This window comes from Ranitomeya imitator, chromosome 3, assembly GCF_032444005.1.
Source record: "Ranitomeya imitator isolate aRanImi1 chromosome 3, aRanImi1.pri, whole genome shotgun sequence".
Lineage (NCBI taxonomy): Eukaryota > Metazoa > Chordata > Amphibia > Anura > Dendrobatidae > Ranitomeya > Ranitomeya imitator.
Genome location: NC_091284.1, coordinates 409534771 through 409606859, shown reverse-complemented (window position 1 = coordinate 409606859; position 72089 = coordinate 409534771). Strand labels below are relative to the sequence as shown.

General features: G+C 44.9%; 1 protein-coding gene across 1 annotated transcript; it reads left to right on the top strand.

The window, feature by feature from the left end:
- Positions 1-39979: 39979 nt before the first annotated feature.
- On the top strand, positions 39980-55201 carry LDLRAP1 (low density lipoprotein receptor adaptor protein 1). The gene is made up of 9 exons (XM_069757127.1): positions 39980-40146; positions 43948-44090; positions 44939-45051; positions 45379-45493; positions 47633-47705; positions 50888-50980; positions 52363-52487; positions 53024-53058; positions 53719-55201. The coding sequence occupies exons 1-9, from the start codon at positions 40062-40064 to the stop codon at positions 53861-53863; spliced, it is 927 nt and encodes a 308-aa protein (XP_069613228.1). The 5' UTR covers positions 39980-40061; the 3' UTR covers positions 53864-55201.
- The last annotated feature ends 16888 nt before the right edge of the window (positions 55202-72089 follow it).

Genomic DNA, 72089 nt, shown 5'->3' with positions numbered 1-72089 from the left:
CAAACAGTGGTTCCCTCCCATATATGGGGTATCAGCGTACTCAGGATAAATTGGACAACAACTTTTGGGGTCCAATTTCTCCTGTTACCCTTGGGAAAATACAAAACTGGGGGCTAAAAAATAATTTTTGTGAAAAAAGAAAGAATTTTTATTTTCACGGCTCTGTGTTATAAACTGTAGTGAAACACTTGGGGGTTCAAAGCTCTCTCAACACATCTAGATAAGTTCCTTATGGGGTCTACTTTCCAAAATGGTGTCACTTGTGGGGGGTTTCAATTTTTAGGCACATCAGGGGCTCTCCAAACGCAACATGGCGTCCCATGTTAATTCCAGTCAATTTTGCATTGAAAAGTCAAACGGCGCTCCTTCCCTTCCGAGCTCTGCCATGCGCCCAAACAGTGGTTTACCCCCACATATGGGGTATCAGCATACTCAGGACAAATTGCCCAACAACTTTTGCAGTCCAATTTCTTCTCTTACCCTTGGAAAAATAAAAAATTGGGGGTGAAAAGATCATTTTTGTGAAAAAATATGATTTTTTATTTTTACGGCTCTACATTATAAACTTCTGTGAAGCACTTGGTGGATCAAAGTGCGCACCACACATCTAGATGAGTTCCTTAGGGGGTGTACTTTCCAAAATGGTGTCACTTGTGGGGGGTTTCAATGTTTAGGCACATCAGGGACTCTCCAAACGCAACATGGCGTCTCATCTCAATTCCAGTCAATTTTGCATTGAAAAGTCAAATGGCGCTTCTTCCCTTCCGAGCTCTGCCATGCGCACAAACAGTGGTTTACACCCATATATGGGGTATCAGCGTACTCAGGACAAATTGCCCAACAACTTTTGGCATCCAATTTCTTCTCTTACCCTTGAGAAAACAAAAAATTAGGGGCGAAAAGATTATTTTTGTGAAAAAATTTGATTTTTTATTTTTACGGCTCTACATTATAAACTTCTGTGAAGCACTTGGTGGATCAAAGTGCTCACCACACATCTAGATAAGTTCCTTAGGGGGTCTACTTAACAAAATGGTGTCACTTGTGGGGGGTTTCAATGTTTAGGCCCATCAGGGACTCTCCAAACGCAACATGGCATCCCATCTCAATTCCAGTCAATTTTGCATTGAAAAGTCAAACGGCGCTCCTTCCCTTCCGAGCTCTGCCTTGAGCCAAAACAGTGGTTTACCACCACATATGGGGTATCGACGTACTCAGGACAAATTTTAAATCAACTTTTGGGGTCCATTTTCTCATGTTACCCTTGGTAAAATAAAACAAATTGGAGCTGAAGTAAATTTTTCGTGAAAGAAAGTTAAATGTTCGGTTATTTTAAACGTTACAAAAATTCCTGTGAAGCACCTGAAGGGTTAATAAACTTCTTGAATGTGGTTTTGAGCACCTTGAGGGGTGCAGTTTTTAGAATGGTGTCACACTTGGTTATTTTCTATCATATAGACTCCTCAAAACGACTTCAAATGTGATGTGGTCCCTAAAAAAATGGTGTTGTAAAAATGAGAAATTGCTGGTCAACTTTTAACCCTTATAACTCCCTAACAAAAAAAAAATGTTGGTTCCAAAATTGTGCTGATGTAAAGTAGATATGTGGGAAATGTTACTTATTAAGTATTTTGTGTGACATACAGTGGGGCAAAAAAGTATTTAGTCAGTCAGCAATAGTGCAAGTTCCACCATTTAAAAAGATGAGAGGCGTCTGTAATTTACATCATAGGTAGACCTCAACTATGGGAGACAAACTGAGAAAAAAAAATCCAGAAAATCACATTGTCTGTTTTTTTAACATTTTATTTGCATATTATGGTGGAAAATAAGTATTTGGTCATTAACAAACAATCAAGATTTCAGGCTCTCACAGACCTGTAACTTCTTCTTTAAGAGTCTCCTCTTTCCTCCACTCATTACCTGTAGTAATGGCACCTGTTTAAACTTGTTATCAGTATAAAAAGACACCTGTGCACACCCTCAAACAGTCTGACTCCAAACTCCACTATGGTGAAGACCAAAGAGCTGTCAAAGGACACCAGAAACAAAATTGTAGCCCTGCACCAGGCTGGGAAGACTGAATCTGCAATAGCCAACTAGCTTGGAGTGAAAAAATCAACAGTGGGAGCAATAATTAGAAAATGGAAGACATACAAGACCACTGATAATCTCCCTCGATCTGGGGCTCCATGCAAAATCCCACCCCGTGGGGTCAGAATGATCACAAGAACGGTGAGCAAAAATCCCAGAACCACGCGGGGGGACCTAGTGAATGAACTGCAGAGAGCTGGGACCAATGTAACAAGGCCTACCATAAGTAACACACTATGCCACCATGGACTCAGATCCTGCAGTGCCAGACGTGTCCCACTGCTTAAGCCAGTACATGTCCGGGCCCATCTGAAGTTTGCTAGAGAGCATTTGGATGATCCAGAGGAGTTTTGGGAGAATGTCCTATGGTCTGATGAAACCAAACTGGAACTGTTTGGTAGAAACACAACTTGTCGTGTTTGGAGGAAAAAGAATACTGAGTTGCATCCATCAAACACCATACCTACTGTAAAGCATGGTGGTGGAAACATCATGCTTTGGGGCTGTTTCTCTGCAAAGGGGCCAGGACGACTGATCCGGGTACATGAAAGAATGAATGGGGCCATGTATCATGAGATTTTGAGTGCAAACCTCCTTCCATCAGCAAGGGCATTGAAGATGAAACGTGGCTGGGTCTTTCAACATGACAATGATCCAAAGAACACCGCCAGGGCAACGAAGGAGTGGCTTCGTAAGAAGCATTTCAAGGTCCTGGAGTGGCCTAGCCAGTCTCCAGATCTCAACCCTATAGAAAACCTTTGGAGGGAGTTGAAAGTCCGTGTTGCCAAGCGAAAAGCCAAAAACATCACTGCTCTAGAGGAGATCTGCATGGAGGAATGGGCCAACATACCAACAACAGTGTGTGGCAACCTTGTGAAGACTTACAGAAAACGTTTGACTTCTGTCATTGCCAACAAAGGATATATTACAAAGTATTGAGATGAAATTTTGTTTCTGACCAAATACTTATTTTCCACCATAATATGCAAATAAAATGTTAAAAAACAGACAATGTGATTTTCTGGATTTTTTTTTCTCAGTTTGTCTCCCATAGTTGAGGTCTACCTGTTCTGTCCTCACTAAATGAGACAGGCCCACGTAGCTATACAGTCAGCTAAACCGCTATACCGGGTCCAATAAGGAGACTGTGGTTGAGTCTGTGCTTTATTAAACGTAGTGGTATATTGATGCGGTGAAACTGTGAACAATGATATAAATAGAATCAGTGCATGGTATAGAATAGATACATACTACACATGAGGTACATTATGCATAACATTTAGGAAGCTAGTAACTGAACTGGGAGTACAACTGGCTAGGCTAGGCTAATATGGAGCAGAAATATCTATAGGAAGCATAAAGACATACCGGCAATGCAATCGCAAGGGGGATGAAGTGAAGCGTCTTTCCTTGAAGGCAGACTGAGGAAAGTGAAAGGAAAAATGGAGGGAAATGGAGGCTGAGCTACCATAATGCATTGCAAAGGAGGAGGAGAATCAGACATGGATAATACAAAAACAAGATTGAACTGCCAACATAACTCTGGCCGCTAGAGGGAGCCAAAGCATCACAGATGAATAAAGGCATGAATATATCAATACTGTATACTGAGGAAACTGCAATTATGCAAGCAAATAATCAGGGCAACAATATTAGATGGCGGAGACAGAACACTCCCCGTCTGGCATCAACGGATGTCACTACTCCTTTCTTCCGAAGGCAACAATAGGACCAGTTCAGATACCGGTCTGGAAAATGTCTTAGGTTCATTCCCTTTGGTCATCCTTAGCTCAACTTTGCGGACGTTGCCGTCCTTGCTCGGGAACGTTGCGGTAACTAGACCAAGTGGCCACTGGTTCCGGTGAATCTGACAGTCTTTCACAAGAACAAGGTCACCTATGTTCAGATTAGGTTTAGTAGATTGCCACTTCGTCCGTGGCTGCAGGGTAGACAAATATTGTTTGCGCCACCTGTCCCAGAAAGTATTTGCAAGACTTTGTACCTGTCTCCATTGGCGCTTGTAGAGGTCCTTCGTGTCGAATCCTCCTGGAGGGGCACTGGACAGTCCTGTTTTCTGGGTAAGTAAAGTAGCTGGAGTCAGTAACAAAGGCTCCTCAGGGTCGTTAGGAACTGGAACCAGGGGTCTTGCGTTAATTATAGCTGCAGCTTCAGCCATGAAGGTGATGAGACTTTCGTGGCTGAGTCTCGCTGCTCCTTCTTGAAGAAGAGTGGAGTCAAGAATTCTCTGTACTAGACCAATCATTCGTTCCCAAGATCCTCCCATATGTGAAGAGTGAGGTTGGTTGAATGACCATGTGCAGCCTTGGTCACTGAGGAACCTCTCGAGAGTCTTATAGTTTAGATTTGAGGGTATTCCTAATTCCTTTGCTGCACCAACGAAGTTAGTACCTCTGTCTGAACGTATGTGCTTGATAGGACCACGGATGGCCATAAAACGTCTTAAGGCATTGATGAAGCTTGACGTGTCAAGGGACTCGATGACCTCTATGTGGACGGCTCTGATTGACATGCAAGTGAACATGACTGCCCAACGTTTACTATTGGCTTGGCCGCCTCTCGTACGACGTGTAACAACTGACCAAGGCCCAAACACATCGAGACCAACGCTAGTAAAGGGAGGGTCTGGGCTGAGTCTATCTGCTGGTAGGTCAGCCATCTTTTGGGTTTGAGTTGAACCACGAAGCTTACGGCAGGTAACACATTTGTAGATGACACTACTGATGAGTCTTTTTGCACCGATGATCCACAAGCCAGCAGATCTGATGGCTCCTTCTGTAAATAGTCTTCCTTGGTGCTTGACCAGATTGTGGTAATGTTGTACGATTAGGTAGGCAACATGACATTTTCTGGGAAGTATAAGAGGGAATTTCTCCACAAACTCCATCTCAGCTTCTTTGAGTCGGCCTCCTACCCTCAGCAGGCCGTTGTTGTCGATGAATGGGTCGAGTTTTCTCAATACGCTGCTCGCTGGTATTGGAGCTTTGTTAGTAAGACATTGGATTTCTGCCAAGTAGGTTTCTCTTTGAACAGTGAGGATGATGTGATTTCTAGAGAACTCTAAGTCGGAGGTAACGTAGGTATTTTTACAAAGATGCCAACCTTTACATTTTTATGTGCCACAAGTTCTGGTAGCCATGAATGAGCGAGCTATATGAGTCAGGCAGGTAATGGCTCGAGTAAGTGACTTCCAACTTGAGAATCTGTCAAACCTGCAAGATCCAAGCTGGATAACAGAGGTCATTGTATGTAGTGCAGACACCTGAGGGCGGATTTCAGCATCTGAGTCTTCTCCTACAAGTTCGAAGGTGTCTGGAAAACATTCCTCAATGTACAATAGTTTTGGTCCAGAGAGCCACGTTGTGCTTCCTAGTCGACTTGCGTCAACTGCTCTAGTTGCATGATCTGCGGGATTCTGGTCTGTGGGTATGTAATGCCACTGCTGTGGGTGAACTGATCTCCTGATTCGTAGCACTCTGTTATTGACATAAACGTAGAATCGCCTGGTTTCGTTGTGGATATATCCCAGGACTACTTTGCTGTCTGAGTAGAACTTGGCTTGTGTCAGGTCGATATCCATTTCGGATGCGATGAACTCCGCTAACTCAACGGCTAAGACTGCGGCACAAAGCTCTAACCTGGGTATAGTGTGCTCTGGTTGTGGTGCGAGTTTGGCCTTTCCCATGACGAAACCAATGTGGCACTGACATTTGGAGTCTACAGTTTTGAGGTAGGCAACAGCGGCAATTGCTTTGACAGAAGCATCTGCAAATACGTACAGTCTTTGGCTCTGTATCTCAGTAGATGGCACAGGGGTGTATGGTCTTGGCATATGCAAGTTGGAGAGTGCCGCTAACGAGTTCTTCCACTCTTCCCACTGGATCCTCTTATCAGGTGGCAGAGGTGCATCCCAGTCAGATGTTTCCCTAGTTAAGTCTCTTAGTAGGGCCTTGCCTTGTATAGTAACAGGAGCTGCGAAACCCAAGGGGTCGTACAGACTGTTGATGGTAGACAGGACGCCTCCACGTGTGAAAGGCCTTTCTTCCTGGCTGACCTGAAAGGTGAAAGTGTCTGATTGTAGATTCCAGAGAAGCCCGAGGCTGCGTTGCATTGGTGCGGGGTCTGACCCCAGGTCCAGGTCTCTGAGACCATTACATAGGTCTTGAGAAGGGAACGCTTCCATGAGTTCTTGGCTGTTTGAGGCTATTTTATGAAGCCTAAGGTACGAGCAGGCAAGCATGTCCTGAGCTCTCCTGAGAAGACTGATGGCAGTCTCATTTGAAGGCATGGCTTTTAGACAGTCGCCGACATAAAAGTCCTTTTCTATGAATTGTCTGACATCTGCTCCGTATTCTGGTTCTCCTTCCTGAGCTGACCTTTTGAGTCCGTAAATGGCGACTGCAGGTGAAGGACTGTTGCCAAAGATGTGCACTCTCATGCGATACTCTGTGACTTCTTTAGTAGGATCATTGTCTCTGTACCAGAAGAATCTTAGGAAGTTCCTGTCTCTCTCTCTCACAAGGAAACAATGGAACATTTGCTGGATGTCAGCGATGAAGGCAATGGAATCCTTACGGAAGCGCATAAGTACACCCAGTAGTTTGTTATTGAGGTCTGGTCCTGTCAGCAGAACGTCATTCAGGGAGACATCATTAAACTTAGCACTGGAATCAAACACGACTCTGATCTGGCCTGGTTTTTTAGGGTGGTAAACTCCGAACATGGGTAGGAACCAGCATTCTTCAGAGTCTTTGAGAGTGGGAGCTAGTTCTGCGTGACGGTTTTCAAAAATCTTTGACATGAAGGAGAAAAAGTGATCTTTCATGTCTGGTTTCTTTTGCAGATTACGAATGAGAGAGGAGAAACGTTGTAATGCCTGATTTCTGTTGTTCGGTAGACGTGGTCTGTGGGTTTTGAAGGGAAGAGGTGCGACCCAGCTGTTGGTCTCATCTTTAACGAGTCCCTTGTCCATTACCTCTAAGAACAACTTGTCCTCTACCGACATTGCCACTTGGTTGTCCTGCTTAGTTCTCTGGAAGACTGTGCACCCTAACTGATCCTCATAGCTTCCCGACACTATACCGCTGTCGTGAGTAAAGTCTATTAGATGGTTGGGCAGTTGGATGCTGTGTGGCAGTTCCCTGACATGGAACTCATTGTTACAAGGTTGAAACAGAGATGGACGTCCTTTCTCCAATGTATTTGTCAGCATGCTTGTCACAGAAGATGGGGCGTGCATGCGTCCCAAGCATACGTTGCCAATTATGACCCATCCTAGGTCTAGCTTTTGGGCATAGGGAGCATTGTGGAGTCCGTTGATATGACGTCTCACTTTATGAACCTGTAGGATATCTCTCCCCAACAGCAGAATTATCTGGGCCTGATGGTCGAGTTCCGGTATGAGGTGTGCTATTTGTTTTAAGTGAGCATGATGGATTGCTACATCTGGCGTAGGGATTTCAGATCTGTTGTCTGGGATCTGGTTACATTCGATGATCGTAGGTAGTGGTAGGCAGAATTGTCCGTCTAAAGACTCGATCTGGTAGTCAGTAGCTTTCCTGCCTGCTGTTGTCACAGTACCTGCACACGTCTTTAAGGAGTAGGGAGTGCTTGGCCCTTTGATGTTGAATAGGTCAAAGAACGTTGATCTAGCCAAGGATCGATTACTTTGGTCATCTAAGATAGCATACAGTCTTACAGCTTGGTCTCTATGGCCCTTCGGGTATACTTTGACGAGGCATATTTTTGAACAGGACCTACTGTCTATTGTCCCTTTGCAGACCTCGGTGCATTGTGAAGTGATCTCTGGCGTAGCTGTATCAGTGTTCCTTTCCTCCCCGCCATGCTCACTGTCAGCTGGCGTGTTTTGTGTACTCCATGGAGCTGGGCCAGGGTGTAGAGCGGTGTTATGATCTGTGGTGCCACATTCTGTGCATTTTACACTGACCTTGCAATCCTTGGCGAGATGAGCTGTGGACGAGCAGCACTTGTAGCAGATACCGTTTTCTTTCAGGAAGCTTCTGCGATCTGGCATAGATTTTCCTCTGAAGGCTCTGCATTTCAGGAGAGGATGAGGCTTCTGATGAAGTGGGCACTGCTTGTCAGGGTCCTGCACCTTTGTCTCTGATTGGGAGCAGCCAGCAGACCTGTAATTAGAACCTGAAGAAGAAACATAAGTCTTGTGTACTGCCACAGATGTTCTGCGTGGATTTGCAGGTGGTGACGGTGTGGCATATGGTATTGCAAAGTCAAAGCTGGGATCGTTTCTAATTCTTGCTTGTTGGTGTATGAAGTCAACAAAAACGGAGAAGGGAGGGAATGGAACGCTGTGTTTGTATTTGTACGTGGAACCATGTGTGAGCCACCTCTCCTGTAGATTGTAGGGCAACTTCTGGACTATAGGATTAACACCTCTGGCTGTGTCGAGAAATGCAAGTCCCTGTAGGTCGTCCTTGTATTTGGCAACTTGGACTTCCTTTAGCAAGTCGCTTAGCTCTCTAAGTTTCTGGAGACCTTTGTTAGATATTTTAGGAAAGTCATCGATTCTTTTGAACAAGGCTCTTTCTATTACTTCTGCTGAGCCGTAACACTCATCCAGCCTTTTCCAGATCTCTTTGAGGCCAGTCTCAGGGCGGTTTATATTAATGTCTCTGATCCTTACTGCATGTTTGACTGACTCTTCTCCCAGGTATTTGACTAACAGGTCTATCTCTTCCCTGTGTTGTAGCCCCAAGTCTCTAATGACATTTTGGAAGGAAGCTTTCCAAGCTCTGTAACCTTCAGCTCGGTCAGTGAATTTCATGAGTCCCTTGGCAACCAGTTCACGTCGTGTGAAGAACTTGGCAAATTCTGTCGTGAACCGGTTGTCAGCAGAGTATAATGGTGATGGGTCGCCCTGATAATGATGTGAGGTGCGTTCGTACCTGTTAGTGTCCTCAGGGTGGTGCCAGCCGGTGTCGTATTGCTTCGGCCTGATGTACGGTGTGTCAGCAGGGTGATCCAGGTTGGTTACCTGGTGAGGGGCAAGGTAGTCATTAGCAGAGTTGTTTTGCCTCACATTTTCGAGTTTGTTTCTGTCGTGAGCCTCGTGACGACTCTCGCTCACTTCGCTGGAGGTGTCGTATTCTGGTTTTGGTACTGGTTCATGATTATAGTTTGGATCAGGAAGGTCATTAACATACTGAGATGTGCGTTGTGGTGAGTCTTGCAGTGGAAACTCCAGACTCGACATACTGCTTTGGCTATGCACCTTGGGATTTTGCGCGGCTTCTAGCGATTCTGCTTCGGCGAGGGCTGCGGCAGCTTCCCTTTTTGCTGCCAGGCTTTCTAAGGCGGCATCCACACGTGCCTTCTCTAACTGCGACCTTCTCTCTTCGTCATCTAGGCGTGCTTTTTCTAATTTAAGTTGCATCTCTGGTCAGCAAAGCTCGCTCGTATTTTGGCGGCTTCAGCATTTGCGCGGGCAATGGCGACCGCGCTGCTGATGGATGTTGTCTTTGAGGAGACGGAAGTAACAGATCTTGTCCTATGTGATTTGTGAGACATGGTGTCTTGGGAAAGTGCTTGGCTGTGCAGAGATTGCTGCAGCTGTATTTAGTCTCTGAGTAGTCGGTGACTTGAATCCCACTAGTTGGATGGCTGCCGTTTCACTGATGAATCCCACTAGTTGGATGATTGCCGTTTCACTGTTCTGTCCTCACTAAATGAGACAGGCCCACGTAGCTATACAGTCAGCTAAACCGCTATACCGGGTCCAATAAGGAGACTGTGGTTGAGTCTGTGCTTTATTAAACGTAGTGGTATATTGATGCGGTGAAACTGTGAACAATGATATAAATAGAATCAGTGCATGGTATAGAATAGATACATACTACACATGAGGTACATTATGCATAACATTTAGGAAGCTAGTAACTGAACTGGGAGTACAACTGGCTAGGCTAGGCTAATATGGAGCAGAAATATCTATAGGAAGCATAAAGACATACCGGCAATGCAATCGCAAGGGGGATGAAGTGAAGCGTCTTTCCTTGAAGGCAGACTGAGGAAAGTGAAAGGAAAAATGGAGGGAAATGGAGGCTGAGCTACCATAATGCATTGCAAAGGAGGAGGAGAATCAGACATGGATAATACAAAAACAAGATTGAACTGCCAACATAACTCTGGCCACTAGAGGGAGCCAAAGCATCACAGATGAATAAAGGCATGAATATATCAATACTGTATACTGAGGAAACTGCAATTATGCAAGCATATAATCAGGGCAACAATATTAGATGGCGGAGACAGAACACTACCTATGATGTAAATTACAGACGCCTCTCATCTTTTTAAGTGGTGGAACTTGCACTATTGTTGACTGACTAAATACTTTTTTGCCCCACTGTATCTCTATGATTTAAGGGCATAAAAATTCAAAGTTGGAAAATTGCGAAATTTCTGTGTTTTTTTTTACAAATAAACGCAGGTAATATCAAATAAATTTTACCACTATCATGAAGTACAATATGTCATGAGAAAAGAATGTCAGAATCATCAGGATCCGTTGAAGCGTTCCAGAGTTATAACCTCATAAAGGGTCAGTGGTCAGAATTGTAAAAATAGGCCCGGTCATTAACGTGTAAACCACCCTTGGGGGGTTAAGGGGTTAAATAACTAATCCAAAACTCTTTAATCCTTGTTTATAAAGTTCTCTTGTAAAAGAAACCAGCCTCCACAAACCTCTGTCTTCTACTCCCCAGCAACATGGCTCTGAAGAGCAACAGATGTTGGAGCCAGCTTCCTCCACAATTAGCAATTATGTGGCATTTCCAGCAGTTCAGGATTGCTTTGCTGGGCAAAAGCATACAACTACAACATTGCTGCCATGTAGACACAGAATGTATACCAGAGGCATTACAGCCAGAAAAGCAAACAGATCAGCTCCCCTTAGGCCTCCAGTGTGACCACTGTGTCAATACAGGGGATAACAATGCTGTAGGCTTAATGCTTCCAGTGAGAACAAGCAATAATTTGGTCCGCAAGAGTAACTGTTCTCAAGATACCTGCTTCTTTTGCTCCAGGCTATTTATTTATCATGCTTGCTTTTATGGTACCATCAAATTCTACAGCGCTTTGCAGATTTTATCATGACAATCTAATTTCCCTATCAGGATGACTTTGGAGGGAGAACATACAAACTCCTTGCAGATATTGTCCTTGGTGTGATTTGAACTTAGGACTACAAAGCAACAGTGCCACCCACGTTCACAGAATTTTATAACATTAGGCTGAGTCAATGGAAAATTACCTTTTTTTCCACTAAAAATGTTGCTTCAGCCCCAAGTTTTCAATTTTCAAAAGGGATAATTCCAGAAAATAAATAATTTAATGTGTTGTGCAATTTCTCATGAGTACGCCGATGCCCCATATGTGGTTTAAAACTACTTTTGAGGCACAATGCAAAGCTCCGAACGGAAGAGGCACCATATTGGAGTTCAGATTTTGCTGGAATGGTTTGAGGGTGCCATGTCACATTGACAGAGCCCCTGAGGTGTCACAACAGCAGAAACCCCACAACTGACCCCAGTTTTACAAACTACACCCATCAATGAATTCATCTAGGACATGCAGTGAGTATGTTGACACCATGGTTGTGTCACCGGTTTTTAATTTTTATAATAATAGGAAAAGTAAACCTCATAGTTTGTTGTGCTATTACTCCTGAGTATGCCAATACCCTACATGTAATCGGCAACTACTTTTTAGGCATAGTGGAAAGCTCAGAAGGGAAGAAGCGCCATACTGGAGTGCAGATTTTGCTGTTATAATTTGCAGGTGCCATTGTAAGAGGGTTACAAGGCGCACCTCTATCCCTTTAATTACGTCCCGGTTAAATGTTGACTATTAATACTGTATGTGTTTGTAAATGTACAGTACAGACCAAAAGTTTGGACACACCTTCTCATTTAAAGATTTTTCTGTATTTTCATGACTATGAAAATTGCACATTCACACTGAAGACATCAAAACTATGAATTAACACATGTGGAATTATATACTTAACAAAAAAGTGTGAAACAACTGAAATTATGTCTTATATTCTAGGTTCTTCAAAGTAGCCACCTTTTAGTTTGATGACTGCTTTGCACACTTTTGGCATTCTCTTGATGAGCTTCAAGAGGTAGTCACCGGGAATGTTTTCACTTCACAGGTGTGTGTCAGGTTTAATAAGTGGGATTTCTTGGCTTATAAATGGGGTTGGAACCATCAGTTGTGTTGTGCAGAAGTCTGGTGGATACACAGCTGATTGTCGTACGGAATAGACTGTTTGAATTTATATTATGGCAAGAAAAAAGCAGCTAAGTAAAGAAAAATGAGTGGTCATTATTACTTTAAGAAATGAAGGTCAGTCAGTCCGAAAAATTGGGAAAACTTTGAAAGTGTCCCCAAGTGCAGTGGCAAAAACCATCAAGCGCTACTGGCTCACTTGAGGACCGCCCTAGTGAAAGGAAGACCAAGAGTCACCTCTGCTTCCGAGGATAAGTTTACTCGAGTCACCAGCCTCAGAAATCGCAGGTTAACAGCAGCTCAGATTAGAGACCAGGTCAATGTCACACAGAGTTCTAGCAGCAGACACATCTCCACAACAACTGTTAAGAGGAGACTTTGTGCAGCAGGCCTTCATGATAAAATAGCTGCTAGGAAACTACTGCTAAGGACAGGCAACAAGCAGAAGAAACTTGTTTGAGCTAAAGAACACAAGGAATGGATATTAGACCCGTGGAAATCTGTGCTTTGGTCTGATGAGTCCAAATTTGAGATCTTTGGTTCCAACCACCGTGTCTTTGTGCGACACAGAAAAGGTGAACGGATGGACTCTACATGCCTGGTTCCCACCGTGAAGCATGGAGGAGGAGGTGTGTTGGTGTGCGGATGCTTTGCTGGTGACACTGTTGGCGATTTATTCAAAATTGAAGGCATACTGAACCAGCATGGCTACCACAGCATCTTCCAGCGGCAAGCTATTCCATCCAGTTTATGTTTAGTTTGACCATCATTTATTTTTCAACAAGACAATGACCCCAAACACACCTCCAGGCTGTGTAAGGGCTATTTGACCAAGAAGGAGAGTGATGGGGTGCTACGCCAGATGACCTGGCCTCCACAGTCACCAGACCTGAACCCAATCGAGATGGTTTTTTGTGAGCTGGACAGCAGAGTTAAGGCAAAATGGCCAACAAGTGCTAAGCATCTCTGGGAAATCCTTCAAGATTGTTGGAAGACCATTACTGGTGACTACCTCTTGAAGCACATCAAGAGAATGCCAAGAGTGTGCAAAGCAGTCATCAAAGCAAAAGGTGGCTACTTTGAAGAACCTAGAATATAAGACATAATTTCAGTTGTTTCATACTTTTTTGTTAAGTATATTATTCCACATGTGTTAATTCATAGTTTTGATGCCTTCAGTGTGAATGTACAATTTTCATAGTCATGAAAATACAGAAAAATCTTTAAATGAGATGGCGTGTTCAAACCTTTGGTCTGTACTGTACCTATGTATAGTATTTGTGCTGCTGCGTTATTCATGTTGATTTGTTATAGGGAAAGTGCAGTGTATTGTTCTAGCCACTAGATGAGGAGGCATTATAGTGAACCAAGCTGTAACAGGAGTTTAGTATAAAAGATAGTTAACATAGGAGGGGTCACTTGGATAAGGCAGGAGGAGCTTCCTGGATTGTTAGTTGGGGCTGGGGTGCCCGTACAGCCTGGGTGGGCATCTGAGCCCAAGCTTCCCAGTAGCCCAACAATTTTATATAAGCGAGAGCCCAGTCATCCACAGTAGCAGGCCAGGACAGCATCAGGGCTCAGCAGAGTTAGAACTCAGACGGGGAAAAGGACAGGACGAGATGGGTACACAGGTGGCTCTACAATGAGGCAGCTCATGGCATGGGCCGATGCCCTCAGATCCGGGGTGAAATGGCTGATGGAAATCCCGAATGCAGTGAGTGTGAATAAGGAGGATGCTGTGTTATTGCAAGGGATAGTGCAGTCGGGCAGGTCGCTCACCATGTGGAAGCTGACTTCGGGGGCTGATGCCCTTAAGTCTAGCACGAAACAGATGAGGGAATGCCTATCAGTAGCAAAGCTGGGCAGGGAGAGCGCTGAGGAATCGTACGATACGGTCCATCCCGGTTACGTGCTGTGTGGAAGAGAAAGGAGTACCGAGAAAGAGAAAGGAACATGTGTTGTGAAACTGTGAGATACTTAGAACTCCTAGAGTGAACCCGCAGATCCACGGCAATGAACCTCCCTCAGATGAGCTAGCCAGATAGACCACCCCCTATACAGGGAGCGTTAGGGGCAGGCCCGAGGGAGACTATCGCCACGGAAGCTGGCACCAGGGGACAAGCAGTAGGAGATCCCAGAGATAGGAGCGATGGGTAGGACAGAGTGGGGGTAACAGGACGCAGGGCGGATTGGTATGGTAGAGACACGAGAAAAACAGGAGAAGCAGGGAGGAAAGCGGTAACGGGGTAGGAAGGCGACACTAGACAGAGAAGGGATGAAGTGGTAACAGGACGGACTGAGCAGGACGGCGAGGCAAGGAAAGCTAGGAACGGTGGGGAAGCTAGTCTGGCTGGGCTGAAAGAGACACAGGGCTGACCGAGCAGAGACAAAGGAGGACCTGGGTCAAAAGAGCACAAATGACATACAGGTAAGGGATAGAGGAAGGAGTAACCTTAAATACCAGACGTGCAAGGGGACTTCCGGGTCAGGATCCAGGAGTGGAGGCACGGAACGTCAGTAAAACAAAAGGACGAAGTGCGTGTGCGCAGAGGGAGCAGGAGCGTGAGGTGCGCATGCGCACCCGACGTGAACCAGGAAGAAGCAGGTACTCAGGAAGAGGGAGGACGCGAGGCTGCAGGGAGAGTGTGACGGAGCCGGTGAGTATACCGGCGAGCGGAGCCAGAAGCGACAGGCACAGCGGCAGGTACGGCGGCCGTGACAGAAACCTGCTGTAAATGCTGTGATAAATACGGATGTGCTGTGTAATGAAGTCAGCAAAGTTGTTCACATAAAAGTTGAAATGGACTGTGTCTCAATCTGTGCAAAACAGTGTGGAGGGAGCCTTCAGCAACGTAGAGGAGACCCTGGCAGTGCAGAAAGTGGAGTCACAGGTTTGCTGACTAAGGCTAGGTTCACATTTGCGGTTGAGTTTGCAGCGCATCATTCGCAACCGCAAACGCATGCAAAAACGCATGACAAGCTGCGTTTTTTATCAACATCAGCATATGCATGATGGTAAAAAATGCCATGTTTGCTTGCGTTTTTGCATGCGTTTGCATTTTTTATGTGCATTAGTTTGATAGGAAAAAAAATTTCAAGGAGAATTTCCTTGACACAAGCCACGCCAAATGTGCGTGTCTCATGGGATTTCTGTATATAAACCATTGTACAGATGAAATCCTCAGATTTTGCACCTGTATCCTGCGTCAAGATGGATCTACGCATGGAAAGTTTCTATCTGAATCTAGATTTAGATGTCAACTTGTTTCTTTCCTTTGCATTTGCTTGTGAGCATGAACAGAAAAGAGAAAAACAGAGAATACGGCATCGGCGCTTTTGGCAGCACCCAATTGATGAACTCTGACAGAGCCGTGGAGCGTACCACTCCTTATCCAGTGAGCTCCGTGAAAGCCAGGAGAAATATTTTGAGTACGCAAGGATGTCTCAAGATAGCTTCATGGAATTGCCGGCTCGTATACAAGGAGCCATCAGCAGGCAGGACTCCCAGCTCCATAGAGCAATTCCTGCTGAGGAACGTCTGCTGGTGACACTATGGTACGTAATATTTAAACATTAACGCCTGTTATATTTCTTATTGTTCTGCAATGTACTTAATATTTTTCAATTTTTTGGTTTAGCAAAAAAACTGTCCTAAATATTATTGTTATAAAAGCCATGTCCTTTTTTTTTTATTATTTCTTTCTCTGTTTTGCAAAACCCTGTCATAAATATTATTGTTCTGAATTTTTTGTCTTTCTCTGTCTGCCGATACCTGCCTACCAGAGAGAGCCTATCATCACTCTATTTCCAATTCCAAATAGGAATTTCCACACTATCTGGGATTGTCTGCCGAGCTATGAGGAATGTTCTCCTTGAGGAATTTATCCCCCTACCCACCACGGAAATCTGGCAGGAAAATGCCGATAAATACTGGCAAATTTGTAATTTCCCCAACTGTTTAGGAGCAGTGGATGGAAAACCTATTAGAGTTACCAAACCGGCTGAAACTGGATCCGAGTACTTTAATTATAAAAAATATTTTTCCATAGTGCTCAAGGCAATTGCAGCTGCTGACTGTAGTTTTGTCGCCATGGACATTGGATCATTTGGCCGTGGTAATGACTCCCAGACATTTAAAAACTCGGACAATGGCCAATGGTTGTATGGCAATCATTTCAATTTTCCCCTGCCACAACCTCTTCCCAACACTCAAGGCCCGCCAATGCCATTTGCTGTGATTGGGGATGAGGCCCTTGAGATGTGTGGAAATCTCCTTAAACCATACTCCAGTCGGGACTTGACACACACAAAAAGGATTTTTAATTACGACTGACCAGGGCACGAAGAAAAGTTGAGTATGCCTTTGGTATCCTTGTCTCGAAATGGTGCATTTTAGGGACAGCCATTAATCTCAAAATTGAGACAGTAGATGAGGTTGGCAAGGTGAGTGTGGTTCTGAACAACTACATAATGGCTAAAGAACGACCCAACATTGAACTTGATGAACCTGTAAGTAACCCATTGCCAGATTACCATCACTCTCTTAGGACAACAGTTGAAGTTGCCTTAAATGAGGGATACATTTGCATACTAGTTTGTTTCTGAGAGTGGACGTGTGACCTGGCAAGATGAAATGGTTTTGTGGTCTTGTAATGTTATGCAATATTATGTACCTGTAATTATTCAAATGTACCTTTAATGTTTGCTGACAATAAAACACCTCTAGTTAAACACCTGTTCCAAGTGACCTCTATATTACAATAATTTTTTTTAAAGTTTAATAAGGTGATCACCGGTTCACAACTACAGTTTTTATAAAATCCACTCGCTGTATCATGCAGATTGCATGAGACAGTGATTGGATTATAACCAAATTGGGTTATGTAACCCATGCTTTACACTACACCTCTTCTCTCTGAGGTCAGTGCTATGGTAGGTGACAATGGATTAGCTCCATCACCTCTTCAGTCTGCATTTCTATAGTTCAATATATTTATGCAGACTGAAGAGATGATGGAACTAATCCACCTCATATCTTTACTCACCTGTCAGAACTAGTGCACTCAGGATTCAGAAAACACAGCATACTGAGTGCACTAGTGCTGACACCTGGGCAGGTGAGCATTGCTGACCCCTGACCTTTTGTGCTGTATTAATATATATTTTTGGAGGATTTTCAGTCCTCTTTGTGTTTTTGCCACCTCATAGCTCCATGACAGACACAAGAAGCAAAGCTGCAGTGTAAAGAAAATAAAGAAGAGGGGCAGCAGATTGTGTGTCATGGAGCTATGAGGTGGCAAAAACACAGTGTGTGTAGACGGCAACATGTGTGTTGATGGCGCACGGTGTGTGTTGCTGACGACGAAAGATACAAAGGAGAAGCAGTGATTGGGGAAAACATCACAAATTTATTTAAACAAACCAACAAAAAATTAACTTTTACAAAACAATGAGGGGGAAATGTTATGGACCTGGGGGTTGTGGAGCTGGGAGGATTGGCTACGGGTGGACGATGATGAGGTTCCAGGCGAAGGGATAACTAAACTTGTGGGGTCTGGGAGATCAAGGATGGAAGTAGACATATTAGAAGTGGAATCATGGGACGGCAGAGACACATTGAAAGGGAGAGAAAAACTGGACAATACAGACACATTAGGAGGTGAGGGTGGAGGTAGTAGGACAGTTATGGTGACACGACTCTTTTTTATTTCTGTCCCATCTTAAATGGCTGCCTTCTTTTTTTGTGTTTCATTGGGAGGATGGGAATGGTGTGGTCAGCAGGGCATCCAGAATGTGGACCCAGCCTGGTGGTGGCGGTGGACAGCCATGCAGGATCTAGACATGGCCTGGAAGACCGAGCTCAAGTGAATAAACTCAGGCATGAGTGACCTGTCCGAGGCCTTCTGCCGCTGGTGGGAAGAGCCCCCCAAAAAGAGGCAGAGGACTAGGATGGGGGAACACCTGAAGGACCCTGCCTGTTCTCCAGACTGTGATGCCGTCTCACTTGCTGTTTCGCTGATGGATGAATGGGACTGGTCCGTGGCTTTTCGATGAGGGACCGCCCCTGAAGACGATCCAGGTTCGAGGGTGCTGCTCCAGGTTCTGTGAAAAGAAAAGAAAAGTAAAACATTACTCTAAAAACATAACAATGGTAAAAGCGCCAACTCTTGTGGAATAGAAAAATTCAGATTAGGTAATACAACACAATGGAATACATAGTAACATACTGTACTTACGTTCTCTGAGCAAGGACAGGCCTCAGGAAATCCAGCACTCGGTGGTATTTGTATTTCCTGATCCTTGCTGCAGCACCACTGCAAACTTGGATCTCCTGTCTCAGGTCGTTGTTGAAGCGATCCTTCATCAAACGCCAATGGGTTTTTACTTTGTTCACTATGAATAGGGAAAAAAATGTTAAACATTGCACTTTAGGCCGGGATCACACAACCGTGTGTGATGCGAGAAACTCGCAGGAGTTTCTCACATCACACACGGTTGTGTGATCCCGTCCTTCAGGTTCACTGCCGCATCATGCCACCTTGCAATACTTACAAAAAGCCTTTCTGACTCATGGCGTGGCATTATCCCATTCATCCATCATCGCTTGGGCCACCTCATTCCACAGCCGCCGAATCACCACAGCGTCCAAGTGCTGCTGCTCCCAGGTGTCCCAACACAACTCGCTCCTGCACCAATGTGATGAGCAAACGCATGCACCTGCGTCTACAATGCTAAAGATATGAAATCAAGACGCATGAGGATGTATGCGTCATAAACGCTGAGGACACAACACAAATGTGAAACCAGCCTAATGGGCACTGTTTATATGTGATGGGAGGCCAGGGCGCAGATATATTGCAATCCTTGGCTATTACTGCGTCCCTGGCGGTCCCTCACACCATGACCCACTGGAAAAGCACCTGAAGTGCCAGAATCCCCCATAAGTGACCCCATTTCGTTTTACAAACTACACCTCCCAATGAGTTCATTTAGTGATGCGGTGATCATATTGACACCATAATGTGAGCATAATGTGTGCAAAACTGTAAAGTGCTGTGGAATATGTTAGAGCTATATAAAAATAAAAATTATTATTATTATTATTATTGTTACACCATGGGTGTGTCACAGAATTGTATACCATTGGGCACTGAAGAAAAATAATTACATTTTTGCCAGAAAATTTTGTTTTAGCACCATTTACATTTTCACAGTGGGAAATTGGTAAAAATGGCAACAAAATTTGTCCCATAATTTCTGCTGAATGTGGAAATACCCCATATGTGGCTGTACAGTACTGCTTGGCTCAGTAGTTAGCACTGCAGCCTTGCAGTGCTGGAGGCCTGGGTTCAAATCCCACCAAGGACAACATCTGCAAGGAGTTTGTATGTTCTCTCCGTGTTTGCGTGGGTTTCCTCCGGGTACTCCGGTTTCCTCTCACATTCCAAAGACATACTGATAGGGAATTTAGATTGTGAGCCCCATCGGGGACAGCAATGATAATGTCTGTAAAGCGCTGCGGAATATGTTGGCGCTGTATAGATTATTATTATGTTATTAGACGGCGAGACTCGGGAGTGAAGGAGCGCTATTTAACAAATTTTTGTAGAATAGTTTACGGACTCCATGTACAGAGCCCCTAAGTGCCAAAAGAGCAGGATTCCCCCTCAAGTTACCCCATTTTGTAAATGACACCCCTCTGGGAATTTATCTACAGGTATAGTGACGATTTTGACTACATGGGTTTTTCCAGAAATAAGTAGCAATGTGAAAATTGCAAATCTGCCATTGTAGTGCCCATACATTGTGCACAGCTTGTGCTCCAGGAGACATGCACTAAGCGGGCTCTCATGACTTCAGAAATGCCAAACATGTAGACGCTAAATGGGGTTTAGGCACACTGGGGCTCAGAAGGAAGGGAGACATGTTGAATGCTTATTTTTGCTAAACAAAGTTTTTGCATCGCCATATTTGATAGCTATAATTTTTCTAAATTTCTGCTGACAGAGTCATGTGACGGCTTATTTTTTGCAGGACGAGTTGACGTTTTTATTGGTACCATTTTGGGTCACATAAATTTTTTTTTATCGCTTTCTATTCCATTTTTTGAGAGGCGGAATGAACAAAAAACAGCAATTCAAGAATTGCTTTTTTTTCATCTCGTTCACAGTGTGGTAAAATTGATAACACAACTTTGTTCTTCGGGTTAGTACGATTACAGCGATACCACATTGATATAATTTTTTTATGTTTCACGCGTTTAAACATTAAAAACAATTTTATATTAAAAAAAATTGTTTTTGCATTACTATATTCTGAGAGCTATAGCTTTCTTATTTTTCCACTGAAAGAGCTGTATGGCAGCTTGTTTTTTTGCGGACAAGGTGATGTTTTCAGCTATACCATTTTCATTTATATTTGACTTTTTTCTTGGCGGTATGATGAAAAGGCATTGGTTTTTGCGACCTTTATTTTTTAAGGTGTTCACTGAAGTGGTTAACTAGAGTGACAGCTTTATAGGTCAGGTTGCTATGGATGAGGCAATACCAAATATGTGTACTTTATTTGTCTGTTTTTGTTTTTACATAAATATGTGTATTTATTGGTATAATATTTTTTTTTTGTTCTTTATTTTGTGATTTATAAAAAAATATATTTTCACAATTTTTAAAAACATTTTTTTCTATCATGTCCCAGTATGGTTCATCAACTTTCCCTGCCCTGATCTAATCCTCTGCAATGCTTTTGCATTGCAGTGCATTAGATCTGTGTCTCACAGGCAGGGAGGAAGTGTCAGGTCATGCTCTGAGTAGGAGCTTACAGGCCACTGTACCTGGGTGACCTCCTGGCAATCTTTTGGTCCAGCATCACAATGGTGACCATCAGCACAACTTGATCATAATCGCATTGTGTTGATTGGAGCAGAGACCGGGCTCCCTACTTCTGCTATGCTGATTTATGTCGCTGCCACTATGTGCAGCTTTGGAGACGGCACCGCTAGTCACCAAAACTCCGCCCCCTGCATTTCATTCATTCCCCAGTCTTTTACAGCTGGGAGCGCTCGCATTAGCAGTGCTCCCGGTTGTAAATGTATTTAACCCCTTGAGATGGATTTACAGCGTGGGACTTGACTGTATGGCGGACAGGTATGGGATATTGTTGCTTTTTTGGGGGGAATTTTTTACTGGAGAACAAGGGCTTCGGTTGGATTGAGCATACAATAAAGGTAATAAAACCTGTGTGTTTCTTTCTTTCATTAAAATACTTTATTCTTAATGTGTGTAACGAATAGAAACAGAGACACAGGTGGTAAAGTTCACATTCATTATTGTAATTAAACGTGGAACCTCTGGAGCACGGTACGGGGGGCTTCGTAGAGGGCGTGAATACGTGAGCCCCAGACACCCGTAGCAAGACCCCTTGAACAGGGTTGGAATGAGATACCTGGGGAGCACGGGTGCTACCTCCAGTTAGACCCTGGACTCGTGGTAGCTTACCCAGCGGGATAGATGGACAAACAGTGTAAGCGAAGCACTGACAGAGACTTCAGAACAGAAGCACATGCTAGCAGGAACAGGAAGTTAGCAACTGAGGATACTTGTTGCTCCGGCACCCTCCCTATGATGGAGGGACTAGAAATAGCAATCATTCACATGCCATTGGTCAGAAGCATCTTTTGGAAAATGCGCGCACTTTTTAAGAGACCAGGAGCGCGCGCGACCTAAACACACAGTGCGAGGACCTGCTGGCTGCACACCAGGAAGCAGAGGAGGGAGGAGAAGCAGAGGTCCCGTCTGGACAGCGCGGAGCCGGCACAGAGCAGGAGTCCTGACGGGGACCCCGCGAAGGTACAGGAACCAGACCGGGTATAACAGTATCCCCCTCTTTATACCCCCTCTTTTTCAAGCCTGCATAGAATCCTTTCAGAAGGAGAGGAGCCTGAATATTTTCTTTAGGCTCCCATGACGTCTCCTCAGGACCAAAGCCTTTTCAATCCACCAAATACAAAATCTTACCCCTTACTTTTTTAGTGGCCAAGATGTTCTTTACCTCAAAAACATCCTCCTTGCTGACAGGCTCAGGAGTGGAACCTGGGTCTTTAAAAAAGGAGCTCAAAACTACAGAGATGGGAAGAGTTATCCCGGGTTGGAGTCCAAAAGTACCCACGAGTACTAAGAGAACTAAGTAATGTAATAGATAAACTATTATTTCTTATTTTTAGGGACTCTATAGCGACGGGGTCTGTTCCACAGGACTGGCGCATAGCAAATGTGGTGCCAATATTCAAAAAGGGCTCTAAAAGTGAACCTGGAAAATATAGGCCAGTAAGTCTAACCTCTATTGTTGGTAAAATATTTGAAGGGTTTCTGAAGGATGTTAATCTGGATTATTTCAATGAGAATAACTGTTTAACTCCATATCAGCATGGGTTTATGAGAAATCGCTCCTGTCAAACCAATCTAATCAGTTTTTATGAAGAGGTAAGCTATAGGCTGGACCACGGTGAGTCATTGGACGTGGTATATCTCGATTTTTCCAAAGCGTTTGATACCGTGCCGCACAAGAGGTTGGTACACAAAATGAGAATGCTTGGTCTGGGGGAAAATGTGTGTAAATGGGTTAGTAACTGGCTTAGTGATAGAAAGCAGAGGGTGGTTATAAATGGTATAGTCTCTAACTGGGTCGCTGTGACCAGTGGGGTACCGCAGGGGTCGGTATTGGGACCTGTTCTCTTCAACATATTCATTAATGATCTGGTAGAAGGTTTACACAGTAAAATATCGATATTTGCAGATGATACAAAACTATGTAAAGCAGTTAATACAAGAAAAGATAGTATTCTGCTACAGATGGATCTGGATAAGTTGGAAACTTGGGCTGAAAGGTGACAGATGAGGTTTAACAATGATAAATGTAAGGTTATACACATGGGAAGAAGGAATCAATATCACCATTACACACTGAATGGGAAACCACTGGGTAAATCTGAAAGGGAGAAAGACTTGGGGATCCTAGTTAATGATAAACTTACCTGGAGCAGCCAGTGCCAGGCAGCAGCTGACAAGGCAAACAGGATCATGGGGTGCATTAAAAGAGGTCTGGATACACATGATGAGAGCATTATACTGCCTCTGTACAAATCCCTAGTTAGACCGCACATGGAGTACTGTGTCCAGTTTTGGGCACCGGTGCTCAGGAAGGATATAATGGAACTAGAGAGAGTACAAAGGAGGGCAACAAAATTAATAAAGGGGATGGGAGAACTACAATACCCAGATAGATTAGCGAAATTAGGATTATTTAGTCTAGAAAAAAGACGACTGAGGGGCGATCTAATAACCATGTATAAGTATATAAGGGGACAATACAAATATCTCACTGAGGATCTGTTTATACCAAGGAAGGTGACGGGCACAAGGGGGCATTCTTTGTGTCTGGAGGATAGAAGGTTTTTCCACCAACATAGAAGAGGATTCTTTACTGTTAGGGCGGTGAGAATCTCTCAAGAGAGGCCTGGATGTCTTCCTGGAGCAGAACAATATTGTATCATACAATTATTAGGTTCTGTAGAAGGACGTAGATCTGGGGATTTATTATGATGGAATATAGGCTGAACTAGATGGACAAATGTCTTTTTTCGGCCTTACTAACTATGTTACTATGTTACAAACACAATCTGAAATGGAGATTTTCCAGAAGATTCACTTACTTGATAATTGCCCAAGGCAGCAATTTGATCCAGTCATCATGATGCTCATTGATGAAGTAACACAGAAATCAAGTCAGAATTTGATTGGTCCTCTCTACTTTCCAAACCACTCTCCAGAACTTGGAGGTGAACTGAACACCCCTGTTGGACACAATGTGGAGATGAAACCCATGAAGACGGAAGATGTGCTGTATGAAATGGTCAGCGAGCTCAGGAGCAGATGGAAGACCGGGTAACGGAACAAAGTAAGCCATCTGCAAGAAACGATCCATCACTACCCAGATGATGGTACAGCCGGAAGAGATGGGAAGATCAGTAATGAAGTCCATTGCGATGTGCTGCCAGGGAACTGAAGGAAGAGAGAGGTAATAGCTGCCCAGCGGGCAGATGCTTAACAGTCTTGTTGCGTGCAAACGACGGACAGGCAGCAACATATTCCAGGACATCTTTGCCCATGGTAGGCCACCAGTAGTAACGGGAGATTAGTTGCAGAGTCTTTTTCTGACCAATACGGCCAGCCAACTTGGAAGAATGACCACACCAGAGGACACGGCTCTCATCCGAAGTAGATACAAGAGTTTTATCTGGGGGAAGTCAAGCAAGATTCACTGCGGCTACGGACACAAACTTGGACGGTTCAATGATGTGTTGTGATTCTTCCTCAAAATAGCGAGGTGGGAATGCTCTAGAGAGTGCATCAGCTTCAACATTCCTATCAGCTGGACCGAAATGAAGAATAAAATTAAATCGTGCAAAAAAAAGGCCCAGTGGGCCTGACGGGGATTCAGTCTTTGTGCGGATTGGAGGTAAGCAAGGTTCTTATGATCAGTGAAGATGACAACCTGATGGGCCGCTCCCTCGAGGAGATGTCGCCACCCTTGCAGGGCTAACTTGATTGACAATAATTCTCGATCTCCCATAGAATAGTCCCTTTCTGAGGTAGAAAAGACCTTTGAGAAGAAACTACAGGTGACCATCTGACCGGAGGATGACTTTTGGGTGAGAACCGCACCAGCACCTATGGAAGAAGCATCTACCTCTAGCAAGAACTGTTTCTCTGAATCCGGTCGATGAAGAACGGGTGCAGAGGAGAAGGCCTGTTTAAAAGAAACTAAAGCCTCCTCTTCCTCAGAAGTCTAATCCTTGGCATTTGCACCTTTCTGGGTCAAGGCCGAGATGGGTGCCACATGGGTGGAAAAGTGTGGAATAAATAAACGGTAACAGTTGGCGAACCCCAGGAACCATTGTATGGCTTTCAGACCGGATGGGCGAGGCCACTTAAGGATGGCAGATACCTTCTCCGGATCCATCTTTAATCCTGTGGACGAGACAATATAACCAAGGAAAGGCAGAGAGGATTGTTCAAAGAGACGTTTTTCAAATTTAGCATAAAGTCTGTTGTCTCTGGTGGGAGTCTAAATCTGCAGAAAAGATCAGAATGTCATCCAGGTAAACAACAACACATGAATAGAGCAGATCTCTGATAATATAATTTACGAATTCCTGAAAAAACTGCAGGTGCATTACTTAAACCAAACGGCATAACCAGGTATTCGTAGTGTCTGTCCCGGGTGTTAAAAGCGATTTTCAACTCGTCTCCTTTACGAATACGTATTAGATTGTAGGCCCCTCTGACGTCCAGTTTGGAGAAGATTTTAGAACCCCTAAGATGATCAAACAACTCTGAGATGAGTGGCAATGGATACCTGTTCTTTACCGTAATCTGGTTCAGCCCCCTGTAATCGATGCAGGGCCGAAGAGATCCAGCTGGAGAGGAAGACTTAACACAGTAACATAGTTATTAAGGTTGAAGGAAGACTTAAGTCTATCTAGTTCAACCCATAGTCTAACCTAACATGCCCTAACATGTTGATCCAGAGGAAGGCAAAAAAAACCATGTGGCAAAGAGCTCCACATTGGGGAAAAAAATTCCTTCCCAACTCCACATACGGCAATCAGACTAGTTCCCTGGATCAACGCCCTATCAAGGAATCTAATATATATAACCTGCAACATTATACTTTTCAAGAAAGGTATCCAGGTATCCAATCCCCTCTAAATTTAAGTAATGAATCACTCATTACATCATACGGCAGAGAGTTCCATAGTCTCACTGCTCTTTCAGTAAAGAATCCGCGTCTGTTGTTATGCTTAAACCTTCTTTCCTCTAGACGTAGAGGATGCCCCCTTGTCCCTGTCTCAGGTCTATGATTGAAAAGATCACCAGAAAGGTCTTAGTACTGTCCCCTCATATATTTATACATTAAAATAAGATCACCCCTTAGCCTTCGTTTTTCCAAACTAAATAGCCCCAAGTGTAATAACCTATCTTGGTATTGCAGACCCCTCAGTCCTCTAATAACCTTGGTCGCTCTTCTCTGCACCCGCTCTAGTTCAGCTATGTCTTTCTTATACACCGGAGACCAGAACTGTACACAGTATTCTAAGTGTGGTCGAACTAGTGACTTGTATAGAGGTAAAATTATGTTCTCCTCATGAGCATCTATGCCTCTTTTAATGCATCCCATTATTTTATTTGCCTTTGTAGCAGCTGCCTGACACTGGCCACTAAATGTGAGTTTATCATCCACCCATACACCCAGGTCTTTTTCATTGACGGTTTTGCCCAGAGTTTTGGAATTAAGCACATAGTTATACATCTTATTACTTCTACTCAAGTGCATGACCTTACATTTATCCCCATTAAAGCTCATTTGCCATTTGTCAGCCCAAGCTTCTAGTTTACATAAATCATCTTGTAATATAAAATTGTCCTCCTCTGTAATGATTACCCTGCAGAGTTTAGTGTCATCTGCAAATATTGAAATTCTGCTCTGTATGCACCCTACAAGGTGATTAATAAATCCTCTGGCCAGGTTCTCCTGAATGTAGTCCGACATGGACTGGGTCTCTGTTTGACAAAGAGGATAGATTCACCCCCAAGGAGGAGATGTTCCGAGAAGCAGATCAATCAGGTACGACCTGTGTGGAGGTAATTTCTCTGTCTCCTTTTTCCTGAAGACGTATGCAAAGGCCCAGTAAGAGGAGGGTAGACCCAGCAGGGCAGTGGGCTGAACTGGAGGAAGAATAGGTCGAACTGGAATGATACATCTTTTCAAGCAGGAGTCTCCCCAGTGCAGAACCTCTCCTGTCTTCCAATTTAAGACTGGTTCATGCATCCGAAGCCAGGGTAGACCTAAAAGCAAGGGGTGAGAGGAACCAGGCAGGACATAAAAGCGAATTCTTTCTGAATGTGTTAAACCTACCTGGAGTTCCACTGGCTCAGTCTGGAACAAAATGGACTTGGACAGGGGTTTGCCATCCATGGATATCACATGCAACGGTTCTGGAAGGTGTTGGACTGGTATCTGATAACAATGCATGACCGCCTGCTGAATGAGATTCCCGGCAGCTCCAGATTCCAGGTGACAGAGTTCAGAAAATGTTACCTTGCCAAAGACCACGGAAACTGTTATTTGCAGTGGTGGAGAGAGATGATCCTTACCAAGGGCTGCCTCTCCTACAGACCCTAGGCACTGTAGCTTCCCGACTTCTTTGGAATTGCCTAAACAGCTCTCCTCCTGGCGACGCGCCTCCTGGCGGAGATTACTCAAGCTTATCCAATCTACTTCCATAGCCACGGGTAAGGAGAACGAAGTCGGGGAACTCGATGGTTTTGGAGTACTAGCAACCGGGTGGTAGGAACATTTTTCACGTTCGATCTCCTTGGATTGTTCTTGAAACCGTAGGTCAATCCGGACTGCCAGAGAAATTAGGACATCCAGTGTTGTAGGCACGTCTTGTCCCGCCAGCTCATCCTTAATTCTTCCTGAAAGACCTACCCAGAAGATAGCCACCAAGGTTTCATTGTTCCTGGATAATTCAGACGAGAGGGTACGGAACCTCACTGCATACTGAGCCCCAGTAAAAGCCTCCTGGCATAGTTGAAGAAGACCCGAAGCTGTTGACGTAGCACGACCAGGTTTGTCAAAGGTCCTGCGGAATGCCTCTAGAAAAGACTGAAGATTAGTAACCAGAGGATCCATTCTCTCCCATAGCAGATTCAGCCAGGCGAGGGCCTCTCCGTCAAGGTGAGACATGATGAAGCCCACCTTGGCCCAATCAGAAGCAAACGTATGCCCCAAGAGTTCAAAGTGCAGAATGCCCTGGTTAATAAACCCCCGACACTGAACGGGGTCGCCACGGAAGCGGGTGGGAGCCGCCAAGCGAGGACCTCTACTTGCTATGCAGCTAGATACCTGGATGCCAGTGGCAGAGTCGAGTGCAGGCGAAGAGACCAGGGTTTCCATGCGAGTACACCAGTTGTGCAGAAAAATCGTGAGCTTGTTCTGTTGACTCCTCAGATGGGTAACTTCCTGACATGGTGCCTGGGATCCAGCGGGTTCCATGGCCGGAGCAATCTGTAACGAATGGAAAGATAGGCACAGGTGCTAAAGTTCAGATCTGTTTTTATTATAATTGAGCAGGAAACCTCTGGACCATGGTCCGGGGGGCTCTGAAGGGGGCATGACTACATGAGCCCCAGACACCTGTAGTAAGACTCCTCAAACAGGGTCGGAATGGGATACCTGGGGGACACGGGTGCTACATCCAGTTAGACCCCGGACTCGTGGTAGCTGACACAGTGGGACAGATGGACAAACAGGGATAGCAGGTGACGAAGAGCTAACCGGTGGATATCAGGGGTACGGGTAGAAGCTGGTTCCAGCGGTACCGACATTGTCCTGAGGTTCAGGTGACTGAATGGCGGGACGAGACGAAACTGGAGTAAGCAGGTTGGAGATCATCCAGAAAAGCCAGGTAACGGGTAGCAGATAGTCTGTGGAGACAAACAGTGTAAGCGAAGCACTGACAGAGACTTCAGAACAGAAGCACATGCTAGCAGGAACAGGAAGTTAGCAACTGAGGATGCTTGTTGCTCCGGCACCCTCCCTATGATGGAGGGACTATATATAGCAAGCATTCACACACTAGTGGTCAGAAGCACCTTTTGGAATATGCGTGCTGTCTCTTTAAGAGACCGGGAGCAAGCGCGAGCACGCAACTCAAGCACACAGCGCAAGGACCTGTTGGCTGCACGCCAGGGAGCAGAGGAGGGAGGAGAAGCAGAGGTCCCGTCCGGACAGCGTGGAGCCAGCACAGAGCAGTACCCGCAAAGGTACAGGAACCAAACCGGGTGTAACAGTCTGTGTGTGTGTTTTTTTTAACTTGTTCACAACTGTGGGATTAGTAATGGATAGATGTCTTATTGACACTTGTCCATTACTAAGCCGGCTTAATGTCACCATACAATAGCAAGGTGACATTAACTCCTTATTACCACATATGCCAATGCCACAGGGCAGTGGGAAGAACCAGGCAAAGCTCCAGAATTGGCGATTCTAATAGATGCGCCTTTTCTGGGCAGCTGCGGGCTGCTGTTTTAAGGCTAGCGGTGGCCCATAGCCATGGCCCCTTACCAGCCTGAGAATAGCAGCCCGCACCTGTGAGTTTTGCTGGGTTAGTTGGAAAATATAGGGGGGACCGCACATCAGGTTTTCTTTCATGCCTTCTCCCCTGCTCATGCTGCTTTCAGCCGAGCAGGGGAGAGCAGATGACAGCCGGCTTCAGCACAAGCAGGAGAACAGCGCTTACAGTAGTGCTGCTTCCCGACACTGTACGTGTGGTCCTGATGCGGCACACAGGCGGCTCCATGGGAAGCTAAAAGCTGGCACAACTCGATCGGCTCTGCTACATAGAAGCGATGCTCAGATCGCTCCTATGTAGTAGAATTGCTGCATTGCCATGAGTGCCGACCACAGGGTGGCGCTCACAGCAATCCGACATTAACAACCATAGAGGTCTTCAACAGACCTCTGGTTGTCATGCAGATGAATCGCTGACCCCCAATCACGTGACGGTGGTCAGCGATGAATGCATTTCGGGTCCGATGGCTGGAAGCGCTAGTTAAATGCCGCTGTCAGCGTTTGACAGCAGCATTAAACTAGTTAATAGTGATGGGTGAATCGCGATTCCTCCCGCCGTTATTGTGGGCACATGACAGCTGTTCCTGGCTTTGATGTGGGCTCACCACATCTTCTGACCTCGGACGTACTATCTCATCCAAGGCCAGAAAGGGGTTAAAATCATTTTTCAAGCTGGTGTTATAAAGTATTCTAATTTATTGAGATAATGACTTTTGGGTTTTCCTTGGCTGTAAGCCATAATTATCAACATTAACAAAAATAAACGCTTAAAATAGATTACTCTGTTTGTAATGACTCTATATAATATATTAGTTTCACTTTTTGTATTGAAGAACTGAAATAAACTAACTTTTTGATGATATTCTAATTTTGTGAGAAGCACTTGTATATGGCAGTTTGCGGGAATGCACCACTTGCGGTGGTGTACATGACGGCAGATGTCATACAGGGGTTATATAGGTTTTTTAGGCTTCCTTCTTAGCTCATGTTAAAGGGAACCTGTCGCCCCTTTGGAATTGCCTAAACAGCTCTCCTCCTGGTGACGCATGGGTGCTGTACATCAGAAGGGGCTACATACAAAGTTATAGGTATCATTTACAGTAAACAAATTTACGATGACAGACTGGTACAGAGGGGAGAGGACCCTGTCCTTGCGGACTTACATTCTACGGGATAATGGGGAAGAGACAGAAGGTCGGTGTGCAGCAGCTCTGGTGGTTGGTGAGGCGGCAGCTCTGGTGGTTGGTGAGGCAGCAGCTCTGGTGGTGGTGAGGCGGCAGCTCTGGTGGTGGTGAGGTGGCAGCTCTGGTGGTGGTGAGGCGGCAGCTCTGGTGGTGGTGAGGTGGCAGCTCTGGTGGTGGTGAGGTGGCAGCTCGGGTGGTGGTGAGGCGGCAGCTCAGGTGGTGCTAAGGCGGCAGTTCTGGTGGTGCTAAGGTGGCAGCTCGGGTGATGGTGAGGCGGCAGCTCTGGTGGTGGTGAGGCGGCAGCTCTGGTGGTGGTGAGGCGGCTGCTCGGGTGGTGGTGAGGCGGTAGCTCGGGTGGTTGGTGAGGCGGCAGAATGGTTATTGCAGGCTGTAGGCTTTCCTGAAGAGGTGGGTTTTCAGGTTCCCTCTGAAAGATCCGAGGGTGGTGGATAATCGGACGTGTTGAGGCGTGGAATTCCAGAGGATGGAGGACATTCGGGAGAAATCTTGGAGGCGGTTGTGTGAGGAACGAATTAGGCTTCTTTCACACTAGCGTCGGAATCTCCCCGTCGCAATGCATCGGGGAGAGATTCCAACGCTAGCGTTTAACGTACTGCACAATAGAGGCCGCGGATGCATTTCTCCGGCGCATCCACTGCCCCATTGTAAGGTGCGGGGAGTTGGGGGCGGAGTTCCGGCCGCGCATGCGCGGTCGGAAAAAGCGGTCCGTCAGGAGCAAAAAACGTTACATGTAGCGTTTTTTGCTCCCGACGGTCCGCAGAAGCACGACACATCCGTCGCTCGACGGATGCGACGTGTGGCAATCCGTCGCAAATGCGTCGTCAATGCAAGTCTATGGGGAAAAAACGCATCCTGCAAGCACTTTTGCAGGATGCGTTTTTTCCCCATAGACTTGCATTGACGACGGATTGCAGAAAACGCTAGTGTGAAAGTAGCCTAAGTGTGGAGGAGAGTAGGAGGTCTTGGGAGGATCGGAGATTACGTGAGGGAAGATAGTGGGAGATTAGTTCAGAGATATATGGAGGAGACAGGTTGTGGATGGCTTTGTAGGTCAGTGTTAGTTGGTCTCTTGCATAGAAATGAAGATGTGAATGAATGGTAAAATATTACCACTGTCTATTGCTGAGTCCAGGCAAGTTAGATAATGGACCATTGTAATAGTGGAGAGGGTTAGACAGCAAGCTTCTGACATACAGACCCCATTGACATGGGGAAGACTGTTCCTATTGTGAAGGCTGTGGAAACAATGGCTCAGTAGTACAACTGAAATTATGAAGGAGATAGAACTGATAAGAATTACAATGAATGATATCTTATTGTTTCTGATCAGCTATTTTACTCACATACTGCACATCGCCATTAATTCCACAGCGATTTACATACATTATCATCACTGTCCCCGATGGGGCTCACTATCTAATTTCCCTATCAGTATGTCTTTGGAATGTGGGAGGAAACCGGAGTGCCCAGAGGAAACCCACGCAAACACGGGGAGAACATACAAACTCCTTGCAGATGTTGTCCTTGGTGGGATTTGAACCCAGGTCCCCAGCCCAGCAATGCTATCCACTGAGCCACCGTGCTAAATGGCCCAGAAAAACAGAGGGTGATTGAAATAGGTAAATGCAGTAGTGTAGCATGGATTGTCAGCCCGTGGGGCAAGAAAAGTATTTTGCATCCCCTAATCCACTGACTATTAGCAGTCTGAATCCTTTCCAACAAATTAATACTTAAAGGAAATCTATGAACAAGTCTTTGCTATGTCCTCTAACAGCATCATGATGTAGGGCCATTCCAGGGATGTGTCACTTACTGGGCTTTGTGTTGCTGTTTCAATGACATCAGTGTTTTATCAGCAGAAGATTATCACTACTAGACTAGGTGTTGGGTGCCTACTAGTGATGAGCGAATATACGGTACTCATTACTCGAGATTTCCTGAGCATGCTCGGATGTCCTCCGAGTATTTTTCAGTGCTCGGAGATTTACTTTTCATCTCCTCAGCTGAATGATTTACATCTCTTAGCCAGCTTGATTACATGTGGGGATTCCTAACAACCAGGCAACCCCCACATGTACTTATTCTGGCTAACAGATGTAAATCATTCAGCTGCGGCAAGAAAAACTAAATCTCCGAGCACTAAAAAATAATCGGAGGACCCCCGACCATGCTCGAGAAATCTCGAGTAACGAGTATATTCGCTCATCACTAGTGCCTACCAGTCGACTGCTCTGTGTAACCCCACCACCACTGATTTGCACTGCAGCTTTCTGCCTATGCAGAGTGTACATAGAAAGCTGACAATCAGTAATGTGGCTGGGGTTATACAGGGCTCAGGAATCTCAAGACTGCTAGATCTGCCGCAGATAAAACAGTGATTGTAAAGGACGGCACCAGACCAGCAAGTGACACATTGCTGGAATCGGGGTCTCAGCCCCTACATAATGCTGCTCTCAGATGCTCACAAATTCCCTTTTACCCCTTTTCACCCAAGCACATGTATTGTATTTTAAAGGGTTGTCTCAACTTCTTAAATGTTTCAAATTGCAAAGTATTTGTAATAATAAATAAATATCGATTTCTCTCTTATTAAAAATCCTCTCCGTTCTGTTCACCCAATTCCCAGGTCGTCCACCTCCGCAGTGTACGGGAATCTCACGTTGACGAGCTGTTTTCTATAGAGCTTGTAAGGGCTCCTCTGTCAGGTCCTGTTCACACAATGCATTTAGAATGCGGCTTTTGCCACGACTTTCGGAAAAACTTAGTAAAGCGGCAATTTTACCGTAACTTCAAAAAATTCATCAAAATATAGATACAAAAAGCATGAATAAACAGTCCCAGCCAGAAGCATCGCTATACTAGCTTCTCCAATACTATACTTATTTCAAGAAAAGTGGACAAGCCAATATTACTACCAAAATATGAGTGCATCAAAGCACTCACAGACCACTATAACACACAAAAAATGTAATAAAATCAATACAGTTTATTGAAAAGCCATTAAAAACAATACAAAAAAATACAAAGTGAGGATGTCAAAAAGACTCAGAAAAATTCCTGCAGCAAACAATATATACATATGTCTTATGGAAAGCATATTAATGTTATATCAATATATATTTCTCTCCCGTCCAACAAAGGAAGCTCATCCAAAGTATCCTTTAAGGTCCTAATCTAATGTATGAAAACCCGGACAAAAAACGAGCTAAATTTGCCTAAACCTATGTGGCACAGTGACAAGTACATACAATGTAATGCTTACCCATAATAGATGCCGCTGCAGGGATGCCCCGACGCGCGTTTCGCCAATCACGTGCTTTCTCAAGGGGAGTGTGCACCTATCCCCCACCTTACCTCCTTAAATATCCCCCTGCATGCTCCGGTTAGCCAATCACAGGTCGCATGTGCAGACGCTTCACCAGGACACCAGGTGCATTGAGTTCGGTACTCCAATCCGGCGCGCGTTAGAGGAAATCCTCATAGACGTCATTACACGCGCGCCGGAAATTGCAGGAGACCTGCATCAATGCAGCGGACCCGGTGCGCGAACACGCATGCGCACATCGGCGCCATTTTAAAGGAGCCCACAGGGAGCTACCATCTTTTCATGAATTGTATCTGTGCTTCCAAACCCCATCCAGCATATAATACTGCATAAAAATAAAAGCCAATTGCGCAGGCATGTTCTCAGCGCCATTTATGTACAAATCCACCACCAAACTACACTATCCTTCACAGGATCATGATGGAAATTAGACCTATGTGTTATCTAGGGATAATGTTACCTAATGAAGGAAAGGAAGGGGGGGCCGAGATACACAAACCCGCATGCGCATATCAGCGCCATTCTTAAAGGGACCTGTGGCAATCAATCATCTCTCCTTGCCCTCAAATGATGAACCACGTATGCGCACCCAAGCGCCATCCTACATGCGATACTCCCATCAAAACTTAGTAGAATAGGCGCGCATGCGTATTTCAATGCCGTATGTATCTAATCCACTAGAATACACTATCCTTCTAAGATCCTGATGGAAATTCACAAAATGTGTGTCACGCATATATATATTACCTTAAAGACAATTATTGCCTAATCTGAAGTGAAGAATTGGTGAACATAAATAAGTGTCTAAACATAAATCAAATTCTTAGGTGAAAACACATGCCAAATACAATATGATATTTATATAGTAACCCAGAGAGGGCCGTATATGAAAGATACATAATACAGACTAATCCCCTGATGCATGAATGCCCAGGAGACATATAAAAGTGCTTATATAGTGCAGAAAAAATATACTTATGTGATTGTTATGAATATAACAAACACATAAAAGTGCAATATGCATAGTATTACTACCCCACTTATAAAAAAAAAAAAAAAAAAAAAAAAGGACGGTGTGCATCAGAACCGTCTATGTTAACAAAAAAGTAGGTGTGTCATGTTGGTCAAACATGAATCCCCACTCCCAAGCACACACAAACAAGGTTGATAAAATGCCAGTGCAGAAGACATAACATACAGGATGTAGGGAAAAGACACAAAATATAAAAAAAATTAACAGAAGATTGCATCCTCGACCAAAGGACATCTAGATCTTCCATTCAAAGCAGCATCAGATCCTTCAAGATGTTCACATGGGCATATATAGTCATTCGGAGGTGACAATTGCCAAAGGCATAAATCGGAGCATAACGGCGGAAGACTGGGAGGTTGGGGGTAGATCTTCTTTGCAGTAGAAAATAGGAACAAAGTCTTGCAAAAGATGGTATTAAGGCTGATGAAACATATAAAAAGAAGAAAATTAAAAACACACAAAAACACAAATTCTTAAAAAACAGGGATTACAAAAAGGGTACAAAGCTAATTTTTTCGTTTAACCCATCTGGAGACATGGTCCCCAACTCAACAATCCACTTGGATTCCATTTGTGCAAGGGTTTGTTTGGTATTACCTCCCCTGATACCACAGTGAAGCCTATCGATATCAATCACTTTGAAACCTTTTGGATCACAGTTATGATAAACTCTGAAGTGTTTCGGTATGGTCTTTAGAACTGAAAGGTCATCCACCTCTCCTGCCGCAACAATATCTCTCACATGCTCTCTGGTCCTGGTACGCAATTCTCTGGATGTTAGTCCGATATAGACCTTATGGCAGGGACAGACTGCATGATATATGACATAGGTTGTACTACATGATATATAGCTGGTGACCGCAAAGGAACGAGTCCCGTCAACCGAAGAGAAGGAGCTTCCTCTTACTATATTACCCTTGTTACATGCCAGGCAATCACCACATGGGAAACATCCCCATCTTTGTTTCCTTGCCCCAAATGGATTTTTTGGTTTCACCGTGTAATGGCTCCTAACTAGATGATCTTTTAAGTTTTTACTACGTCTTGCTGTCATCAGGGGAGCTGGTGAGATCTCTTTTTGCAACACTGGATCGGTCATTAATACTGGCCAATGCTTAGTAAGAATTTGTCTGACAGAATGCCAGCGACAATTGAAGGTTGAGATGAATCGAGTCTTAAAGTCCTCCTCTTTAACCTTCCTAGTGGTGACCAAAAGTTTATCCCTGGAAGTATTTTTGGCTCTATAATATCCATGTTTAATCATCCTATGACTATAACCTCTGTCTAGGAATCTCTCCTTCAGATCCAGAGCTTGTGCTTCAAATTTACCTTCGGTAGAGCACGTGCGTTTGGCCCTTAGGCCCTTAGGCCAAACGCACGTGCTCTACCGAAGGTAAATTTGAAGCACAAGCTCTGGATCTGAAGGAGAGATTCCTAGACAGAGGTTATAGTCATAGGATGATTAAACATGGATATTATAGAGCCAAAAATACTTCCAGGGATAAACTTTTGGTCACCACTAGGAAGGTTAAAGAGGAGGACTTTAAGACTCGATTCATCTCAACCTTCAATTGTCGCTGGCATTCTGTCAGACAAATTCTTACTAAGCATTGGCCAGTATTAATGACCGATCCAGTGTTGCAAAAAGAGATCTCACCAGCTCCCCTGATGACAGCAAGACGTAGTAAAAACTTAAAAGATCATCTAGTTAGGAGCCATTACACGGTGAAACCAAAAAATCCATTTGGGGCAAGGAAACAAAGATGGGGATGTTTCCCATGTGGTGATTGCCTGGCATGTAACAAGGGTAATATAGTAAGAGAAAGCTCCTTCTCTTCGGTTGACGGGACTCGTTCCTTTGCGGTCACCAGCTATATATCATGTAGTACAACCTATGTCATATATCATGCAGTCTGTCCCTGCCATAAGGTCTATATCGGACTAACATCCAGAGAATTGCGTACCAGGACCAGAGAGCATGTGAGAGATATTGTTGCGGCAGGAGAGGTGGATGACCTTTCAGTTCTAAAGACCATACCGAAACACTTCAGAGTTTATCATAACTGTGATCCAAAAGGTTTCAAAGTGATTGATATCGATAGGCTTCACTGTGGTATCAGGGGAGGTAATACCAAACAAACCCTTGCACAAATGGAATCCAAGTGGATTGTTGAGTTGGGGACCATGTCTCCAGATGGGTTAAACGAAAAAATTAGCTTTGTACCCTTTTTGTAATCCCTGTTTTTTAAGAATTTGTGTTTTTGTGTGTTTTTAATTTTCTTCTTTTTATATGTTTCATCAGCCTTAATACCATCTTTTGCAAGACTTTGTTCCTATTTTCTACTGCAAAGAAGATCTACCCCCAACCTCCCAGTCTTCCGCCGTTATGCTCCGATTTATGCCTTTGGCAATTGTCACCTCCGAATGACTATATATGCCCATGTGAACATCTTGAAGGATCTGATGCTGCTTTGAATGGAAGATCTAGATGTCCTTTGGTCGAGGATGCAATCTTCTGTTAATTTTTTTTATATTTTGTGTCTTTTCCCTACATCCTGTATGTTATGTCTTCTGCACTGGCATTTTATCAACCTTGTTTGTGTGTGCTTGGGAGTGGGGATTCATGTTTGACCAACATGACACACCTACTTTTTTGTTAACATAGACGGTTCTGATGCACACCGTCCTTTTTTTTTTTTTTTTTTTTTTTTATAAGTGGGGTAGTAATACTATGCATATTGCACTTTTATGTGTTTGTTATATTCATAACAATCACATAAGTATATTTTTTCTGCACTATATAAGCACTTTTATATGTCTCCTGGGCATTCATGCATCAGGGGATTAGTCTGTATTATGTATCTTTCATATACGGCCCTCTCTGGGTTACTATATAAATATCATATTGTATTTGGCATGTGTTTTCACCTAAGAATTTGATTTATGTTTAGACACTTATTTATGTTCACCAATTCTTCACTTCAGATTAGGCAATAATTGTCTTTAAGGTAATATATATATGCGTGACACACATTTTGTGAATTTCCATCAGGATCTTAGAAGGATAGTGTATTCTAGTGGATTAGATACATACGGCATTGAAATACGCATGCGCGCCTATTCTACTAAGTTTTGATGGGAGTATCGCATGTAGGATGGCGCTTGGGTGCGCATACGTGGTTCATCATTTGAGGGCAAGGAGAGATGATTGATTGCCACAGGTCCCTTTAAGAATGGCGCTGATATGCGCATGCGGGTTTGTGTATCTCGGCCCCCCCTTCCTTTCCTTCATTAGGTAACATTATCCCTAGATAACACATAGGTCTAATTTCCATCATGATCCTGTGAAGGATAGTGTAGTTTGGTGGTGGATTTGTACATAAATGGCGCTGAGAACATGCCTGCGCAATTGGCTTTTATTTTTATGCAGTATTATATGCTGGATGGGGTTTGGAAGCACAGATACAATTCATGAAAAGATGGTAGCTCCCTGTGGGCTCCTTTAAAATGGCGCCGATGTGCGCATGCGTGTTCGCGCACCGGGTCCGCTGCATTGATGCAGGTCTCCTGCAATTTCCGGCGCGCGTGTAATGACGTCTATGAGGATTTCCTCTAACGCGCGCCGGATTGGAGTACCGAACTCAATGCACCTGGTGTCCTGGTGAAGCGTCTGCACATGCGACCTGTGATTGGCTAACCGGAGCATGCAGGGGGATATTTAAGGAGGTAAGGTGGGGGATAGGTGCACACTCCCCTTGAGAAAGCACGTGATTGGCGAAACGCGCGTCGGGGCATCCCTGCAGCGGCATCTATTATGGGTAAGCATTACATTGTATGTACTTGTCACTGTGCCACATAGGTTTAGGCAAATTTAGCTCGTTTTTTGTCCGGGTTTTCATACATTAGATTAGGACCTTAAAGGATACTTTGGATGAGCTTCCTTTGTTGGACGGGAGAGAAATATATATTGATATAACATTAATATGCTTTCCATAAGACATATGTATATATTGTTTGCTGCAGGAATTTTTCTGAGTCTTTTTGACATCCTCACTTTGTATTTTTTTGTATTGTTTTTAATGGCTTTTCAATAAACTGTATTGATTTTATTACATTTTTTGTGTGTTATAGTGGTCTGTGAGTGCTTTGATGCACTCATATTTTGGTAGTAACTTCAAAAAATTGCAGCAAAACAAATTAGAAAAGCATCGTGTGAACACAGCCTTAACCCTAAGTAGTGCAGCTTGTTTCCAAAACGCCCTTTAACCCTAACGCTGTGCATAGGAACTGGTGGCGCTGACGGTCACCTGGCAGGCACTGACTGTGGGTTACAGCAGGGGCGGACACACCATTGGTGCCACACAGGGGCCACATCTACCTCTGAAGGAGAAGGATTGTGCGTTATTGGACTGCGGAGGTGCGTGTACGGTCAGGCAATGGCATGGCGCCCTGTGGGGTGCGACTGTGCGCTGGGGTTGGCCTGGGGGCACAAGCAGGGTCTGGCGGGCACCACGTACCCTGCGGACCATGGGGTGAGTGTAACTATTGGGGTCAGCTGGGGTCATACCACAAGAAAGGGTCTAAAAGAATCCCAACTGATGAAGGTCCTGGTCTCTGCAGTAGGGTGGTGATAGTTCCACACAATTGCAGGCAGTTTCTTGTTCCCTGTTATCAGCCACAGACCCCACACACCAGTGTGACAGCCCCCACAAGTGTCCGGGCTCATGTGAGGAGTCCGCGTCACACAGCCCCGAACTAAAGGCGCGCTATTAAGAGGAGGCGTGTCCGAAACGGGTCACGTGGCCATATTTCCATAAATATCACCGCCCTCTACAGACGTGATCATTCATCGACTCCGAGCAGGGAGGGGGGAACGCAGGAGAAAAGTTTTCCCCAAGTTGTGAAGTTGCTCCCCTGAAGGATGGACGCGCTGAAGTCTGCGGGAAGGGCGATCATCAGGAGCCCCAGCATCGCCAAGCAGTCGTGGGGCGGCGGGCGGCACAAGAGTAAGTGCCCGGGACGGCGGCTGGCAGCGCTGCTGCTACTCGGCACTGCTGCGTCACGTGGCTCTGTGTCTGCGGGCACTGGCCTCTGTCTGCCCCCCAGGTGGAGCCTGCAGGTTGTCTCTACGGGAGTGACCAGCACCTTCAGCAAAGGGTTAATGGGCAGGCAGTAGCCGTGTGGCTCCTAGGAGTATAGCTGTGGGGGGCAGGGGTGCTAGAGGCATTCCCGAGCCCCTCTGCCACATGAAGACCCCTGAGGTGTCAGTGACCCTCTGAAAGTGGCGCTGTGACTAGGTGTAGGAGCTGGTGTGCTACCCTGAACCCTCTCCTGCCTACAGGTGTGTGCACATATTCATGCTTCACTGCAGAAATTTCCTCATCTCTTGGCAGGAAAAGCTTGGTAAAAAAAAAATATATATATATATATATATATATATATATATATATATATATATATATACACACGTTGCTCCTTGTAAAGGCCATAATTGATGTTTTTCCTATGAGGGGCTTCTGTTTTCTGCAGTCTGTAGGTGACGTAACCCGTTGGACTCTGTTCGTTGTGAAATGATAGTGAACAGGACCATTGCGGAGATAATGTGCAGACTCCAGAAAGTGTATTAGGGAATATCTCCAAATATTGTACAGTGTCAGACCTGGATATTGTGTAACGCCAGGAATTCCAGGTATGTGTGTTGGGCTTAGACGAGGGGAATCGGTTACTGTCAGTCTGCGTGATGTGTGGGGGAAACCTAATATTTGTGTGATGCCGGGCTCGCAGATCTGCAGTCATTGCTACTCTTGCTGTGATACTGCATACTAACACCTGTAGGGGTTTCCTTGTAGCAGTCGGGTGCTGTAATTTCCCCTTAAATCAATGATAAAATACAATTCTTTTCTCTTTTTAAAGGAGTGGTGTCTGAGGTGGGAGCAGGAATTCCTGAGTCATAGCCTGGCCAAACCTAGTTTTCCACTATGTGAGAACTTGTGGGGCTGTTATCTCCATGCACAATAAATTATTGGCAGATCCTACTATACAGCACACTTCTGATAGATTCCAGATCACCAAGAAAACTCACAGAAGCATCTATAAAACCCCACTAATTAGCACTTTGTGTAGACCATCTTCAGGAAGGCATCACCCAGTAATGACCCTCCCCCCTTCAAACATTAGCTAAATAGGAAAAGGCTACCTAAGGTAATTTAAAGCGATCTGCCAACTATCTAGTGTGTGTACAGGGGGCTTCCTGACTATCAAGGCACTAGCAATCAGGTAATTGTAACTTGTGGATGACTTTATGAAATCTCATCGGGCTATAAAGAATCTGCAGTGAGCTTTTATCTTTATTTATTTTTTTTTTTTGTAAGTGGATTTTTGTGCAACTGTCCACCCTAAAAAAAAAAAAAAAAAAAAGAATTTAATTTGATTCAAGCTGACTGCAAAGATGAATATAATAGATTACATACACAATACTCAAAAAAATAAAAATAAAGGGAACACTAAAATCCCACATCCTGGATATCTCTGAATGAAATATTCCAGTTGCAAAATTTTATTCATTGCATAGTGGAATGTGTTCAGAACAATAAAACCAACAATTATCAATGTAAATCAAAACTAATATCCCGTGGAGGTCTGGATTTGGAATGATACTTAAAATCAAAGTGGAAAATCAAATTACAGGCTGATCCAACTTCAGTGGAAATGCCTCATGTCAAGGAAATGATGCTCATTAGTGTATGTGGCCTCCCCATGCCTGTATGACCTCCCTACAACGCCTGGACATGCTCCTGATGAGGCGGCGTATGGTCTCCTGAGGGATCTCCTCCCAGACTTGGACTAACGTATCCGCCAAATCCTGGACAGTCTGTGGTGCAACGTGACATTGGTGGATGGTGCGAGACATGATGTCCCAGATGTGTTCAATCGGATTCAGGTCTGGGGAACGGGTGGGCCAGTCTATAGCTTCAATGCCTTCATCTTGCAGGAACTGCTGACATACTCCAGCCACATGAGGTCTGGCATTGTCCTGCATTAGGAGAAAACCAGGGCCAACCGCACCAGCATATGGGCTCACAAGGGGTCTGAGGATTTCATCTCCGTACCTAATGGCAGTCAGGCTACCTCTGGCGAGCACATGGAGCGCTGTGCGGCCCTCCAATAAAATGCCACCCCACACCATTAATGACCCACTGCCAAACCGGTCATGCTGAAGGATGTTGCAGGCAGCAGATTGCGCTCCACGGCTTCTCCAGACTCTGTCACGTCTGTCACATGTGCTCAGTGTGAACCTGCTTTCATCTGTAAAGAGCACAGAGTGCCAGTGGCAAATTTGCCAATCATGGTGTTCTGTGGCAAATGCCAAGCATCCTGCACGGTGTTGGGCTGTGAGCACAACCCCCATCTGTGGACGTTGGGCACTCAGACAATCCTCATGGAGTCGGTTTCTAACTGTTTTTGCAGACACATGCACACTTGTGGCCTGCTGGAGGTCATTTTGCAGGGCTCTGGCAGTGTTCCTCCTTGCACAAAGGCAGAGGTAGCGGTCCTGCTGCTTGGTTGTTGCCCTCCTACAGCCCCCTCCACGTCTCCTGGTGTACTGGCCTGTCTCCTGTTTGCGCCTCTGGACACTACACTGACAGACCCAGCAAACCTTCTTGCCACAGCTCGCATTGATGTGCCATCCTGGATGAGCTGCACTACCTGAGCCACTTTTGTGGGTTGTAGAGTTCGTCTCATGCTACCACAAGTGTGAAAGCACAACCAACATTCAAAAGTGACCAAAACATCAGAAAGCATTGGTACTGAGATGTGGTCTGTGGTCCTCACCTGCAGAACCACTCCTTTATTCAGTGTCTTGATAATTGCCAATTTCCATCTGTTGTCTATTCTATTTGCACAACAGCATGTGAAATTGATTGTTAAACAGTGTTGCTTCCTAAGTGGACAGTTTGATTTCATGAAGTTTGATGTACTTGGAGCTATAGTCTGTGTTCCCTTTAATTTTTTTTTTTTTTTTTTAGCAGTGTATTTGTATTTCACTCAAATAGCTGACCTTTCCTATATTTAGTTTGTGTATTACTCCCACAACCAAAAGGCGTGGGGAGGACTGGATAGCATCATTGTGTAAGGGAACTTTGTTGTTCATGTCTAGTATGAGACTGTAGCAATTGGCTTCCTCTAAACATAAACAATATAAGTCTATTTGGATTTTTTTTTTTTTTTTTTTTTTAGTAAGTTCATTAGTCTGAAAACTGTTTGGACTAGTCAACTCCCAAATTCTATATCTGGATATCACTCGGTCAAGAGTACAAACCATAGTCCTGTTAACAGACTGACAATAAGAGGCCATCTTTAGGCAAATTGCTAAGTTACCTGGCTTCTCAAATACTCAGTTGGCTTGTGCCTTTTGCTCTCTTCTACTCCTCATTGCGCATCCTCCGCTTTTACGTGTAGGGTTGTGTAGTGTTTTTTTTTTTTTTTTTTTTTTTCCCTGTACATTCCACTTGGTAAACAATGTGGTATTAATAAAATGAGGATGTTGCATTGTTAATTATAACTGCGTAATACAGGACAAGTTAAGAATTGTTCCCCATATCCTAGGGCTAGCTATTGCACCCAGGCTTAAACGTTTGGTAATCCAGGCTATTAAAAGCAAGTGGCGGCTGTCCCATAAAATGTTTACTATTGTACCATGGTTTTTTTGTTTGTTCTTGTTTTTGTTTTGTATGTAAAGGGATTGTATTTGCTCAAGGTCACTGGTGTTCATGAGAAATAAAAAAGCTCTTCTGTTTTATTTCTAGAGCTTCCAGAAAATTGGACAGATACCAGGGAAACTCTGTTAGAAGGAATGCTGTTTCATCTGAAGTATTTGGGCATGACCTTGGTAGAACAACCGAAAGGGGAAGAATTGTCTGCAGCAGCGGTGAAGAGGATTGTAGCAACAGTATGTGTGTAATACTTCCAAAATGTCCATAGTTTGGCAAGGGAAGGAGAGAACTTTGTTTTTTACAGCCAGGGGTAATTCATCAATGCCGTGTGCGTGCAGCTACAAGAAAATGTCAATGCGTAGAACGCCTTCTGAATCTGGAAGTAAACGTTGCGTATGATATTTAACACTTGCTGTGCACTTTCTGAGGGTGTTTAGCATTAGTCTAATGGGTATGGCAAGTTCATCTTCACCACATTTCTTTTCTAGGGTTCTAAGCTACTGGCCAGTTGGGCTACAAACAATGGGGTTCCCCTTTCAACTTGTATGAATTCACTCACCTGGTCCAGCTCTGTCTCCATGAGTGACTGTGAGTGGGCTGCAGCAGTGACCTCATGGAGATCCTCAGACAGGCCATGTGCAATGGTCCATACTCAGACCACAACCCACAGATGCGTGATTATGGCATTAGTCATAAGCAGAACACTCTTCGTTGCCTTTAGGGTTTCTATTAGGACATGTAGAAAGGGGCCATTGTAGTCAATTTCTGACATGGTCCATCAAAAAAAGGTAGTCAGCTGTCTATTGGTAAATCTGTCTGAGGGCTCCTTGACTAATAGTCAGGTGAATAAGACAGTACGAAGGTTAAATGTAGTTGTGGTTTTCCTCCAGAGAACCACTGATGTTGTCATTGGTTTTACTTTCTCACATGTGAGGGGAAGTTGGGTTTCTGAAGGAAATGGCATGTTGAAGTAGAAGCTGTCCAGGAAGAAAAACCTGTCAACATAGTATAGTTCTGACCACAGGAAAAACTTTGCTCGTGTTTTAACTATGTACATGTTACCAATCTAATTTATTCTCTTAAGGCTAAAGCAGGTGGGAAGAAACTACAGAAGGTGCTTTTAAAAGTGACTCCTCGTGGAATAATCCTTCATGACAGCGTCACCAACAAGCTGATTGAAAACGTGTCCATTTATAGGTGAGTTGATCACTTTCCTCACTTTTCCAAATGGCTACTGTATGTGAAAAGCCAAAACCTAGCCTTCTCTGTACCAGTAATTATTTATAAGACTTCTTATTTTACCTGCACGTCTTAAACTATTGGATATAAATAGGATGCGGTTTATAACATTACACTAACAGAAGATGGAGTTCTCATGCCACAATTCAGACAGACGTCTTGATCGTGGCGAATTATACCGAGCTATAGCGCTCATCTCTGCAGGATCAGCTTTGAAGATGCTGAGTAGAATAGTGCAGTGTTGGCTATGCTTGATGTCTAATACAAATGTCCCTCTTTTTGCAGAATATCATATTGTACAGCTGATAAGTTACATGACAAAGTCTTTGCCTACATTGCTCAAAGCCAACAGAATGAAACCTTGGAATGCCATGCCTTTCTCTGTACCAAGCGAAAAATGGTAACCTTGACTTTCTCGTTCGTTTTAACTTTTTTTTTTTTTTTTAACTCTTGAAAATGCGTTTAACAATGTAGCTCTGCAATGATTAGAGTAGTTCATGTTGTACAGGCTTAATGTCTTGAACATTGTGAATGTGACATGACCTGTAACGTGTGATGGGAGTTTGTGGCACGGGTTAGAAAAGGCAAAAAAATACATTACACTAATACGGAACCCTTAGATTCCATGGCTCATTCTCTCAATTCCTGTTACCCCTTATTATGATTCCCTGGGATGACATGTCTGTGACCAGCATGGTCCCCTTCTCCCTAGTCACTAGCATTACTGCTATTCTTGTGTTTGTTCTACCCAACGTGTTTCCTTAGTTATGGCTCCTTCCTCTGGTAGCCCCAGGCAGCGCTACAGCTTGATGCAGGTTGAGTGCTGTTCACATGTAGCATGCCGTCTGCTTCACGCAGATCTTGGCGGCTACCTTCCATCCTTCAGTAAGCGGTGCTTGGTTCCCATATGCTGTCTTCAATTAGTGATGTGAAGGAGATGGCAAGAGAATAGATTCCAAGCTTGGCAGTTCCTTCTGTTCTGTGAGGCCTCACTGCATTTCATGACAAGAAGGATCAGATACAAGAGGCATGTGACGTCTGATACCAGGAAAAAGGCTTTGTTTAAAGGGAACTTGTCAGCAGGATTGTGCGCAGTAAACTACAGACGCTGTCAGGTCGGTGCCATTATACTGATTAAAATGACATCTTGGTTGATGACATCTGTTTAACTTGTAGTTAATGATATGCATGTGCTTCGGTGTGTCTTCTTGTGGTGGTCTGCTTAGGTATTCATGTGTATGGCTTCTGACAGGTCACTGATCCCTATGACCTGCCCTCTAGTCTACATACTGAATATTTTATATACCTCATTTTGGGGAGGGGGGAACAAAAGCATTCTGATGGCAAGCACCGGTACCTGTTCTGTGGCATGATTGCGTATGTAATATATACACATTTGTTTTGTAATCCTGAAGTTCCAAAAAAAGTTGAAAAGTGGCACCTGTGCAGTAGCAGCTATTGGTGATCTGATGGGGGGGCTGGTCTGATTGCTGCTACTGCACAGGCTCCACTTTCCAATCAGACCAGCCCCCATCAGATCACCAATAGCTGCTACTGCACAGGTGCCACTTTTCAACTTGTTTTTTTTTTTTTATCTGATGTGCCAGTAATGAGAAATCTAGTGTAGAAGCCAAGGACAAACCTGTCTGTAGTGGCAGTGTACTTGCAAGAAGTCATCCAAGATACTGTCTACAGGGGGCAGCCTTGCAGCACTGGAGTCCTGGGTTCAAATCCCACCAAGGACAACATCTGCAAGGAGTTTGTATGTTCTCCTTGTGTTTGTGTGGGTTTCCTCCGGGTTCTCTGGTTTCCTCCCACATTCCAAAGACACATACTGATAGGGAATTTAGATTGTGAGCCCCATCGGGGACAGCGATGATAATGTGTGCAACCTGTAAAGCGCTGCAGAATATGTTGGCACTACATAAAAATATTATTGTCATATTTTGCTTCAATTCCATATGATTGAGAGAGACCCTTCATGAATGGCACTTTAGATCTCTGCAAGAAATCGCATGTTTTATTGTGGGGACAAAGGGCTATACAGCAAAAACCATTATGTTATGTGGGGGTGGCTCACTTAAATGGTGTCTACTACTAGGGCAAACCCTTATTAAAGTAAATGTTCGGCTCCAATAAAATAAAGCCTAAACTCCCCTCCCATGGTTTCTGCACTCGCGCGCTCTCCAGGTCTGTGATGTGGTGTTGTGACTCTGATCAGCTGCAGCTCTGACTTCCTCTTCATGTTCAGTTGGTCGCCGGGCATCACGTGTCATTCCACCGCATCACAGCCCTGGGACCACAAGTGCCGGCACAGGAGCGGAGTACAGGCTTCATTTTATCAAGGCATTACATTTAGATGGAGTGTGGGGGTACCCCCCCCCCCCCCCCCCCCCCCGTCCATCCTAACTATGTAAGTACTTTAGTTTGTCTAATGCAGAAACCCCTGTATGCAATGGACAATACAAGGGGATAAAGCACTTTCTGTTCAGGCCTCTTTATCTCAGACTAATGAGATGTATATGAACCTCTCTTATAGGCACAAGCGGTTACATTAACAGTGGCACAAGCTTTTAAAGTGGCATTTGAGTTCTGGCAAGTTTCCAGAGATGGTAAGTGTATGACACGTTAAATATTAAACAAAATTATACTTGACCGTCTTTCACCATTCTCAATATTTTATTGTTCTGGTAAGCTATCAGCGTCCTACACTAAACTGTAACATTTCCAATGCAGTCTTCTAAATCTCTCGCTGGTCACCACCTCATGGCTGTCATGTGTACTTTATAGAAATAATTCTGCCACAGTGTTAACCCCTTTTGTTTTTTTGTTCAGATTTTGAGTGTTCGGTGTATACGAGCAAAATGATTAAGACTTCTGAACTTTTACATAAATATGCAGTCAGATGTGCAGAAGAATTGACTAATACTCAAAGGCACCTACCCTAAATCTCTAACGTTAAGGCAGGGGAGTGGAATAAAATGGCCCTCAGTAGCTTCTACAGTCATGGTCAAAATTTTTGAGAATGACACCAAAATTATATTTTCACATGATCTGCTGCCCTCTGGTTTTTATTAGTGTTTGATGTTTATATCGCATACAGAAATATAATTGCAATCATATTATGAGTACCAATAGGTTATATTGACAGTTAGAATGAGTTAATGCAGCAAGTCAATATTTGCTGTGTTGACCCTTCTTCTTCAAGACCTCTGTAATTCTCCCTGGCATGCTCTGAATCAACTTCTGGACCAAATCCTGACTGATAGCAGTCCATTCTTGCATAATCAATGCTTGCATTTTGCCAGAATTTGTTGGTTTGTTTGTCCACCCGTCTCTTGATTGACCACAAGTTCTCAATGGGATTAAAGGGAACCTGTCACCCCGTTTTTTTTCAGTAGGAGATAAAAATACCGTTAAATAGGGCCTGAGCTGTGCTTTACAATAGGGTATTTTTTTTTTGTCCCCTGGTTCCCTACCTATGCTACCGAAATACCTTACAAAAGTGGCCTTTTTCGCCTGTCAATCAGGCTGGTCAGGTCGGATGGGCGTGGTCACAGCACTGTTTCTCCCCCACATCTTGCTTATGTTCCCATTGGTGGCGTAGTGCTTCTCGCATGCGCAAGTGCCGAATGCACTGCGCAGCTGTGGAAAGAGCGCGCTCGCCGCTATTCAGCGGTTTCTCAGTGGGCGCGGCCATCTTCCTGAGTTCGAATCTCGGCTTCAGGAAAATGGCCGCCACGATGTCCATCTGCGCACGCGCGGCATCCCGCGGCCATTTTCCTGAAGCCGCGGGAAGCAGGAGACTCCATCTGCGCACGCGCGGCCTCAGGAAGATGGCCACGCCCACCGAGAAACCACTGAATAGCAGCGAGCACGCTCTTTTTCTACAGCTGCGCAGTGCATTCGGCACTTGGGCATGCGAGAAGCACTACGCCACCAACGGGAACATAAGCAAGATGTGGGGGAGAAACAGCGCTGTGACCATGCCCATCTGACCTGACCAGCCTGATTGACAGGCGAAAAAGGCCACTTTTGTAAGGTATTTCGGCAGCATAGGTAGGGAATCGGGACAATAAATACCCTATTGTAAAGCACAGCTCAGGCCCTATTTAACGGTATTTTTATCTCCTACTGAAAAAACGGGTTGACAGGTTCCCTTTAAGATCTGGGGAGTTTCCAGGCCATGGACCCAAAATCTGTTTTGTTCCATGAGCCATTTAGTTATCACCTTTGCTTTATGGCAAGGTGCTCCATCATGCTGGAAAAGGCATTGTTGGGTGCCAAACTGCTCTTGGACGGTTGGGAGAAGTTGCTCTTGGAGGACATTCTGGTACCATTCTTTATTCATGGCTGTGTTTTTAGGCAAGACTGTGAGCCGATTCCCTTGGCTGAGAAGCAACCCCACACATGAATGGTTTTAGGATGCTTTACAGTTGGCATGAGACAAGACTGGTGGTAGCACTCACCTCTTCTCCAAATAAGCTGTTTTCCAGATATCCCAAACAATCAAAGGGGATTCATCAGAGAAAATGACTTGGAGAAAATGACTTTGCCCCAGTCCTCAGCAGTCCACTCCCTGTACCTTTTGCAGAATCAGTCGGTCCCTGATGTTTTTTCTGGAGAGAAGTGGCTTCTTTGCTGCCCTCCTTGAAACCAGGCCTTCCTCAAAGAGTCTCTGCCTCAGTGTGTGCAGAAGCACTCACACCAGCCTGCTGCCATTCCTGAGCAAGCTCGGCACTGCTGGTAGTCCGATCCCGCAGCTGAAACAGTTTTATGATAAGGTCCTGGCGCTTGCTGGTCTTTCTTGGGCGCCCTGGAGCCTTTTTGACAATGGAAGCTCTCTCCTTGAAGTTCTTGATGATGCGATAGATTGTTGACTGAGGTGCAATCTTTGTAGCTGCAATACTCTTCCCTGTTAGGCCATTTTTGTGCAGTGCAATGATGGCTGCACATGTTTCTTTAGAGATAACCAAGGTTAACTGAAGAGAAACAATGATACCAAGCACCAGCCTCCTTTTAAAGTGTCCAGTGATGTCATTCTTACTTAATCATGACTGATTGATCGCCAGCCCTGTCCTCATCAACACCCACACCTGTATTAATGGATCAATCACTAAAACGATGTTAGCTGCTACTTTTAAGGCAGGACTGCAATGATGTTGAAATGTGTTTTGGGGGTTAAAGTTCATTTTCTAGGTAAATATTGGCTCTGGAAGTACAGTAATTGCTGTTAAGCTGATCACTCTGACATTCAGGAGTATATGCAAATTGCCATTAGAAAAAATGAAGCGGTAGACTTTGGAAAATTAATATTTGTCTCATTCTCAATTTTTGTCCATGACTGTATACATTCACAATGATGGTTAACGCCTATCTAGACTGAAACACGTCCTAGATTGGGAAGCGCAGCAGCAGCTCTACCTCTGCTTGTCTGCAAAACTGTAGAGAAGGGGGTCTGCTTGTCCGATGATGCACCAAACATTAATGCAGAGATGGGTAAGCTATCAATGGCATTAAATAGTATGAATATAAGACCATGTTCTATGCTTGGTACCAAAAGGTAAAGAGCTGTACCTGTCCCAGTAGGCTTGGCTGAATCATGCAAGCACATGCCCACCCATACTGTGTGCCGGTGACATGAGCCAGGGAGACTTGGCTTTCAGTGGGTGACCAGATGATTGTCAGGGCAGGTTCTTTTTGAATGGAGCTGTATTAGTTAATTATCACACCTGTCTGTATACTTAGTTTTCTGCAAATATTTATATTTTATTTACATTTTTATTCCAAATAGGTAAAGAGAAAAGAGAGAAATCTGGCTCTGATGGTGAAGGGACAAGTAGTTCTCAATCAGAAGGGTCCTCAAGTATTACTAGCCTTAAAGGAGGTAAATGTATAGTTGGTTCTAATTGAACACACCATAATTACTGTAAGAGTATGTAGTGTGATATCAACTTGGTAACCAAATTACATTTCAGTTTGCAGACTAGTTGCCAAAAAGTAATGAGGATTTGGTTAAATTGTGGAGGTTTCTGTTAGGTGTCAAGTCTACAGTAACCAAATAAATGAAGCAGTGGCTCTCAAACTATTCACAAGTGGTGCTCCCAAATCATTCCTAGTCTGAGATGATGGGTGTAACTTGCTTGGCTTCTACTCTGAGACCCCACCACACAACACAGTAGCAGCTTTGCAACCCCATCCTGAATGCTCAAGCTACAGTCCATTCATGGTCTGTGGGACGGCTCCCTGGTTCCAGTAGGCCCAAAAACAATGGCCGAGTCAGGGAATTCTCCCTTTTCATGTTTCCAAGGCCCAAACTTTGGTTTTGGGGGTGTGGTGTCCATGACCAAATCCAAACCCCCTTAGTCAGCAGTCTGTAGGTCAGGTGCTGTATGTTTTATGCAGCTACAATGAAGAAGGCATGTATGGTGTAAGACTATGGTGGGTTTTTTTTTTTTTTCTTCCTAAATTTGAAACACCAACTCCTAAACTCCTGTCTGAACTGCATCTGCCTCCTAACTATGTAGACCTACTATTAATGGCAACATTAAATTCTACCGTGGTCTTGGAGTTCTAACATATGATAAAACTCAATAGACCCTTGCATGAATGGGATATGCAGAGCTAGGAACGGTCTGGGTACAATGCTGGATATCCATTCTGTTAACGCTTCCCATGAGTATATTATACATGGCTTAATCTTTAAAATGGGGAGGGGGGATGAGGAGTGTCGCGGTGCTTTTGTGTTTAAAGGGACATTGTCACCTGAATTTGGAGGGAACAATCTTCAGCCATGGAGGCGGGGTTTTGGGGTTTTTGATTCACCCTTTCCTTACCCACTGGCTGCATGCTGGCTGCAATATTGGATTGAAGTTCATTCTCTGTCCTCCATAGGACACGCCTGCGGAAAGCAAGATTACCTTGTGCAGGCGTGTACTATGGAGGACAGAGAATGAACTTAAATCCAATATTGCAGCCACCGGGTAAGGAAAGGGTGAATCAAAAACCCCAAAACCCCGCCTCCATGGCTGAAGATTGTTCCCTCCAAATTCAGGTGACAGTGTCCCTTTAAAGAGCTTGTAATCGATTAGTGTTACCGCAGAGGATAAAATCAAGCAGCATAGTACCCTTAAGCTTCAAGAGCAAAATTGTTTAAAGGGTAGTGGGGGGGGGGGGGGGGGGAGATTCACGTGTGTGTGTGTGTGTACATTTTCTATTGACTATCTGCAGTGTTTTTCTTTTGGTCTAATCAAATTTTATTTAATTTAGCTACAGGTAATCTGTTAGATTTGGGAGAAGCCACTAAAACAATAGATGCATTAAATGCCAGTGACAATCATTTTGAGGATATATTTGGAGAAAGTGCCTGTAACGAGAACAACAATGTAGTGTGGGTGAGTAGGATTTGCTTTTTCCTTTTAAGGCTCATGATTTTTTACTTTTTTGGCTTCCTACATGCTGCAAAATGCAAATGTCAATGCATGAGCTTGGCATAAATTCACTATCTGCAAGTGTGCACGAAATTTGCTGTTCATTGAAGCAAGTTAAGAATATTCCTCTGAGCATGAAATCCTCTTACCTCCTGTCTTGATGGCTTGAATGTAAATGTTCAGGCAATTAATGTGGGGAGAAAATGCAAAGCTGAAATTGTCACATGAACTTAGATTTCCGAAGATGACGCCATGAGTGTTTTGTAATTGGTTCTCATTAATTGATGGCATATAGCTAAAGTTTGCTAGCGCTTTCTTTTTTTTTTTTTTTTTTGTACCAGTGCTTGCATTTGTGGAATGACAAAGGAAAGTGATCTATAAACCCTAACTTCCAATAAAGCAAATATAACAGTTCACTTCATGTGGAAATGCTTTCTTTATGCACTTTTTTTTTTAATCTTTTTTAAAATGCTTCACCCCCCCCCCTCCTTTTTGTGCAGGAACTTGATGATGGACTCGACGAGGCATTTTCAAGGTAATTCTTAATGTCTACTGAAATATTCTAACGTACAGCTTTGCATGGGGGCACACTCCTAATCTTAGGCCAGAGGCTTGCATAAATGTGCATAGTGTGACTTCCCACCTCCTTGGACATTGCGTGTTTTTTTTTTTTTTTTTTTTTTTGAGAAATGTTGGCAAAAAGATGCAGTCTCAAAATAATATTTAATCTGAAGAGGCTTTGGAATGGAAACTGAGCAATTCCAAATTGAGTTTTTGAATGAGATTTAGCTTTTCCACTGTGTAATTGCAGTTTGTCACTGATTATACAGGGGTTGTACCTTCATTTTCACACTCGTTCATTTTCACACTCGTTCATTTTCACACTCGTTCATTTTCACACTCGTTCATTTTCACACTCGTTCATTTTCACACTCGTTCATTTTCACACTCGTTCATTTTCACACTCGTTCATTTTCACACTCGTTCATTTTCACACTCGTTCATTTTCACACTCGTTCATTTTCACACTCGTTCATTTTCACACTCGTTCATTTTCACACTCGTTCATTTTCCCTAACTGAGGCCTGTCAACTTTTAAAGAATGATAGCAGTGATGGTTTGAACACTGCAAACAAGTACCCTGACATTACTTGTTGACATTCACTGGATTTCTCTTTTGTTTTTGTTTTTTTAGACTTGCAGAGTCCAGGACCAATCCTCATGTTCTTGACATCGGAGTGACCGAGAACGATATCCAACCTGACGAATGCTTCTCCCCTACTACTTGGGACAGAATGGACTTCCACCCTGCCGATGGAGATGACCTGTTTATGTTCTGACACTGATAAAATAGGCTTCCAGTTTTCAGTGCAATAGTCCCAAGAGCAAATAAAATCGCTGAAATTGAATTGTTTTTGACATGGGACCATAAAACCAAAGCTTTAACTTAAGTCTTATTTTCTATGACATAATGCAGGAGGAAAGAACCGTTGAGAAATATATTTTTACATCAAATGGCATGCAGTGACTTTACCCAAGAGCTCAACAACCTTTTGCTAACCCCATAAAGAACTTGTATTTGAAGTTTGAGCTTTGGGAAATATATTGTTACAACTTTTACATCAGTATTTAAGCTGTCTAGCATCCATGCCCTACAGATATTGAGGAGATGCAATATTTATAGCAGGCTTATTTTCATATATATATATATTTTTGTTTTTTTTTTATACACAGAAGTTTGATAAAGCAGTGAAGGCAGCCAAAGCCCTAGAAATGAGTATAGTCTTTTTAACCAGGCCATGGCTTTTATTTTTCTAATTAAAGCCGTAGATTTCTATGACTGGACATATGACTAGTATCCAGGCAAACGTAGGCAATAATATGGCTTTGGCTGTCTGCTCTGGTCATTCACCAGCTACATTTTAGGGTGTTTCTTAATCTTCACACTTGTGTATACAGTATTAACACCATTTCTTATAATTTTTTTTTTTAAAACACTTTAAATTATCGCACTTCAGTGAGAATTGCACTTATTGTATATTTTTATGGAAGATAAAGGAAAGCGCTTTTTTCCTGTTTGCATGCTTTTCTTTTAGTTTATATTTAATACCATGCTGGTGATGACCATGTAAATTTTGCTTTTTTTTTTTTTTTTTTTTTGAAAGGGGTTGAGGTGAAGAGTTCTGCATAAACAAAGAAAATTTACACAACGCTGGCTGTTTTACAAGTGCCCAGTTTTGTCCCTTGTTTTGTGTATGTCACCAATTTATGTCCATTGGAGACACCACCTGCCATCATGCAGGATTCTCATGTGGGTGTCGACTGGATTAACACTAACCTTACCCAGACCGCTCCGTCACTATTGCTACCCAACGTTTTCCAAACTCTGAAAGCTCAAAACCATTTCCCTTCACCCATTCATTTTTTTTTTTTTTTTGTAACTGACACTATCAAGCTGAAACACTTTAACTTCTGGCTCTTCATCATATATTTGGGTTTTGTCATGATCTGGATAAACAAGTAATATTGATGTAAAAATTGAAGTGTTTTTTTTTATGTTGAAATCCTTGATATAGAAGTTTTTTCTAACGATGCATTGTAATACCGCTTTTTATTACTTGAATGTACAACTGTAACATAAGACAATCATTCTAAATATATTCTGCTTAAAATCTAAATTTATAAATGTGTTTGGTTTTGTGCAAATTCTTCAACATTTGATTCGACCTTGTCAATTGGGAGACGGGCATCTCCTCTAAATCCCTGATATTTTGAGACTAGATGGCCTTGTGACAAAATAGGGTAACTTAGTCTTGAGTCTATTGTGATAAAAAGCATCAGGGTGTCCTAAAAGATGATTGAACTGCACGGATTACAAAAATGACACCATTGATATACTTTAAGGATGGTCAGATTAAAAATATAGTGCTGCCCTTGACCCTGGGATATTGGGAATTCTCTTCCCCAGTGAATGTGAACTGTGCTTCAGTACCATGGACGCTGGGTGTTTGTCGCCCACCCCCTCAGCACTAAAACAAAGGCCCCTGATAAAGTTTGTCAAAGTTTGCCCATGTCCTGCCCTAGTACCAGCTATCTTGGCATGGCTGGAAGAAACTGGCACAAAAATGCCAAATTATGTATGAATTTTGTTAGCAATTTGTCAGAATACTAAATCGGGGACCTAAGACTTGTGATAACCCTTCACACACCCCACTTGTTATACTAGTGCCATTCTATTCCACTGCCCTTTAGAGATATTATTGTCCTCATCAGAATTTGTGATGGTGGTTTTTTTTTTTTTTTTTTTGTTTGCATCAAGGTGAGGACTTCTGAGTGGGGAAAAAGCGCTACATTAAAATGTTGGACAGACTCTTCCGTTTGTGCTAAAAGCTGCAAGCTCTAATCTGCAGTTCAGGACAACTACATCTTTAAGGCTGGGTACACATTAGCATATATGTGCGCAGCGTACAGATCGCATAGATCCGCATGCATCTTGCGTACCGATATTTAACATTGTATACGCAGAGACATGCGTTGGCATCAGTCTGTATGCGGATGCGTCCGCATGCGTTTTGCCGTGCCTGTCGAACGCAACATGTTCCTTTCGCAGTCCCCATGACAGCACCACCAGAGAGAGGGGGGACAGGAAACCTATAGGATAAAAGGGCGTCCTGCGTCAGTTTGGTTTCCTGTCCCTGACGGAACCTTCTAGGATCGATACCTTGAAGAGCCGGCCAGTCGAGCTATGATGGCGGGGAGGCCCCTGTCACGGCTGGTGCGGTGTCTGATGCCGCCACTGCAGGGACCGAGAGGTGTGCGGAGGGAAGCACAGCTGCCTCCCCGCATTGGGGTAGGGGTTTCAGGGACCTGGTGTGCCTCACAATCTTCACAAAAACAAGCACTTCCTGATTCGGGGCGGGGGCATGTGTGCGAGGTGCACCAACATGGCTGCCTCCCCGATGTAGTGCATCTCCACTTCCGGGCATGCACAGATCAATGTATGGGGATCAGCGCTTCCCGATAACGCAGCCTTGGAAGAAGGTGGATTGGCGCCAAATATCTTTTAAAAATCAGCTTGGAAGTGTTTCCTTGCTCCATGCAGTCCTAATAATGGAGGACGGCGATCAGCAGCAGCGTCACCACCAGCGCAAGCCAGATGCACAAAGAAAGAGACCCTCTGCTGGCACCCGCAGTACTTTCTCCAGCAGCCATTCCACGCAGCAGAGTAAAGGCTCCAGTATTGCTAACCAGCCGACAACACCGCCTACGGATCTCATACAGGATCCTATACCTCCTCCAGAACCGGTACCGGTGGCTGCGCAAGATGAGTGAGTAATCTTCATGAAAGTTCACGAATTGGGGTCCCCTCTTCTCTGTTCTTTTTAGGCGAGAAAAAGAACGGAGAAAACTAAGCACAGGTCCTGTCTCCTGTGCAAAAAAGCTTTGCCGCAGACCTGGGTTAAGAAATTGTGTGATTCCTGTATAGGACAAGTCCTTTGTGAGGAAACCCCTAATTTCGCCTCTGAGTTACAATCTGTAATTAAATCAGAGGTAGAGACAGCGTTTAAATCCCTTAAAGGGGATATAGTTAAAGAGAACACCTGTACCCTATTCCCACTCCGATTCATCTAGTTCTGACTATGGAGATTCAGATAGGCGGGGTTCCTCCTCGGATTCCGAGAGCGGAGATCGCCACTGCTTTCCTTTAGATGAAGTCGATGCCCTTGTGAAGGCAGTAAGATCGACCATGAGGGTGCTGGATCCCCGTCCTGACAAAACGGTACAGGAAATCGTTTGGAGGATTAATAATAATAATAAATTTTTATTTATATAGCGCCAACATATTCCGCAGCACTTTACAATCAAGCAGGGTGATGTACAGAAAATAAATTCAGTACAAGTTAAGACAATTTAAACAGTGACATTAGGGGTGAGGTCCCTGCTCGCAAGCTTACAATCTACAAGGAAATGGGGGGACACAATAGGTGAAAAATGCTTGTTATTTCAGGTCTGGCAATTATATTAAATAGGGATTTTCATATAAAGCTGCATGATCCGGTCATCAGCCCGTGTGTTTAAGTGCAATAGTCAAGTATCAAGTGCAGTTATGTGCATGGAGGGTGTGGGGACAGATGAATAGTAGGGTGCAGATTCACATGCAGATAATATTTGGAAGGAGGGAACAGGACAAAGTTAGTTTACCGAGTAGTTGATGTGGTAGGCTTGTTTTGAAGAGATGGGTTTTTAAAGCGCGCTTGAATAGGTCGGGGCTAGGTATCAGTCTGATCGTCTGGGGAAGTGCATTCCAGAGAGCTGGCGCAGCACGAGAGAAGTCTTCGAGACGGAGGTGTGAGGTTCGGATTAGGTCAAAAAAAGCGCAAAGTCTTCCTGCTTAACAAAAATGTTCAAGTATTAATTAAAAAGGAGTGGGAAAAGCCAGAGAGAAAATACTCATCGGTACCCTCCCTTAAATGGAAATATCCCTTCGGGGAAGAGGCTTCTACTTCATGGGATAATGCCCCTAAACTTGACATAGCAGTAGCTAAGGCCTCATTGCATTGCCCTTTGAGGACACGGGAACTCTGAAGGATTCCCTTGACAAAAGAGCTGCTACCTTCCTTAAAAGGGGACTGGGGATCGGCAGGGGGATGTTTAAGGCCTGCAATAGCAGCGCCATGTACTTCTAGATTTCTAATGATTTGGGTAGATAACTTAGAAAAACAACTAAGAGACGGTGTATCTAGGAATAAAGTGATAGAATCAATTCCCATGATTAGAGGGGCGGCAACTTTTTTGGCAAACTCATCAGCCGACTATTAAACTCCCTTCTAAATCAGCAGCTTGTAGAACGCTATGGCTAAAAAGTTGGCCAGGTGACCTACAAACTAAACAGAAAGTTTGCTAAATTCCATGTGAGGGAAAATTTTTGGGGAGACCCTGAATGATATTTTACAAAAGGCAGGGGATAAGAAAAAAGGTTTATTCGGACTCCCATGACAGCACTACGAGAGAGGGGATCCGCCCTTCAGGAACAGGAAACCTACAGATACAAAAGGGCGGCACCTCTCCCCATGCATCATTTGGTTTCCTGTTCCTGGAGGGACAGGATCCTACAGATAACATCTCGTAGAAGTCCCAGGCCGGCCGGCCGAATCTGGCAGTGGGGGGGTCTCCTACCGGTGCGGAAGTCCCTGGAGACGCCACGGTGGTCCTGGCTGGACTGCACGTCGGTGGCGTTGGCAGCAGGGAGCAGGGTCCGGAGGGTTCCTGGTCTCCATGAAGCGACGGCGTTGGCAATCCCCCCCCCCCCCCCCGGTTCATGCGGTGTGGCGGGGTGGTGTAGTGGCAGCATCGGAGGTGGAGCGCTGTCCGGAGCGCTGCTGTGCATCCTGCATCACTCTGAGCGTTTCCGGAACGCTGTGGCGCCGGGGGTGGAGTCAGCGGGCGCTTCCGGTTCACGGGGTGGCTGCGCATGCGCAGTCGTTCCAAGATGGCGGCGCCCATGGGTCCGGACGCCGGTTTTCTGCATTAGCCACCGCTGACCTCCCAGCTGCAGCCTGAACAGCAGGAGCCAATGGGGAGGACGCCAGGCAGCCTGCTGACCGGAATACAGGGGGATATAAGCAGGTGTTGGCAATAGAGCCCTGCTTTTGGCCACAGCTTCATCATGGCAGATGATGGTGAGCAGCAGCCTCAGCTTCTGGATAAAGTGCGGCAGAAAGCCGTGGAGAAGGAGCATGTCAGAAGTGACCAGTCCAGCCATAAAAGCTCATCCAGGCAAGGATCTATAGCTTCGACTGGCAAAGAGCCCCCTCGTGTTCCGGTACCTTTTTCTTTGGCGTGCACTGGTAAGTGATCTACGTGAATGTTCACTCAGTGATGCGGGCCCCTTATACTTTGTCATTCTAGGAAAAGAAAAGTGCAAAGACGAAACATAAGGAGTGCGCCCTTTGTGAAGTCCCTTTACCAGATTCTTACCCTAAAAAATTATGCGCCTCCTGTATACAACAGACGGTGAGGTCTACAGGAGTGGAGGGGTTGCGTGACATCAGGCTAGATAGATGGTATCACCCTTATTGTCCTCCCCTAGGTAGAGGAAGAATCTGCTTCCACGGCTAATCTAAAGGAGATGATCCGTATGGAAGTAAGGGAATCCCTGCGGTCTCTGTCCCAGGCGGGAAGTTCAAAACAGAGAGCTTCGGTGATCTCTGATTCTTCGGAGGAAGATAAAGAGGAAGGTTCTTATGGCTCGGTTCTCTCTTCCTCGTCATCAGAAGAGGACTCTGGCCGATTCTGTCTGCCTCTGGATCGGGTGGATAAATTAATTAAGTCGGTCAGAGGTACGATGGGCTTAGAAGAACCTAAGACGCAGCTTTCCCGTCAGGAGCTCATGTTCAGCGGCCTGGATCACAAGAAACGTAGATCCTTTCCGGTGAATGATAAGATTCAAGACCTGATTCTCTGGGAATGGAAAAAACCGGAGAAGAAAGGTTCATTGCCACCAGCTTTAAAGCGCAGGTACCCCTTTGAGGATGCGGCTGTGGATACCTGGGACAAGGCCCCTAAATTAGATGCTGCGGTGGCGAAGGCATCAAAGAGAGCCGCATTACCTTTTGAGGACATGGGGTCCCTTAGAGACCCTCTTGACAGGAAGGCGGATACCTTCCTTAAAGGGACACTGTCACCTGAATTTGGAGGGAACAATCTTCAGCCATAGAGGCGGGGTTTTCGGGTGTTTGATCCACCCTTTCCTTAGCCGCTGGCTGCATGCTGGCTGCAATATTGGATTGAAGTTCATTCTCTGTCCTCCATAGTACACGCCTGCGCAAGGCAAGATTGCCTTGTGCAGGCATGTACTATGGAGGACAGAGAATGAACTTCAATCCAATATTGCAGCCAGCGGCTAAGGAAAGGGTGGATCAAACACCCGAAAACCCCGCCTCTATGGCTGAAGATTGTTCCCTCCAAATTCAGGTGACAGTGTCCCTTTAAAGGTACCTGGGAGATGGCAGCCGGATCTTTGAGACCGGCAGTGGCCGCGACATGTACAGCCAGATCCCTAATGGTCTGGCTGGAACAGTTGGAGTCCCAGCTTAAAGAAGGCGCTTCCAGAAATTCAATTCTAAGTGCACTCCCAGTGATTCAGGATGCTGCTGCTTTCCTGTCGGACGCTTCGGTGGATTCGGTCAAAATGGCGGCCAGAGCGGCAGGACTCTCCAACGCGGCTCGTAGAGCCTTATGGTTGAAGTGTTGGTCGGGTGACATTCAGTCAAGATCCAAGTTATGCGCTATCCCATGCAAAGGGGAATATCTCTTTGGACCAACCTTGGATGAGCTGCTTGAAAAGGCGGGGGATGACAAGAAAAAATTCCCTAATTTGTCATCAGCCTCTTACCGGCGTCCATTCAACAGAAGGAGATTTGGTCGTGGAAGGAAGCGCGCATCCTCACCCTCTAGAGATAATTTTAGATGGGAGGATAGATGCAGGAGAGGTACGGGTTACATGTTCCGCCGTTCCTCAAAAGAACGTAAGAAACCAGACCAATGACTAGCAATCCCTGTGGGAGGGAGATTGTCAGCCTTCTCTTCCGCATGGACTAACATCACAAATAGTGACTGGGTCCGAGGTATTATATCGGAAGGTCTGAAACTGGAATTTATTCACTGGCCTCGGGATAAATTTATGCTAACCCCCTTACGTTCCTCCACTATTGAACAGACGGCTTTAGAGACAGATCATGAATTTATGCCTTAAAAATGTGCTGATTGAGGTCCCAGAGTCAGAAAGAGGATTCTACTCTCCTCTATTTCTGATTCAAAAACCAGACAAATCATTTAGGACTATTATTAATCTTAAATCCCTTAATGAGTACCTGGTTAATACTACCTTTAAAATGGAGTCAATCAGCTCTGCAATAAAGATGTTGTTCAAACACTGCTTCATGGTAGTTGTGGATTTAAAGGATGCATACTATCATGTTCCTATCCATAGAAACTTCCAGAGGTTTCTACGTGTGGCGGTGTCTATGGGAGTTATTGTTCGCCATTTTCAATTTAGAGCTCTTCCCTTCGGCCTCTCAGCATCTCCCAGGGTATTTACTAAAGTTGTTGCTGAGGTCATGGCACACTTACGAGAATTCAATATTGTCATTATTCCTTATCTGGATGATTTCCTTATAGTGGGAAATTCAGCAGACCATTGCCTTACTCAAGTAAAAACAGCTATGACTAAACTAGAACATCTGGGCTGGATCATAAATTATGAAAAATCCCGATTACAGCCCCTAAAAATCCAGAGATTCCTAGGGCTGTTGTTAAATTCCGAGTCCCAACAATGCTGTCTTCCACCTGATAAATTACTTCATATCCAACAATAGGTGTTAAAAGCAATTAATAAACCATCCATGACCCTTAGACAGGCTATGTCACTGTTAGGTTCCCTAACTTCTTGTATTCCTGCCATCCGTTGGGCCCAGTTCCACTCCAGACCTTTACAGTTTGAGGTTCTGGATTATGATAGAGCCTTACAGGGTTCCTTGCAGGGTCAGATGACATTAAGTCCAGTGGTTCTTGCATCTCTTAGATGGTGGCCAGAGGAAGACAATCTGTCAGCAGGAGTTCCCTGGGTGACACAGGTGACTCGGGTAATCACAACGGACGCCAGCCCCACGGGGTGGGGGGCACACATGGGTGACGTTGTAGTTCAGGGTCTATGGGACCCCCAAATATCATCCTCTTCCAATCAGAGGGAGTTGATGGCAATTGAACTCTCAATTAAGGAACTCCTCGTATATCTACAGGGTCATCATGTCAAAGTCCTCTCCGACAACCAGGTGGCAGTGGCCTACGTGAATCACCAAGGTGGAACACGCTCCGAGTCCCTGATGGAAGTAGCGGACCGCCTGCTCCAGACAGCAGAGAACCATTTTCTATCTTTAACCGCATTACATATAAAAGGGAAAGAAAATATAACAGCAGACTTTCTAAGTCGAAACACCTTAAGACAAGGAGAATGGTCTCTGAACACAGAAATCTTCAACCAGATTGTCCGCATGTGGGGTCATCCAGAGGTGGACTTATTTGCCACCAAGGACAACAGAAAAACAAAAAAATTCTGTTCCCTAAATCCCAGGGAATATGCGCTGGCAGTGGATGCCTTTTTGATCAGATGGGATTTCCGGTTGACTTATGCGTTCCCCCCGCTGGGCCTATTGCCTCTGGTGGTCAGAAAGATAAGGGAGGATCAAGCGATAATCATACTGATCGCTCCATTTTGGCCCAGAAGGGCTTGGTTTTCCTGGCTCAGGACCATGTCAGTGGAAGACCCCTGGGTACTTCCGGACATTCCGGACTTACTTCATCAAGGTCCGATCAGCCATCCACAAGTGAAGGGTCTCCATTTGACGGCATAGTTTTTGAGAGGTCATTGTTAAAAAACAGAGGTTTTTCCCCAAATCTAATTGATACCCTTATGAAGAGTAGGAAACATTTAACAACTAAAATCTACTCTAGAACTTGGAGAAAGTTCCTAGCCTCTTCAAATTTTAATATTGAAGAAGGAATACCAATCAACCAGATTTTAGAATTCCTGCAGAAGGGGCTAGAGCTAAATCTATCTACAAGCACGCTAAAAGTACAAGTCTCAGCCCTGGGGGCCCTGTTTTCCTGTAACATTGCTAATAACTATTGGGTATCAAGGTTTATCAAAGCATCTAGTAGAGCTAGACCTATACACAAGAATAGATCGGTACCTTGGGATCTCAACCTAGTCCTTTCAGCTTTGACTAGGGAACCGTTTGAGCCCTTACATTTAGCCTCAGTTAAATTGTTATCCCTCAAAACAGCATTCTTGGTGGCAATAACATCTGCTCGTAGGGTTGGGGACATACAGGCTCTTTCTAGGCTTTCCCCTTATACAGAGTTTCTACAGGACAGAGTAGTCCTCAGACCGGACCCACCTTATTTACCAAAGGTAGCCTCAGATTTTCACAGATCTCAGGAGATAGTTCTACCATCATTTCTCCCTAATCCTTCTAATCCTAAGGAGGAGCTACTCCATACTTTGGATGTTAGGAGATGCCTATTAGAGTATATTTCAGTCACTGACGCTTGGAAGAGAGAGAGTGCCTTGTTTTTATCCTTCCAAGGTCCTAGGAAAGGGCTTAGAGCAGAGGTCCCCAACTCCAGTCCTCAAGGCCCACCAACAGGTCATGTTTTCAGGATTTCCTTAGTCTTGCCCAGGTAATAATTGCATCACCTGTGCAATGCAAAGGAAATCCTGAAAACATGACCTGTTGGTGGGCCTTGAGGACTGGAGTTGGGGACCTCTGGCTTAGAGTGTCAAAGTACACACTAGCGAAGTGGATTAGGGAGGCTATCTCTCTGGCTTATACTGCAGGTGGAGGTCCGGCTCCGCAGAATCTGAGGGCGCATTCCACCCGGGCCATGGCTACATCCTGGGCGGAAAGATCTGGAGTATCGATCGACCAGATATGTAAGGCAGCTACGTGGTCTTCCCCTTCCACCTTTTTTAAACATTATCGGTTGGACTTGGGGTTCTCCTCTGATCTCACCTTCGGGTTAAGGGTGCTACAGGCTATAGTCCCTCCCTAAGGTAGTTTACATCTCTGTAATTCTCTCGTAGTGCTGTCATGGGAGTCCGAATAAAGCATTAAGCTACTTACTGGTAGCGGCATTTTTCGGAGGCCCATGACAGCACCCTTAGTTCCCTCCCTTTTCACGTGGGGGTTGCACTTCCTATAATGTATATAATGAGATAGATAGATCTCACGTGTGGTTTCAAGTACGATAGATTATGTTTGTATATAAACTGTATATAATGTATATTTGTGTGCCACTAACCGCGGTAGTCCTCTCAGGCTCTGAAATACAACTGATGCATGGGGAGAGGTGCCGCCCTTTTGTATCTGTAGGTTTCCTGTTCCTGAAGGGCGGATCCCCTCTCTCGTAGTGCTGTCATGGGCCTCCGAAAAATGCCGCTACCAGTAAGTAGCTTAATGCTTTCCCTAACCTGGCCACACCATTTAAGCGGCCCTTTCGGAATAGGAAGTTTTTTCGGAGATGACCCCCAAGGGAACAGAACAGATGGGATGATGGGAAACGGAGAGAAAGGGGGTTCCTTTTTCGGTAATTCCTCGAGATAAAAAGACCCCTAAGTGACACCTTCACCAGGGTGGGAGGGAGATTGTCTCAATACCGCCCGGCCTGGGAAAAAATCTCAACCAGTGTCTGGATTTTGAACTTGATAAAAATGTGACTTCAAATAAACTTTACTTCCCTTCCTCCCCAAAACTGTCATCACCCCACTAAAATCCTCACCTCAGCAACAACATGCGTTGGAACAAGAAATTATAAAGCTCATAAACAAAGATGTCATTCAAGAAGTTCCCCCACTGGAAAGAGGGACAGGGTTTTATTCCCCATTGTTTCTGGTTCCAAAACCGGACGGGTCCTTCCGCACAATAATAAACTTGCAGAAGCTAAACAGTTATGTAAAGAACCAAAGTTTCAAAATGGAATCAATACAATCAAAAACCTGTTTCCAAACTGCTTCATTATGGTATTGGATCTCTGTGACGCTTATTATCACGTCCCCATCCACAAGAACTCCCAGAAATACCTCAGACTAGCAGTGGTCATGAGAGGGGAAGTAAGGGAATACGAGTACAAAGCCCTTCCCTTTAGCATTTCAGTGGCACCCCGTATATTTACCAAATTGATAGCAGAAATGATGGCCCATCTGTTATGATAAGGTAATTCAGTACCACAATGGACATAGAGGTCAGAGCACATACAGTGACCTGACAATAACCCAAAAACATAGAACGAGCTCTGAGACGTGGGAACTCTGCTGACCGCAATCCCTAATCCTCTCCAACCACACTAGAGGCAGCCGTGGATTGCGCCTAACGCTCCCTATGCAACTCGGCACAGCCTGAGAAACTAGCTAGCCTGAAGATAGAAAATAAGCCTACCTTGCCTCAGAGAAATACGCCAAAGGAAAAGGCAGCCCCCACATATAATGACTGTGAGTTAAGATGAAAAGACAAACGTAGAGATGAAATAGATTTAGCAAAGTGAGGCCCGACTTTCTGAACAGAGCGAGGATAGGAAAGGTAACTTTGCGGTCAACACAAAACCCTACAAAAACCACGCAAAGGGGGCAAAAAGACCCTCCGTACCGAACTAACGGCACGGAGGTACACCCTCTGCGTCCCAGAGCTTCCAGCAAGCAGGAAAAAACAAATAGACAAGCTGGACAGAAAAAAACAGCAAACAAAATAGCAAAGCGGAACTTAGCTATGCAGAGCAGCAGGCCACAGGAACAATCCAGGAGGAAACAGGTCCAATACTAGAACGTTGACTGGAGGCCAGGATCAAAGCACTAGGTGGAGTTAAATAGAGCAGCACCTAACGACTTTACCACATCACCTGAGGAAGGAAACTCAGAAGCCGCAGTACCACTTTCCTCCACCAACGGAAGCTCACAGAGAGAATCAGCCGAAGTACCACTTGTGACCACAGGATGGAGCTCTGCCACAGAATTCACAACACCCATCTAAGGGAAAAAGACATTTTAATAGTACCATACTTGGATGACTTTCTAATTGTCAGCAATTCAGCCCAACACTGTCAACAATGCGACAGAGTGATAAAAACTCTAACAAAGATAGGCTGGCTTCTAAATCTCCAAGAGTTTTTGGGCCTAACTTTGGACTCGACAACACAGGAATGTCGTCTTCCAGACCAGAAAAAAACAAAAAATATTAAATCTTATATCAAAAGCTTGCTCAAACCCTCATATGACCTTAAGAGGGGCGAGGTCATTACTGGGGTCCCTTTCTGCCTGCCTCCCAGCAATCCAGTGGGCACAGATCCACACGACAAACCTCCAGTGGGACATTCTGAGGAATCAGATTACACTAAAGGGACATCTAGAAGGACATATAACTCTAAATTCAGACACTATTCATTCCCTAGCTTGGTGGTTGGATTCCAACAACCTATCAAAGGGGGTCCCTTGGGTAAATAGACATACTGTATCTCGAATAGTTACCACGGATGCGAGTCCCACGGGGTGGGGAGCTCACCAGGGCAACAGTATCACTCAGGGAGTCTGGACAGGTCAAGAATACGGGGCGTCCTCAAACCAAAAAGAACTCAGAGCGCGGCTCACCACTCAATCATACTTCCTTCACAGCCTACAGGGGCATCATGTCTGGGTTTTCTCGGACAATCGGGGGGATCAGATCTCAAGCCTTAATGAAGGCCACTTCCGAAATCTTCACTTTAGCAGAGAACAACTTCCTATCCCTCTCTGCGCTACATTTAAAAGGGGTAGAGAACCAAAAAGCAGATTTCTTAAGCCGTAACCATTTAAAACAGAGGGAATGAACACTTAATCAAAGCATCTTCGATCAGATCACCAAACTATGGGGGGTCCCTGTAATAGAACTTTTTGTCAGTGTAGAAAACAGAAAAGTAAAAGAATTTTGTACTCTAGACCCCAGGGGGGCCCTCGGGCACTGGATGCATTCACGATTCCCTGGCCTCAGGACCTTGCTTATGCCTTTCCCTCTCCTATGCTCATCCCGGCAGTTCTATGAAAAATCAGACAGGACAGGGCGAGGCTCATTTTAATAGCCCCCTTCTGGCCCAAAAGGACCTGGTTTTCCTGGCTGAGGATGCTATCGGTCGCTGATCCCCCTGGGTTCTTCCGGACCTCCTATCGCAGGGACCGGTGCTCCACCCCCAGTCAGAGAGTCTTCACTTGACAGCGTGGAACTTGAGAGGTCACTACTAAAGGCAAGGGGCTTTTCGGATAAATTAGTTTCCACACTATTGAAAAGTAGAAAAACCGTAACAACTAAAATCTACGGCAAAACCTGGAAAAAGTTTGTCCACCTCTGGGGTAAAATTACAAGATGGGGTCCCAGTTGCTAAAGTGTTAGAATTCCTACAAAAAGGATTAGATTTAAGCCTCTCGGTAAGCACCTTAAAGGTGCAAATAGCGGCTTTAGGGGGGTTATACAGTGAGAATATAGCTGCTAATTTATGGGTAACACGGTTTATTAAAGATCTAAACCCATCTAAATCTAAAACCATAAACATAAAAAGACTACCAACCTGGGACTTAAATTTAGTCTTGTCAGCTCTAACAGAATCCCCGTTTGAGCTCATAGATTCATACCACTTAAAAGTTTTATCACTTAAAACGGCCCTTCTCATGGCTTTAACATCTGCCCTTAGAATAAGTGATCTCCAGGCTCTATCTGCAAATTCTCCCTTTACACAAATCATGGATGATAGGGTAATCCTAAGAACAGACCCTGCTTATCTACCCAAGGTTGCGTCCAATTTTCACAGGTCCCAGGAGATAATCCTTCCTTCCTTCTGCCCAAATCCTAAAAATAATAAAGAGGTACAATTCCACACATTAGATGTGAGGTGTCTAGTACAATACTTAGAATCCACCCAACAGCATAGGAAGGAAGGGTCTCTATCTGTTTTCAGGGACCTAGAAAAGGATTCAAAGCCTCCAAAAGCACTATAGCTCGCTGGGTAACTGATGCGATATCTTTGACGTACTCGTCCACTGGAAACACAGTTCCTGAGGGGCTTAAAGCGCACTCTACAAGAGCTATGGTGACCTCCTGGGCCCAGAGGCGTAGCTAGAGCTTTTGCCGCCCGGGGCTGATCCCGAGTTTGGCGCCCCCCCCCATCCTCCCCCCCCCAGCTCAATACACACAAAGGTTACCAAAAATGGTTTTCCTGTTTTGTAGAACTTAAACTGGGCCTAATGGTGTCACCCCCACATGCCACACCTGTGACTTAATACCACCACACCATGACCAGGCCACATAGTGACCGAATAATACTACATACAAGGGACAGATACCACCGCACCATTTCCAGACCACATATTACCACCACATAGTGACTGAATACTACAATACTGATCAGTAATAAAAAAAAAACCACAATACTATCACCATAAGTGCCAGTATTCACAGGAGATCTGTACTTAGTATGCAGTGTCTGTGTAGAGGTAATACAGAGATCACTGGTGACATTATACACAGGACCTCTATATAGTATACAGTGTATAGTGTCAGTGTATAGGTAACACTGACTCACCAGTGACGTCTCTAGGTGAAGTCCTTCATCTTTCATCCAGCACAGACCGCCATCATTCCTTCCAGCCAGGACTCGTTTCTGCAGGAAATAACACAGTTATCTCGAGCTCCGCTTGCAGAACACATTACTTAATTTTTCACAACTTCTACATTACACCACATGAAGAAAAAAGGTGATATAGTGTCACTCTGCACAGTAACAGGACCGCCCCCCCATTTAAAACAGTATACTCAAAAAATAAAATAAATACATCACTGCAGTAACAATATCCCTTAATTATCCCCTATGGTAATAATATTCCCCACCCTGGCCCCGTTTATCTCATTCCTGGCTCCAGCCATATGTTGTCGTATCCTGCCCTCATGAGTATCCATTCTACCCCATATGATCTCCCCATCCTGCCCCACCAGCCTCCATCGTATCCGTCCTGCCCCATGATCCAATCCTGCCCCGTGTCTCCAATCATGCCCCGTATCTACATTCTGCCCATGCCTCAAGTCCTGCCCCCAGTGTGTCCAGCATATTACCCCCATGTTGTCCAGCAATCTGCCCCAGTGTGTCCAGCATATTACCCCCATGTTGTCCAGCAATCTGCCCCAGTGTGTCCAGCATATTACCCCCATGTTGTCCAGCAATCTGCCCCAGTGTGTCCAGCATATTACCCCCAGTGTGTCCAGCAATCTGCCCCAGTGTCCAGCCTTTCCCCAGTGTGTCCAGCAGTCTGCCCCAGTGTGTCCAGCATATTACCCCCAGTGTCCAGCATTGCCCCAGTGTGTCCAGTATATTACCCCCAGTGTGTCCAGCAATCTGCCCCAGTGTCCAGCATTGCCCCAGTGTGTCCAGAAGTCTGCCCCAGGGTCTCCAGCATTGCCTCAATGTGTCCAGAAATCTGCCCCAGGGTCTCCAGTATTGCCCCAGTGTGTCCAGCAATCTGCCCCAGGGTCTCCAGTATTGCCCCAGTGTGTCCAGCAATCTGCCCCATGGTCTCCTGTATTGCCCCAGTGTGTCCAGCATTCTGCCCCATGGTCTCCAGTATTGCCCCGGTGTGTCCAGCAATCTGCCCCATGGTCTCCAGTATTGCCCCAGTATGTCCAGAAGTCTGCCCCAGGGTCTCCAGCATTGCCTCAATGTGTCCTGAAATCTGCCCCATGGTCTCCAGTATTCAGTGTGTCCAGCATTCTGCCCCATAGTCTCCTGTACTGCCCCAGTGTGTCCAGCATTCTGCCCCATGGTCTCCAGTATTGCCCCAGTGTGTCCAGCAATCTGCCCCATGGTCTCCTGTATTGCCCCAGTGTGTCCAGCATTCTGCCCCATGGTCTCCAGTATTGCCCCGGTGTGTCCAGCAATCTGCCCCATGGTCTCCAGTATTGCCCCAGTATGTCCAGCATTCTGCCCCATGGTCTCCAGTATTGCCCCAGTGTGTCCAGCATTCTGCCCCATGGTCTCCAGTATTGCCCCAGTGTGTCCAGCATTCTGCCCCATGGTCTCCAGTATTGCCCCAGTGTGTCCAGCATTCTGCCCCATGGTCTCCAGTATTGCCCCAGTGTGTCCAGCAATCTGCCCCATAGTCTCCTGTATTGCCCCAGTGTGTCCAGCAATCTGCCCCATGGTCTCCTGTATTGCCCCAGTGTGTCCAGCAATCTGCCCCATGGTCTCCTGTATTGCCCCAGTGTGTCCAGCAATCTGCCCCATAGTCTCCTGTATTGCCCCAGTGTGTCCAGCATTCTGCCCCATGGTCTCCAGTACTGCCCCAGTGTGTCCAGCAATCTGCCCCATGGTCTCCAGCATTGCCCCAGCCCCAGACAGTCAGACATAAAGAAAAAAAAAAAAAAGTAAAATCCTCACCTCTCCCGTTCCCAGCACAGGTCCGGTGCAGTCAGCGTCTCTCCGGCTCTGCGACGCTCAGGACAGAGAGGCAGAGCGGCGCGCACAGTAGTGACGTCATCGCGCCCTCTGCTCTGAGACGTCGCAGAGTCAGAGGACGCTGCAGCTGCCGGCGCCGCAGGAACCAGGAGAGGTGAGTATAGAGCGGGGGGCGGGGTCCGGTGGTGGGGGGAGCTGGCCCTGGTCGTGGCGGCGGACGGCGCCGCCCGAAGATTTAAAGGGGCGTCTTTTTTTTTTTTTTTTTTATCTTCTTCTCCTGCAGCGCCGGCCGCCCCCAGCATTGTGCCGCCCGGGGCGGACCGCCCCCCCCGCGCCCCCCTTCCTACGCCACTGCCTGGGCCGAAAGGTCAGAGGTATCAGTAGACAAAATCTGTAAAGCTGCCACCTGGTCATCACCTTTAAACTTCGTTAGACACTACCGCTTAGACCTAGCCTCTTCATCTGACTTAACCTTCGGAAGAAGGATCTTGCAGGCTGTGGTCCCTCCCTAAGCAACAATCTCTGAAATTCTCTCTGGTAGTGCTGTCATGGGGGACTGAGAAAAGCATAGTTACTCACCGATAACGGTATTTCTCAGAGCCCATGAAAGCACCTGCTTATTCTCTCCTTATCACGTGTGCGGTGAGCACTTTATTATACGAAGTGTGTATTTTTATTATAGACACGGTGTAATACTGTTAAGCAATATGTTAAAAGTGTTTATTTTCCTGTTGTCACTAACCTGGAGGACCTCTGATGCTCTGCAAACCAAACTGACGCAGGAGAGAGGTACCGCCCTTTTATCCTATAGGTTTCCTGTCCCTGAAGGGCGGATCCCCTCTCTCTGGTAGTGCTGTCATGGGCTCTGAGAAACACCGTTATCGGTAAGTAACTATGCTTTTTTTTTGGCGTGTCAAATATGCGGATGAGTGCGTCAAAACAACGCACTACTGTCTATGGGAACGCATTGGTGCGCAAGGACATGCGTACTTCAGACTGCATATGTCCAATGATTGAGACACGCCCTCCTGGAAATATCGAAAGCATGTGCATAAACAACACAGGCAAGAAACAAATACATGCACACGCAGTGTTTTTCTTTTTCTTTTGTGGCATTATGCGTAAGCTGATGCAGATAGAAATGCAGCATAGGCATTCGTTTAGGGTATGTTCACACGTTGCGGATCCACAGCAGGTTTTCCTGTGTTAACAGTACCATATAAACCTATGGAAAACAAAATCCGCAGTGGACATGCTGCGGAAAAAAATGTGCGTAAGAGTAGCGTTGTTCTGCAGCATGTCAATTCTTTGTGTGGATTCCACAGCAGTTTACACCTGCTCTATAATAGGAATCCGCAGGTGTAAAACCGCAGGTGGAATCCGCAAAAAAATACGGTAATCCGCAGTGCGGTTTACCTGTGGATTTACTAAAATCAGTCTGGAGGAATCTGCAACACTTTCCGTAACGTGTGCACGTGGCCTTTAATGGGTTTTGGTATACGTTGGTGCATGCAGATATGCTGCGCACAGATACGCTAATGTGAA

Bases quoted from the DNA above. Each gene is read 5' to 3' on its own strand.
- LDLRAP1 (XM_069757127.1), top strand. From the start codon at position 40,062: ATGGACGCGCTGAAGTCTGCGGGAAGGGCGATCATCAGGAGCCCCAGC. The intron at 45,494-47,632 runs GTAACCTTGACT...CCTCTCTTATAG, and splicing joins TCTGTACCAAGCGAAAAATG to GCACAAGCGGTTACATTAAC. The intron at 53,059-53,718 runs GTAATTCTTAAT...TTGTTTTTTTAG, and splicing joins CTCGACGAGGCATTTTCAAG to ACTTGCAGAGTCCAGGACCA.